This window comes from Triticum aestivum, chromosome 6B, assembly GCF_018294505.1.
Source record: "Triticum aestivum cultivar Chinese Spring chromosome 6B, IWGSC CS RefSeq v2.1, whole genome shotgun sequence".
Taxonomy (NCBI): Eukaryota; Viridiplantae; Streptophyta; class Magnoliopsida; order Poales; family Poaceae; genus Triticum; species Triticum aestivum.
Genome location: NC_057810.1, coordinates 346,216,586 through 346,288,674, shown reverse-complemented (window position 1 = coordinate 346,288,674; position 72,089 = coordinate 346,216,586). Strand labels below are relative to the sequence as shown.

The 72,089-nt window shown below is 48.5% G+C and overlaps 1 protein-coding gene across 4 annotated transcripts; it reads right to left on the bottom strand.

Moving 5' to 3' along the window:
• Nucleotides 1-21,399: 21,399 nt before the first annotated feature.
• LOC123137127 (uncharacterized protein At5g03900, chloroplastic) lies at nt 21,400-50,813 on the bottom strand. Of its 4 annotated transcripts, XM_044556730.1 has the most exons (14): nt 50,253-50,813; nt 50,056-50,163; nt 49,878-49,978; nt 49,578-49,652; nt 49,391-49,460; nt 49,225-49,290; nt 48,928-49,026; nt 48,400-48,465; nt 27,887-28,029; nt 27,501-27,587; nt 27,357-27,420; nt 22,803-22,946; nt 21,876-22,018; nt 21,400-21,787 (listed from the first exon to the last, which is right to left on the bottom strand). In XM_044556730.1, the coding sequence occupies exons 1-13, from the start codon at nt 50,658-50,660 to the stop codon at nt 21,878-21,880; spliced, it is 1,572 nt and encodes a 523-aa protein (XP_044412665.1). In that variant the 5' UTR covers nt 50,661-50,813; the 3' UTR covers nt 21,400-21,787; nt 21,876-21,877. The 4 variants fall into 4 exon arrangements, with proteins under 4 accessions (XP_044412665.1, XP_044412664.1, XP_044412666.1 ...); XM_044556729.1 differs by having other exon boundaries at nt 21,400-22,018; XM_044556731.1 differs by having other exon boundaries at nt 21,400-22,018; nt 49,578-49,649.
• Between the last annotated feature and the right edge of the window lie 21,276 nt (nt 50,814-72,089).

The following is a 72,089-nucleotide window of genomic DNA, read 5'->3' as shown; positions in this document are numbered from 1 at the left end:
GGACCCATCGAGTTGAAAAACTCGGTCCCACCGATTTGGCTTATGCCATTGCACTAGTGACTCTCGGTCTGACCGAGAATTGCTAAACGGTGAGACCGATTTTAGGACTTTGTGAAACCCTAGCAGTCTCGGTGCCACCGAACTATGACTCGGTCCAACCGAGTTCATCAGTTTAGGTTCCAAAACTGCTTCGGTATCACCGAGTTTGAAAATCGGTTGATCCGAAATGCTTTCTGTGGAAAACTAAAACTGAATTTTTGAATCATTCTTTTGCAAAAATCTCTGCATTTTGTGATGCTCATCCACTCTATCCCATCTATACTCTTCACAGGGTCAGCAGTCAGTATTTGCAGCATGTCAGACCAGAGTGACAGCCAGAACAGGTCAGAAGAGCAAATTGACATGAGCAAGGGCACTAGTCCCTCAAGTTCTACAGATGAAGGGAGCAGAAGCACTCCTAGCAACCTGCCCAAGGCTGCTACCAGCAAAGGAGGAAGAGAACTTGAGACTCAGAGGATGAGGACTACAAAGCTGAAGAAGATGAGGCTACTTCCAAGAAAGTAGTGCTCAAGAAGGAATATGGCTCAGCACATAGCACAAAGCCTGGACTAAAAAAGAAAGTTCCTGCCAAAAGGACACCAATGCCCAAGGCCATAAGGTCCACTCAAGTGCCAGAACAAACTGAACCCAAAGAGGCACCTGAAAAGAAAGTCACATCTTCCAAACCCAAGAAAGTTCCTACTGGAGAAACAATGAAGTTTGCCATTGAATCAGAGGATGAAGCTGCTCAGGACAAGAAGAGAAAAGAGCAAGAACCACAACTGCCCAGGTTCTTGGAAAGCCCTCTATGAGAAGAGATTCTGAAGAGGAAGAAGAGGTTGTTGCACCAGCACCCAAGGCACCAAAGCTTATGGGTGATGCTATTAGATCAGGGGCTGCAACATCTAAGCCCAAGGAAGCACCCAAAGCTGCCTCCAAGGCCAAGCTTATACCAAAGAGGAATACTAGGAGTATTCCAGCTGCTGAGAAGAACAAGGCCCCAGTGCCAAATGTTGTTGATGAAGAAGATGAAGAAGGACAGGTCCTAAGGAAGCTCAAGCCCAAGATACCAGACCACAATGATGCCCATCCTGTGGCTGAGGACATGAGGATCAGGAAGGACTCAGGGTTAAGGCTATGGAGGATGGAAGATCCATATGCCTCAAGGAGAAGAACTGTTGTTGACTACAGGTTCCATACAAAGGAACAACAGGATTTCTATGAGACAATCTTGTTGGATAAGAAGCCCATAGTTTGTGATATGAGGTGGGTCGACTGGACCTACATCAAGGACAATGAAGAGCACTATCCTGGAGTGCAAGAAAGCTTTGTTGTTTGTGGAGTTGCTGATTTTGTTAGGCAAAAGCTCACCAACTGGAATGATGAACTTATCATGCAATTCTACTCCACAGCACATTTCTATCCAGATGGAAGGATAGTTTGGATGTCAGAAGGCACCAGATACCAGTCAACTATTGAAGAATGGGCAAGTCTGATAAATGCCCCAAAGGAAGATGAAGATGACCTGGACATTTATGCCAAGAAGAAGATGGACCACAAGTCCATGGCACACATGTACAAGGAGATCCCAGACAAGGCTGTTGAGACACATAAGTTTGGATCAGTCCACTTTCTTCTGTCAGGACTGCCGACCATCAATTGGATCCTAAGGCATACCTTGTTGCCTAAGTCTGGTGACCACAACATGATCAGAGGGCATGCCATCAACATGTTGCATGTGTTTGATGTGCCACAGAAGTTCAAAGTCATGAGCCTTATGATTGAAACCATTAAGAGGACTGCAGCAGATCAAAAGAGGAGCTGTGGATATGCCCCTCAGATTCAGGAGTTGATTAACTCAAAGATGGGCACAGGGAAATATCAATTGGATAAGGAACATTTTCCACTTTATCCAGACTTTGAAGACAATGAGGTTGTCATGAATGAGAATGATCCATCATCAGTTCAAGCTCAAGAGAAGAAGGAGAAGGCAAGGAAGGAGAAGGCCGCCAAGATGCCAACTCAAGAGGAGGCATCTGAGTATTTCTTGAAGAACAAGCAGGAGCGGCTTGGTTACTTAATAGCATCAACACTGAGGATTGAGAAGGGATTGGCCACCCTCACTCAGAATCAGGAGAGCCTGGAAAGAATCATGGAGCTCAAATTCCATGACCTTGATGTCAAAGTAACTGAGATTCAGTCAGTGGTAGAGCAGCTGCAGGATGACATGCAGGAGAGGCAGGGCAAGACTACCCAAAATGTGTTTGCTAGAGTGCCCAAAGCCCAGAGGTCAGTTGCAGTGCCTGTGACAGACACTAGAGCAACATCTTCAGCACCAGCTACAGCTCCTACTGCTCCAGTGCAACCAGCTCCAGCATCAACTCCAGCACCCTCTACTTCAACTGAAGCCTTCGTTCTTGGAGTTATCCAGACACCACCACCTGAAGATCAAGCCTGAGAGTCGATCTAGCACTATGCATTTTCTATGAACTTTTTGATAACTTGTTGCCAAAGGGGGAGAAAAATGTATAGATCATAGGCTTCGAGAGAGAATATGTTGCTTTTGTTCTCTCTTGTTTTATTCGGTGGTTAAAACTTGTTTGCTCTTGATTGCTTGAGATGCTATGCTTGTGAGACATTGATGATCATGTGTTTGATCATAAGCTACACTTATGCATGTTTGGTGATATTATCTTATCTATATTATGTGATCATTCACTTTGCTTGATGATGAGTGCATGTATTCAATCTTTATTATTTTGAGCGCTCTACCAAGATGTATGCGACATGGAAGAGTAACCCATGAGCCTAATTCATTGTGCATTTGCAGTCCAAAGCAAATCTTAAACTATGCACAAATTTAGGGGGAGCTCTTGCTTATCACATACTTTTCAAAGCGACGATGTTATTCAATCTTATTATCATTTATCGAAGCTTTGATCTATATGTTGTCATCAATTACCAAAAAGGGGGAGATTGAAAGTGCAACTATCCCTAAGTGGTTTTGGTAATTCATAACAACATATAGCTCATTGAGCTAATGCTATTCCAAGACTATATTTCAGGAAAGCTCAATGAATGGCATGGCATGGATGATGAAAGTGGATCCCTCAAAATACTAAGGACAAAGGATTGGCTCAAGCTCAAAAGCTCAAGACTCTTCATTTTATATTTTCGTGATCCAAGATCACATTGAGTCTTTAGGAAAAGCAAATACTATCAAGAAGGGATTAGGTGTTGCTTAATGAGCCTCTTGCTTCATGTGCTTAGTGATATGCTCCAAAACCCTCAGCTACCTACTCACATCCACAAATGACCTAAACCCAAAGCCAAAATCGGTCACACCGATTCTTCCTATCCGGCGCCACCGATTCCAAAAGTCGTAGCCACTGCCACAAACCCTAAGCAAATCGGTCTTACCGATAGGGATCTCGGTCTCACCGAGATGGGATCGTAATCTCTCTGTTTCCCTTCGTAACGTTTTGGTCTAACCGAAGTGAGCGATCGATCCCACCGAGATTGCAATGTAAACTCACTGTTTCCCTTTTGTAACATTTCGGTCTCACCGAAAAGAGAAAATCGGTCCCACCGAGTTTACCTAACCAACTCTCTGGAAAGCTTGTTACCAAAATCGGTCTCACCGAGTTTGTGTAATCGGTCTTACCGAGATTACGTTATGCCCTAACCCTAACCGAATCGGTCTCACCGAGTTACATGTCAGTCCCATCGAAAATCACTAACGGTCACTAGGTTTACTAAATCGGTCCGACCGAGTCTGTTGAATCGGTCCCACCGAGTTTGGTAAATTATGTGTAACGGTTAGATTTTATGTGGAGGCTATAAATACCCCTCCACCTCCTCTTCATTCGTGGAGAGAGCCATCAGAACAAACCTACACTTCCAACTTACCATTTCTGAGAGAGAACCACCTACTCATGTGTTGAGGCCAAAATATTCCATTCCTACCATATGAATCTTGATCTCTAGCCTTCCCCAAGTTGATTTCCACTCAAATCTTCTTTCCACCAGATCCAAAACCTATGAGAGAGAGTTGAGTGTTGGGGAGACTATCATTTGAAGCACAAGAGCAAGGAGTTCATCATCAACACACCATTTGTTACTTCTTGAAGAGTGGTGTCTCCTAGATTGGCTAGGTGTCACTTGGGAGCCTCCGACAAGATTGTGGAGTTGAACCAAGGAGTTTGTAAGGGCAAGGAGATCGCCTACTTCGTGAAGATCTACCGCTAGTGAGGCAAGTCCTTCGTGGGCGACGGCCATGGTGGGATAGACAAGGTTGCTTCTTCGTAGACCCTTCGTGGGTGGAGCCCTCCGTGGACTCGCGCAGCCGTTACCCTTCGTGGGTTGAAGTCTCCATCAACGTGGATGTACGATAGCACCACCTATCGGAACCACGCCAAAAACATCCGTGTCTCCAATTGCGTTTGAATCCTCCAAACCCTTCCCTTTACTTTCTTGCAAGTTGCATGCTTTAATTTCCGCTGGCTATATACTCTTTGCATGCTTGCTTGAATAGTATGTTGATTGCATGACTTGTCCTAAATAGCTAAAATCTGCCAAACTCTAAAATTGGGAAAATGTTATGTTTTTAATTGGTCAAGTAGTCTAATCATCCCCCCCTCTAGACATACTTCAAGGTCCTACACCTCTCGATGAGGGCGCAGACTCTGAGGGCGCCAGGTAGCCGCCTGCATGAGGCCGATCTCTCTGGAGGCCGACTGACAGGAGTCGACCGCTCTTGGTACCGTCTGCTGGAGGTTGGCCGTCCTGCGGTGGCCGGCCATCGAGCCAGCCGGCCTCCGAAAGGCAGTGCTTCAGTTTGGGGTTTCGCAGGGCGAAGCCGGCCCAAGGTTTTGACAGGTTCAGGGACTCGGGTGAGGATACCCGTGTCCCATCACTCCAACAGTCCATCATCGCCACGAAGGCCAAGGACCAGAGGGAGAACCTCTCCCCATCTAGGGGGGCATGGAGGAGGAAGCACAAGGGGGAGAACCTCTCCTCCTCTCTCTCAGTGGCGCCGGAGTGCCATCGGGAGGGGAATCATCGCCGCGGTGATCCTCTTCATCAACATCACCATCATCATCTCTTTTACGCGGTCCACTCTCCCGCACCCCGTTGTATTCCCTACTTGAACATGGTGCTTTATGCCACATATTATGATCCAATGATGTGTTGCCATCCTATGATGTTTTGAGTAGATGTCCTTTCTCTTTGGGTTGATTGATGATTTAGATTGGTATGAGTTGTATGTTTTATTTTGGTGTTGTCCTATTGTGCCCTTCGTGTCGCGCAAGCGTGAGGGATACCCGTTGTAAGGTGTTGCAATATGTTCATGATTCGCTTATAGGGGGTTGCTTGAGTGACAGAAGCATAAACCCGAGTAAGGGGGTTATTGCGTATGGGATAAAGGGGACTTGATAATGTTAATGTTATGGTTGGGTTTTACCTTAATGATCTTTAGTAGTTGTGGATGCTTGCTAGAGTTCCAATCATAAGTTCATATGATCCAAGAAGAGAAAGTATGTTAGCTTATGTCTCTCCCTCATATGAAATTGCAATAATGATTACCGGTCTTGTTAACAATTGCTTAGGACAATTCCGCACACCAACCCATCATTATTCCACACTCGCTATTTATAATACTTAAGTAATATATTCTAACTTTATGATAACAGCACCTACTTTTATATTTTAGCTCTCCGATACCATGCAAAGTTATCCTCTTCATACCGACAACATAGTTTTATTTCTCGTTTCTAGTTGGAAGCAAACGTCGGTGTACGTAGAGTCGTATCAGTGGCAGGTAGGACTTGAGAATATTAATCTTACCTTTAGCTCCTTGTGGGTTCGACACTCCATGCTTATCACTTTCACCTTTGGAAATTGCTATGATGATTCCCTCCACTTGGGGATTATCAATCACACATAGGGTTTCCGCTTGAGGTAGTAGCCATGTCTCATATGTAGAAAGTGGTAGTTCGGAGAGGAGCGCGTTCACCTTATCTTCGATGGCCTTTGCTCGAGCCCTTGTCATTGGTCCAAGTGGTGTCGTGGGAGGTGTAGGTTGGTCCATGGGGATGACCTTGGGATGCTCTGCATCATCTCCCCCCGGCCCCAAGACCCGACCTCGGATCGAAAGCCTCATCACCATGGTAGGGAGAGAGATCCTTGATGTTGAAGACGTCGCTCATGTTGTACTTTTCGCGTGGGAGATCGATCTTGTATGCATTGTTGTTGTAGCGTGCTAGCACCTTGAAGGGTTTGTCGGCTCGAGGAAGGAGCTCAGATTTGCATTCGTTGGGGAAGCAGTCCTTGCGAAGGTGTAGCCACACGAGATCTCCAACGTCGAAAATCATGGGTTGCTTGTTGATGTTGAGCTTGGTCGCGAGTCATTGTACTTGGCGCTCGATGGAGTGCCTTGTATCTTCATGCATCTTCTTGAGGTAGCTCACTCATGCACTCGCGTCCATGTTGATGCGCTCTTGTAGTGGTAGAGGACCAGTGTCCAATGGGGACAACGGGTTGAAACCGTAGACGACCTCGAAGGGGGAGTTGCCAGTAGTCGAATGTCTTGCACGGTTGTAGGCGTACTCGGTGATGGGTAGACAATCCTCCCACTCTTTGTTGTTCTTCGTGATCAACACGCGTAGTAGAGTGGAGAGTGTCCGGTTCGTGACCTCCATTTGGCCGTCGGTTTGAGGATGGTATGCCGAAGAGAATAGGAGCTTGATTCCGAGCTTGGCGCATAAGGTCTTCCAAAAGTACCTCAAGAACTTGATGTCGCGGTCCGAGACAATACTCTCTAGCACTCCATGAAGTCGCAAGATTTCCCTACAAAAAAGCTTTGCAACATGTGAAGCATCGTCTATCTTGTTGCATGGGATGAAATGAGCCATTCTAGAGAATCGGTCCACAACAACAAACACAGAATCTTGCCATTCAAGTCCTAGGCAAACCAAGCACAAAATCCATGCTAATATCTTCCCATGGGTGATATGAAATTGGAAGTGGCATATAGAGACCATGGGATTGAGCTTTTGACTTAGCTTTACGACATGTCGAGCATCGGTTGGTGAAGCATGAGACGTCGCGGAACATCTTGGACCAAAAGTAGTTCTTGGAGAGCGTGGTGAATGTCTTGTCGGATCCAAAGTGTCCAATTAGTCATCCTCCATGGGCCTCTTGCAAAAGTAACAAACGAATTGAAGACTCAGGGATACATAGTTTATTAGCTCTCATAAGATAATCATCCTTGAGGTAATAGCGGTCCCAAGATGTATGCGTCAAACATTTGGCATAAGGAATAGCAAAAGTAGGATCATGCGCATGCAAGTCTTTTGTGTGCTCAAAGCCAATGGCATTCAATTCAAGTTGGTAACAAGCATGCATCTACGGGAAAGCGCATCCGCCACAACATTTTCCTTACCTTTGATGTACTTGATGACATAAGGAAATGACTCAATGAATTTACTCCACTTAGCATGACGCTTGTTTAACTTAGTTTGACCCTTAAGATACTTGAGTGTTTCATGATCGGTGTGAAGAATGAACTCATGAGGGCGGAGATAATGCTCCCAAACATGCAAGACTCTAACTAAAGCATATAGCCCTTTGTCATATATGGGGTAATTGAGTTGCTCTCCGGAAAGTTTTTCACTAAAGTAAGCGATGAAGCGCTTCTCTTGCATTAACACACCTCCTATGTCGTAATCGCTAGCATCGCAATGGATCTCGAATGATTTATCAAAGTTCGGTAATGCAAGCAAAGGGGCATGTGTAAGCAAATTTTTGAGCTCATTAAATGCGCTATCTTGGGATGGTCCCCAAACAAAAGGTGCATTCTTCTCACTTAAAGCATGTAAAGGTAGAGCGATGGTGCTAAAATCTTTCACAAATCTACGATAGAAACTGGCTAAACCAAGAAAACTTCACACTTGTTGCAAATTTGTTGGTTGGGGCCAAGTTTTAATAGCATTGATCTTAGATTCATCTACATGCACACCCTTAGAAGATACTACAGAACCCAAGAAAACAAGCTTATCAACACCGAACGACATTTGTCCATATTAGCATAAAGGCGTTCTTTCCTAAGGGTTTGCAAAACGGTTCTAAGATGGGTGACATGATCTTTGAGGGATTTGCTAAAGACAAGGATATCGTCAAAATAGACCACAACCAATACGCCAATGTAGGGGCGGAGAACAAAATGCATCACACGCATAAAGGTGTCGGGTGCTTCGGATAAGCCCATAGGCATGACCAACCATTCATACAAGCCAAACTTGGTTTTAGATGCGGTTTTCCATTCATAACCCTCTTGGATGCGAATTTGGTAATAGCTACTCTTAAAGATCAATCTTAGAGAAAATGGTGGCTCCGCTAAGCTCATTTAGCATGTCGTCAAGGCGTGGAATGGGTAACGGTATCTAACGGTGATAGCATTGATAGGACGGAAATCCGAACACATGCGATATGTACCATCTTTCTTGGGGACAAGGATTACCGGTACGGCACATGGACTCAAGCTTTCTTGTAAATGGCCGTTGTCAATGAGTTGTTGTACTTGCCGTTGGATCTCCTTGGTTTCCTCGTGGTTGACACGGTAGGGAGCCTTGTTGGGAAGGGGTGCTCTGGGGATGAGGTTGGTGCGGTGTTCGATGCCTCGAAGAGGAGGTAGACCCGGAGGTAGCTCATCAGGGAATACATCTTGAAATTCCTGCAATAAAGAAGATAACACTAAAGGGAGATTGTGAGAGGTGTTAGTTTTTGGTGCCTCGTCCATGCAAAAAGGACATAGTGCATAACACTTGATGGGTTCTCACACACTTCTCTCATCTCAGTTTTGGTAGCAAAAAGGACTAGATTTTTCTTATCGCTCATCTGGAGGCACTCATTTTGGGCTTGTGGCTCTCACTCCCTTTTGGGTGGTTCGCTCTCTCACTATTCTCTCCATCATGGGTGGTTTGCTTGTCGGCAATCACTTGACTTGGAGATATAGGTCGTAGCACGCACTCATTTCCTTTCATCTTGAAGCTATAGTGATTGGTACGCCCGTTGTGGATGATGCCTCAGTTAAATTGCCATGGTCGTCCAAGAAGGAGGTGGCAAACGGACATCGGAACGACATCACACTCCAAAGTGTATTTGTATGCTCCGACCTTGAAGGAAACTTGCACCATATCACTTGGATAATGCCGGAGTCGCCAAGCCATTGGACCTTGTAGGGGTGGGGATGCTTCATCCTGACCAATTGGAGCTTGGAGCATAGTTCTTCACTCGCCAAGTAATGGCAACTCCCTCCATCGATGATGACCTTCACGGACCTTCCATTGATGCCCGCCTTTGTGTGGAAGATATGGCATCTTTGGTCTTCATCTTGTTGATGTTGAAGAGTCAAGACCTTGGAGATAACAAGAGCGGGGCTCAAACCTTCGTCGCAAAAGACTTGATCATCTTCATCTTCGTTCACTTGCCAGTGCATGGCCACTTGCTCAAGGGCGTCCATTTCCTCTTCACACATGGAGTTATAAGTTACGTTGTCGTTGAGGATCATGGTGCGCTTGTTGGTACACTCGAAGGACTTGTGGCCTCGGCCGCCGCATGTGAAGCACTTGATTGAACTTGTCTTGATGGTCTCCTCGGTTGGAGTAGATGATGATGAAGCTCTCGGCTTGAAGTTGCTTGCAGTAGGAGGACGACTTGAACTTGCCGAAGTCTTCTTGTAACTTGACTTGTCTCCGTTGCTTGGTGAAGTTTTTGTCAATGTAGGAGTCGTTGTAGTCGTTAAAGCTTGGTTGTAGGAGGAGTTGTAGGTCTTGGAAGCTAACTTGGCATACTTGAAGTCATCTTGCACTTGGCGTTCCGCCTTGGTAGCTTGGTGAACTAGCTCGATGAGGTTGGAGTAGGGTTGGAAGTCGGCGATCTTCTTGATAGGATGGTTGAGTCCATTCAAGAAACGTGCCATCATTTTCTCATCATCTTCCGTGACATTGGCTCTTATCATGGCAATTTCCATCTCCTTGTAGTACTCTTCAACGGTCTTTGTTCCTTGCTTGAGGAGTTGGAGTTTCTTGAAGAGGTCACGGTTGTAGTAGGTTGGCACAAAGCGTGCTCGCATGACATCCTTCATTTGATCCCATGTTGTGATGGGTGGTTCACCTCTTGCCTCTCGGCGCTCAAGGACTTGTTCCCACCAAATGAGGACATAGTCTTGGAACTCAAGGGATGCCATGGCGATCTTCTTTTCTTCCCCATAGTTGTGCAAACGAAAGATCTTGTCGACTTTCAATGCCCATGAAAGGTACTCTTCAGGATCATTACTTCCGGTGAACTTGGGCATGGTGAACTGGAGCTTGCCATAGCGTTGTTCTTCATTGTGTTGGGGTAGAGGGTGATGACGTCCTTGACGTGGAGGATTGCCGCCCTCTAATTGCGCTTGGCATGGAGTGTTTCCATTGTCTTGTTGCTCTTGGTGAACTTATGCTTTCTTGTCAAGCTTGTGGTTCTAGATGAGCTTGTTGTTCTTCTCTGTCTTGTGGAGGAGCTTGCGGAACTTGACGATGCACTCGTGCTTGATATCTTCTTTCCTGAACTTCGTCGCGAAGTGCTTCTTCTTCTTGACGTGTTTGGCGGTTCCGGTTGGCAATGGCACAATTCGTATGTCGGAGGGCACGTGGCGCCCCAAGTGCTTGAGCTTCACATTGTTCTTGTTGTTAACGTAGTGCGATGGCGTCTTGCTCATCTTGATGTTGGTGTTGTCGTTCTTGCATTAGCTCTTGTTGGCATCGTTGTTCTTGTGCTTCCTCTTGTTGGCGTTGACGTTGCCTTTCTTGTGCTTGCGCGAATGTAGCTTGATTTTGACGATGTCAATATTCATGCTCTTCAAGTTTCTCTTGAGGATCGGTGCCGTGTAGAGGATTGCGGTTTGCTTGGCGGTCTTGGAGCACGGCTCATCGAAGAGTGTTGGATGTCGGTGTACTTGAGCCCGAGATGGTGTCGTCGGAGTGTCGACTCAAGCAGCTCCGTCTTGAGTAGGACGAAGTGGTAGAAGAGCGATTGACCAACAAGGCACAAATCTCGTCCATTCTTGCATTGTTCTCTTGTTTTTGTTCGTCGAGCTTGTTGTCGAAGTAGTCTCTTGTACGTTGCTCGGAGAGGCGCAAGTCGGTTGCGAGATTGTCAATGCGGTTGCTTAATGCTTGTTGTTCTTGATGCAAAGCTCGTTGTGCACCGAAGAGGTGGTTATTGGTGACGTAGGTGTTCGGGTCGTCGTCTTGCTCGAGGAAGAGTGGGTTGGTAGAAGAACTTGGCCTATACATCATTCCAAGCAAATGTGTGAGTGGGAACTATACCAAATGTACATTGACCGAAGTTGAAGATGGATCAATGATCACTCAAATGTGTAGCAAGCAAATAGCACTATTGGTACCAATTCTTGTCGGTTCTCACACCTACACAAGTAAAAGCCTTTGGTGGAGCTTGGTGAGGATGGTGGCACAACATTTATGCAATTGTTAGTGAGACTCAATGATGTTGAAAAAGATTTGCAAATGCAACAAGTAGACCAATAGCAAGTAGTCGTACACGGAAACACACACATAAATAGATAAATTGGATCGTGCAACCCAAAATGAGCTCAAAATGTGGAATCCAAGGAAAATGCTCTTGTTGCACAACACTAGAGAGACGCTAGCACGATTGCACAATAGGCGGATACGAGACTTGTGCACAACCTACTAAGCAAAATGCAATGACTTCTATCCCAAGTATGTTATATGTGTGGTATTCCTGTGATATGATCCAAGATGATCGAGTATGACAATCTTAATGTAGTATGATGCTATGGTTCTTGCTTAAAAGCTCTTTGCTTATCTTCCTCTTTTGCCTAAAAGCTTGTTTGGCTCTTTCTCTTTTGAGCTCTTTTGATGGCCACTTATGCAAAACTTCACGAACCAAGCTAGCAATTATGTATATGCTATGACATCCTTGTGACACAAGAGATGATACCAAGATGTGGACACTAAGATGAAGATATATGCAATGATCACTATGTGCACAAGTAACGTTGTCGGCAATACTCAAATGGCTAGTCTCGATAGGAAAGGTACGCAAAAATGGGCAATGGGTTATCAATGCAATGGCAAGGAGTACACAAAGTGCCATCGAGGTTACCGTCCTTGCTTATAGTTGAGGGTGTCAAAATTGTTGAGTGGTTGATGTCGATGACGAAGATGAGCGGCGATGATCGCGAAGTCGAACTGTCCCTAAGTAGCCGAAACACGATAGGAAACGGAAACCGCAACTCAGATTCTCAAAGAACAAAACGTGTCAAAATTTGTCGGAGTGCGTAGCGGGTAAGCAATGGTGGTTGCGAAAAGCGGAGGTGGTTTGATACGTCGGGTTATCGGAGTGTTGGAGCGGAAAGTGGTATTGGGGTGTGTATGCGGAAGTGGAAATGGTGGTTGAACTAAAAAAATCAGTTTCGTCGGGGAACGTCGGACGTCCGGTGGTGGTCGGACGACCGATACTCGTCGGACGTCCGGTGCCTGGGCGATTTCGAGCACGGGGTGAACTCAAGTTTTTGAGGTGGAGGTGGCAAAATTGGTTGAATTTGGGCGATTTTGTGGATGGAAATGGGGGAAATGACGAGGGAAAGCTAGATCCACTCGAGGCAAAGCAAATCCACGGATCAAATCCAACAAAACTTCATATCAACAACAAATCACAAAAAAAATTGGGGGGCTATCTTTGTGGGAATTTTCAAAATTAGGACGAAATCAACAAAATTAGGCTAGAAAACAAGGGTAGGCACTCCAAATTCGTGATCAGCCAAGGCTCATGATACCAAGATGATGTAGGGTGGAAACCCTAGGGCCGATCTTTCACGATTGGAGCGGATCCTACGAAGAACACAAGGGAAAACATGGGGGAAAACATGAGGGGAAACACGAGAGAAATCACTCAAACCAACAAGATTCGATTATACATGTGCTAGATCCTCGAAACACAAAGAGATACACGATCCACGATCAACAAAGGACGATAGAAGTAGCAAGTTCTTCTCCGTGAGGAGATCTTGAAGGTCTTCCCGTGAGGGGACTTGAATCCAAGATGGATCTTCTCCGTAGAGCTCGCGGCCTCTCTCGGTGGAGTAGATCCAGATGGATGAGCAAAGCTCTACCTCTCAAATGAGCTAAATCAATGCTAACCCTAATAAGAGGGAGGAGGAGGAGTATATATAGTCTAGTGTCATGAAAGGGTAAGTGGGCTTGGGCCCAACACGCGGCGCACGCACAGGTGTCGGACGTCCGACAGCCACCGATCGTCCGATGTCTCGCGGGGGACTAGACGTCCGGTAAGTGTCGGACTTCCGACGATTCGGCTCTATTGGGGCTCTGTCGGACGTCCAGTTGGGGTCGGACGTCCGGGGCGTCAGTCGTCCGGTGTCCTCCATACTTCCGACGTTTTGGTCCTGGACTGGTGGTCACGGCCTCCGGCGTGGCTTGGTCGTACGGCCGCTGGGAGGTGTCGGTCGTCCGGTGCGCGCCGATCGTCCAACCGCTATAGCGTTCGCTAGCTGGGGCTTGTCGGGCTGGCTGAAGCTTCAGGCGTCGAACGTCCGAGAGGTCTCTGTCGTCCGGTGGCTGGAGAGTTTCTGGCAGCTCCTCTTCTCGTTCCTTGTACGTGGTGTCCTCGTCGCCTTGTCCATTGGTTGTAGCTGTCCCGTGGCCTCCCTCCAAGTACCTAATTACACATAGGGTTTTCGCTTGAGGTAGTAACCATGTCTCATATGTAGAAAGTGGTAGTTTGAAGAGGAGCGAGTTCACCTTATCTTCGATAGCCTTTGCTTGAGCCCTTGTCATTGGTCCAAGTGGTGTCGTGGGAGTGTAAGTAGGTCCATGGGGATGACCTTGGGATGCTCCGCATCATTGGGGCCTTTAGCCATGAAGCACCTTCCAATTCCTTTGTTTGGTGAATCAAATATGTCGTGGGAGTTGGATAACACTAGTGCAAGACCGACAACACCTTCATCTTGAGTATAGTCGGAGTCGGAGTGATAGCTTCTCTCGGAGTGACTGTCGTAGTCGGAGCCGGAAACCCATTCACCTACATGAGTTTGATGTCTTCGTCTTGTGTAGCTCTTTGATGACTTGTCTTTCCTTTCTGAATCCTTGCTTCTTCGAGAGGGTCTTCATTCATAACGACCATCTCTATTCCTTCTCTCTCTATGAGGTGATTCATCTCTTCTACTCCTCCTTTTAGGTGAGTATTCTCTTTTCTTGTAAGGTGCCATACACTCATTGAAGTAGTGTCCGGGTCTTCCACAATTGTAGCAACTACGATCACGACTAGAAGATCTTTTCTCATTGTAGGACCTTGACTTGGAGCTTCTATCTTTGCTTCTACTCTTGTAGAATTTATTGAAGTTTTTCACCATTAGACTCAATTCCTCATTGGAGACTAGCTTGTCACTTGATGTTGTAGGAGCATCACTTGAAGCTTTGTATGCATCACTTGACTTGTTGTGGAGCTCTTCCTTACCCTTGAGTGACATCTCATGAGCAACAATTCTTCCAGTGACTGGGCTTTGGATCTTTGTAATTGGGCATCATTTGGATCAAAGTGTACACGTTATCATATTTACCATCCAAGGCTCTAAGGATCTTCTCGATGATGAACTTGTGAGTCATTTCTTCACTTTCTAAGCCGACAATCTCATTTGTGATGACAGCAAGCCTAGAGTACATTTCACCGACTCCTTCACCATCCTTCATATTGAATTTTTCAAGTTGACTTTGAAGCACATCCGACTTGGATTTCTTGATAGACTCGGTACCTTCGTGCATATCAACCAAAGTATCCCAAAAAAATTTGCATTCTCAAGGTGGCTGAGTTGTTGAATTTGTTGGGGCACAAACCATTGAAGAGAATGTCACAAGCTTGAGCATTATATTGCAACATCTTCAATTCTTTCGCGGTCGCTTCACGATCTGGTTCTCTACCGTCCTCAAAGAATTCACCTTGCAAGCCAACGAACAACAACCCAAATGGCGGGGTTATGACCAAGAATAGGCATTTTCATCTTATGCTTCCAACTAGCAAAATTTGTACCATTAAAATATGGACCTCTACGATGATAATTACCCCCAGTCATACTCTCCTAGGTTGTGAAACCAAGGCTATGGTGACCAAAGCAATGCAAACCAAGGCTTACGAAGACCAAAGCTCTGATACCACTTGTAGGATCGAAACTATGTCTAAAGGTGGGGTGATTAGACTACTTGACCAAATAAAACCTAACCTTTTCCCAATTTTAGTTGTAGGCAGATTTTAGCAATTATAAAAAGTCAAGCAACACCCTACACATGTAATTCTAAGAGTATAGCAGCAAAAAGTAAGACATTGCACATTCAAGTAAAGGGAAGGGTTTGGAGAAAGCAAACGCAATGGGGACACGGTGATTTTTGGCGTGGTTTCAATAGGTGGTGCTATCGTACATCCACGTTGATGGAGACTTCAACCCACAAAGGGTAACGGTTGCAAAAGTCTATGAAGGGCTCTACCCACGAAGGGTTCAGGAAGAAGCAACCTTATCTATCCCACCATGGCCATCATCCACGAAGGACTTGCCTCACTCAGCTAGATCTTCACGAAGTAGGCGGCCTCCTTGCCCATACAAACTTCTTGGTTCAACTCCACATCATGTCGGAGGCTCCCAAGTGACACCTGACCAATCTAGGAGACACCACTCTCCAAAAGGCAATAGACAATGTGTTGATTATTAACTCCTTGCTCTTGTGCTTCAAATGATAGTCTCCACAACACTCAACTCTCTCTCTCATAGATTTGGCTATGATGGAAGAAGGATTCGAGTGGAAAGCAACTTGGGGACGGCTAGAAATCAAGGTTCAAATGGTAGGGATGGAATCTCTTTATCTCAACACATGAGTAGGTGGTTTTCTCTCAGAAATGAGTAGTGAAAGTGTAGTCACGTTCTGATGGCTCTCTTACTGAGTAAGAGGGGGTGGAGGGGTATAAATAGCCTCCACACAAAATTCAACCATTACACACTTTTGACCCAACTCGGTGGCACCGATCAAAAATCTTGATGACAGTGATCTACGTAAAAGATATGAACGTTAGGAATCTCAATGGGACCGACTGGAACAACTCGGATGAACCGATGCGCAATGGTTAGGGCAAGCCTTGTTTTGGTGGCACCGATTGCATTGACTCAGTAGGACCTAAGTTAAGAAATGAGGCAACAAAAAGATGGCACGCTGTCTCGATGGGACTGATTGCAATTTCGGTGGGACTGAAATAATTGCAACAAGGTTACAAAAGGTTTGTCAAGCATCTCACTGGGACCGATTTCAAATCATGGTGAGACCGAAATAATTGCAACCAACTGGTTACAAAAAGTTGGGGAGGCAAAACCGCTGGGACCAAGAACCATACCGGTGGATCCGATTTGTTAGGGTTTGGCTGTGGCTATGTCTAGATGAACTCTGGTGGCTCCGGATAGGGAAATTTCGATGGGGCCAAGATGGAATGTAGGGTTGTTGACATGTCTGGATCGAGAAGGTGGTTGAGGGTTTTGGAACAATATCATTAAGCACTTGAGCAAATAGATCATAATAAAAACCTTATCTCCTTTTAATAGTATTGGCTTTTCTATAGACTTAATGTGATCTTGGATCACTTAACCAAAAATGTAGAGTCTTGAGCTTTTACCAATCCATGTCCTTAGCATTTTGGGGGGTCCACAATCACTAGTCCTTGCCATGCCAATCAATGAACATCCTGAAATCTTTAACTTGAATGGACATTAATTCAATGATATATACGTTCTTATGAATTACCAAAACCACCCGACGATTAATTGCACTTTCAAAGTCATTGATGATGATCATATCACCGTCCACAATGTCACTTTAATTTGTTGGACCAAGAACTTTGTTTGAGGCAATGCACTTTTGGTTGTAGGATTTCAAACTTTGATTGATATAATGCACTTTTAACTCCGCCTATGTTGTCTCAACATAGCCGGTCCCAAGCCCGGGTAAAGGAGGAGGGTTGTGATAGGCTTGGCGAGCCAACGTAAAAACTCAGCCACTCTTATGGAGATGAAACCCAAAAGATTTTCGTTGGGGCGTAACCCTCTCAGCGACGCGCCACATCGGAACCCGGGTGTGGTGGAAAATGGGCAAGGGCCGGGCCGTCACCCCCCAAGTGGCGCGCCGTATCTTGATCCGGATACGGTGGCAAGTGAGCGAGGATCGGGTCGTCGCATCCTTAGTGGCGCGCTACATCGGCGCCCGGATGTAGTGGAAAATGAGCAAGGGTCTTTGCATTTGACTCGACGAGTGCGAAGGGTAAGGAAGCTAGCCGAGCCTAGGAGGATTCGCTTAGGTAGCTGGAACGTAGGGTCTCTGACAGGGAAGCTTCGGGAGCTAGTTGATGCAGCAGTGAGGAGAGGTGTTGATATCCTTTGCGTCCAAGAAACCAAATGGAGAGGACAGAAGGCGAAGGAGGTGGAGGATACCGGCTTCAAGCTGTGGTACACGGGGACGGCTGCAAACAGAAATGGCGTAGGCATCTTGATCAACAAGAGCCTCAAGTATGGAGTGGTAGACGTCAGGAGACGTGGGGACCGGATTATCCTGGTCAAGCTGGTAGCTGAGGACTTGGTTCTCAATGTTATCAGCGCATATGCCCCGCAAGTAGGCCACAATGAGAACACCAAGAGGGAGTTCTGGGAAGGCTTGGAAGACATGGTTAGGAGTGTACCGATTGGTGAGAAGCTCTTCATAGGAGGAGACCTCAATGGCCACGTGGGTACATCTAACACAGGTTTTGAAGGGGCGCATGGGGGCTTTGGCTATGGCATCAGGAATCAAGAAGGAGAAGATGTCTTAAGCTTTGCTCTAGCCTACAACATGATTGTAGCTAACACCCTCTTTAGAAAGAGAGAATCACATCTGGTGACTTTTAGTAGTGGCCAACACTCTAGCCAGATTGATTTCATCCTCTCGAGAAGAGAAGATAGGCGTGCGTGCCTAGACTGTAAGGTGATACCTGGGGAGAGTGTTGTACCCCAGCATAAGCTGGTGGTTGCTGACTTCCGCTTTCGGATTCGTGTCCAGCGGGATAAGCGTGCCAGGGTCGCTAGAACGAAGTGGTGGAAGTTCAAGGGGGAGGTAGCTCAGGTGTTCAAGGAGAGGGTATTTAAGGAGGGCCCTTGGGAGGAAGGAGGGGATGCGGACAATGTGTGGATGAAGATGGCGACTTGCATTCGTAAGGTGGCCTCGGAGGAGTTTGGAGTGTCCAGGGGAAGGAGAAGCGAAGATAAGGATACCTGGTGGTGGAATGATGATGTCCAGAAGGCGCTTAAAGAGAAGAAAGATTGCTTCAGACGCCTATACCTGGATAGGAGTGCAGACAACATAGAGAAGTACAAGATGGCGAAGAAGGCCGCAAAGCGAGCTGTTGGTGAAGCAAGGGGTCGGGCATATGAGGACCTCTACCAACGGTTAGGCACGAAGGAAGGTGAAAGGGACATCTATAAGATGGCTAAGATCCGGGAGAGGAAGACGAGGGATATTGGCCAAGTCAAATGCATCAAGGACGGAGCAGGCCAACTCTTGGTGAAGGACGAAGAGATTAAGCATAGATGGCGGGAGTACTTCGACAAGCTGTTCAATGGGGAGAATGAGAGTTCTACCATTGAACTGAATGACTCCTTTCATGAGACCAGCATGCGTTTTGTGCGGCGCATCCAGGAGTCTGAGGTGAAGGAGGCTTTAAAAAGGATGAAAGGAGGCAAGGCGATGGGCCCTGATTGTATCCCCATTGAGGTGTGGAAAGGTCTCGGGGACATAGCGATAGTATGGCTAACCAAGCTTTTCAACCTCATTTTTCGGGCAAACAAGATGCCAGAAGAATGGAGACGGAGTATATTAGTACCAATCTTCAAGAACAAGGGGGATGTTCAGAGTTGTACTAATTACCGTGGAATTAAGCTGATGAGCCATACAATGAAGCTATGGGAGAGAGTCATTGAGCACCGCTTAAGAAGAATGACAAGCGTGACCAAAAATCAGTTTGGTTTCATGCCTGGGAGGTCGACCATGGAAGCCATTTTCTTGGTACGACAACTTATGGAGAGATATAGGGAGCATAAGAAGGACTTGCATATGGTGTTCATTGACTTGGAGAAGGCCTATGATAAGATACCGCGGAATGTCATGTGGTGGGCCTTGGAGAAACACAAAGTCCCAGCAAAGTACATTACCCTCATCAAGGACATGTACAATAATGTTGTGACAAGTGTTCGAACAAGTGATGTCGACACCGATGACTTCCCGATTAAGATAGGACTGCATCAGGGGTCAGCTTTGAGCCCTTATCTTTTTGCATTGGTGATGGATGAGGTCACAAGGGGTATACAAGGAGATATCCCATGGTGTATGCTCTTTGCGGATGATGTGGTGCTAGTTGACGATAGTCGGACGGGGGTAAATAGGAAGTTAGAGTTATGGAGACAAACCTTGGAATCGAAAGGGTTTAGGCTTAGTAGAACTAAAACCGAGTACATGATGTGCGGTTTCAGTACTACTAGCTGTGAGGAGGAGGAGGTTAGCCTTGATGGCCAGGTGGTACCTCGGAAGGACACCTTTCGGTATTTGGGGTCAATGTTGCAGGAGGATGGGGGTATTGATGAAGATGTGAACCATCGAATCAAAGCCGGATGGATGAAGTGGCGCCAAGCTTCTGGCATTCTCTGTGACAAGAGAGTGCCACAAAAGCTAAAAGGCAAGTTCTACAGGACGGCGGTTCGACCCGCAATGTTGTATGGCGCGGAGTGTTGGCCGACTAAAAGGCGACATGTTCAACAGTTAGGTGTGGCGGAGATGCGTATGTTGAGATGGATGTGTGGCCACACGAGGAAGGATCGAGTCCGGAATGATGATATACGAGATAGAGTTGGGGTAGCACCAATTGAGGAGAAGCTTGTCCAACATCGTTTGAGATGGTTTGGGCATATTCAGCGCAGGCCTCCAGAAGCTCCAGTGCATAGCGGACGGCTAAAGCGTGCGGAGAATGTCAAGAGAGGGCGGGGTCGACCGATTTTGACATGGGAGGAGTCCGTTAAGAGAGACCTGAAGGATTGGAGTATCGACAAAGAGCTAGCTATGGACAGGGGTGCGTGGAAGCTTGCTATCCATGTGCCAGAGCCATGAGTTGGTTGCGAGATCTTATGGGTTTCACCTCTAGCCTACCCCAACTTGTTTGGGACTAAAGGCTTTGTTGTTGTTGTTGTTGTATTGATATAATGCACTTTTGTTGATAGAAATCTAAAATTTATTACTATTTAAATGTTCAAATGTGGTTGTACAGTCAGCCGCGCGGCCGTCGACCGATTTTACATCTTCACTTTGCATCATCTATTAGAGTTGCACTTTTACATCACCAATATGCATTTGCTAGAGTTGCCCCTTTTTTGGAGGGGAGCCTTGGTGCAATGGTAAAGCTGCTGCCTTGTGACCATGAGGTCATGGGTTCAAGTCCTGGAAACAGCCTCTTACAGAAATATAGGGAAAGGCTGCATACTATAGACCCAAAGTGGTCGGACCCTTCCCTGAACCCTGCGCAAGCGAGAGCTACATGCACCAGGTTGCCCTTTTTTTAAATTGCACTTTCAATGTAGATTTTACATCACCTAGTTCTCATTTCTAAAAAATTTGCATCATCTATTGAAGATGCTCTTAGACTTTGACATTGATGCTCGTATTTTCCCAGATTTATTTCAAACCTTCCAGCAATGTACATTCAGTGGGAGGAAACATTTCTGTCAACTACGAAAGTGTCTGTGACGGCAACTTCATCAATCTCAAGATAATGTGCCAGCTCAGTTGTGGCAACAACTTCATCAATCTCAAGATAATGTGCCAACTCAGTTTCTCAAAGGTGCTCATAGGGGTAGGGTATGTGTGTGTGCTTTCATAGGGGTAGGGTGTATATGCATGCTTTCATATGAACAAGTGTATACTTGCGTCAAGCGACTTCAATTGTTAAAAAAAATCACGAAGGGTCACTTAGTACAAAAAATACTAGGAAGGTGGTTTTATGTATGGCACATGGCACCACCAACTTCGTTTAGATTTTTTTGCCGATTTATATGCCATATCATCTTTCACTTGTCAACATGATGCCATGTGAGCAAAAACCACTTGCCAATCATCATGGGGCTGTAATTTAACCAGTACCAAGAGTTGAAGGCGTGCCATAACCGGTTTTCCATTCAGGGTTGAATCTTAAAACCATGTGGTAGGTTTAGAGTTGAGGAGTGGAATTCTCTCATGCATATATCATGGAATTAGACTTCAACACCAGTGTCATCAATCTAGATCCAGAATACCCAATCTGAGACAACAGTTTAATGGGTGGGCATTATCCTTTACATGTCCTACTGTTCCGGTGTTCAGTTCTGGATTTCAATTCCCTAGTTCTGAATTAGAATTCCCTCCTTCCGCTCATTGATCTACAACTATATATACATGTGTATAGACTAAATGTTACAGATATGTACAGCAGCAGCAATACCTTTGATGAATGGTAGTATTAAAGACTGCTTCGGCAAAAACTTCACAGCACATCAGTGGGCCTAAGAACCATCCAGTCTCTCATCTAGGCATTCTGCCCACTTGGTTGAATGGTTCGGTCAGATCTATCCTCCATCCAAGAATGATCAGCAAGCCAGACGACAAAAGGACCATCCATATATAATATGAATCTCAAGTACTATCCATCATTACCATCAGTCTGACTCAAGTTTCTTAAATCGCCTTTCCCACTCCCTAACTTCATATTCCTGATCCAATAGATCCTTTTCGGTTGTGTAGACAATCTCCCCTGGTGTAATCACCTTCCGCTGAGCCATGTCGCGTGCACTGAGCAACTGAAAAGCCAGAGATCACTAGCTAAATTTATGCCGATCAACAAAAAACTAGTGTGTAAGTTGCTAGAAATCAATAAGTCAACCTAGCAAGGCAATTTGATGACAAGATGACAAACAACTCCGATTGATAATACTAACTACTCCCTCCGTCTTGTAATATAAGAGCATTTTTTACACTACACTAGTATAAAAAAACGCTCTTATATTGTGGGACGGAGGGAGTAATAATGAAGCATGCTACAAGAATATATATATATACGCAATACTATCATGATTGCAATGTATTTTCACTTTATACCAACAATAGCCACTCATTGCTGGAGCCTGTAGCTGTTGAAAGAGATGATCAAGTTGCATAATAATTCTATTTGCTGTTGTTAGTTTAGCCCGTCAAAAGTGGCACTCTTTTAGAACTTTATGATGCATGGGAACCTGGGAGTAAACAACCGACGTCATTCAAATTTCGGCCTATCAGGTTCAAAGCGAAATGCTCTGGAATATACGCGGCTTTCTCCAAACATGTCATTTGTGTGTAAACAGCAACCACATAACTTCTGTTGAGCTAAAGTTTGCTGGACTTTAGAAATTTTTAGTTAAGTAAAACAGAAAGCTATACACTTTTAAGGCTCAATCTGCGGTTGCTGAACTGTGCTGTGTTATGCTTATACTATAATCTGCTGCGTAAATTTAGGCATGAAAGTAGGCAAAAATGGTCAAACAAGGGTGGGGCAAACGGGATTGTGAGAACCCACCGCAATGCCAAACGCAGCCTAATCGTTCTTACCTTTCTTCTGAGAGAAGGTTCTGGCGACAAAAGTTCCTGGGCTCTCTCTTCTCTAGCCTTGTTCCTCCTTGCAATGTCATTGTTGGTCTTGCGTAGCAGCAACCATCTAAATAATGGTATTGCAAAAAAGGAGCCAGCATATATCTACAAATGGTCACATGGTTTAAGAATGAATGAATAATCAGTAATCATTAATACTACCTCCTTTCCGGTTTATAGGGCTCAATTTGTAAATCTCTCCAACCAAGGTAGATGGTGAGTGGTGGAATAAATTTCATAGTTTGCAAAAATAATTAATTACTACACTTTTAATTACAATGCATGCATGCATGACCATTAAACGACCAAAAACTTCAACATGCATTGATTAGTTTTTTCTTGATCCTTGCATGCAGTGATTTAATGCATCTTGAAATCTGAACATGTGATGATGAGTAGTAGAACTGAGACTTATAAAATGGAAAAACAAAAAAATTTAGATGAGCCCTATAAACCGGAAAGGAGGGAGTAATAGTCATCAGTATGTCATCAATAATATTCATCATATGTTTAACACATAATTTAGAAATCAACAGTTTGCTACATACACATACAGAAGTCAGAAATGCCATTCAGAAAAGAGAAAGGGCTCGTGATTTCTTTCAGCATATGCCTTGTACAATGAAAGGCTGCGTACAATAGACCCAAAGTGGTCGGACCCTTCCCCAGACCCTGCGCAAGCGGGAGCTACATGCACTGGGGCTGCCCCCCCCCCCCCCCCCCCCCCCCTATATGCCTTGTACAATGAGTAATGAAGGGGTGCGTTTGGTAGCTGGTATCACCCTGACATGGCTATTCTCCTCTGAGACATGCTGAGAGTATACAACCTGATGTGTTTGGTAGCCGGTATCAACTGAGACATGCTGAGATAAGATGTTATTTGTTGAGGCATGCTGAGGCAAGAGTTTGTTTGGTAGGGTGTATCTCTTGGACTTGGTACACAATTCTAGTAAGATTTTAGCGCGAAACAAATATATCAGAAATACTTGAACAAAGACAAGATCTTAACAAGAAAAACATATTGCAGAACAATCTATGTTGCACAGACTTGGATTTAGATTCGTCAACATTGCTCTGCAAATTCTTGCAAAGTGTAAAATTCACATCAAAAGTCTGGGAGGTATAGATTCAAATTTCAGAAGTATCAAAACCATTAGACTAAACCCTCACTAGGAGGAGATCATCATCCCTCAACACAAGTACAAATTAGCAGCATACAAACACTGTCACTGTTTCTGGATAATAAAATATAGTGTCATCTTGATGTACAGTAATATAGTACGATCTAAGCACTGTCGCCTGAATGTCTGTAATATACTGCAGAACTGAACATACTGATTCTCCACAGTATGCGATTCATTTAGAATGCAAATAAATTATAGATTGCCAGCTATTTCTGTAAATATTCATTGAACATTGAACATCTTTTCTCCAAAGCAATGCCTATATATTGTCCTCGCTCCTCAGTCCTCCCCAATTAATTAAAGTTATATGTTGTTGCTCTTCGATCATAACACACGAAGGAGAACAAAAAAAAAGATACAGATTCGACAAAGATACGGATTCGCCCAACAATCAAGAAGAATGGAGGGAGAGGGAGAGATCTGGAAGTTTCTTGCTGCCTGCATAGAGATAGGGGTGGGCCCAAGATTTTGGATATCGGTATTCAAATAGTATTTTAAAAAGAAAATTAATCAAAAAGCGGATTTTGGCACCAAAATGATAGTTTCGTCTAAAAACTTTACTTTTGCAAAATCTATAAAGAATATACCTCAAACATTTTTTTACTGTGAAAATAATATCTTGTCAAGAAAAATTAGCCATATAGGTGCAATTGGATTTTTGGCCAGGTAAGCGCACACTTTATAAGACAAATGATCTTATGCTCAAGAAACATAGAAACAATTGCTAAGATATATATAGAATACTAGTAATTGTGTATGTGCAATGCGCGTTAATATTAGGCAAAATATTAATTAGATTATACATTAATATTAGGCAAGATATTAATTGCATATTAATAGTAGGTAGGATATAACTACTTGATTAATGTTGACGTCGATATTAGGCCTCATATTAATTAGTGGAAGGTGCTAAACATGTTTAATGCTAAACACCGGAGCGATGTAGAACATTGGATAGATGTAGTTGAACGGGCGAGATTTGTTGGATCTCCACAACTCGCTCTTTTTATATTGGTATAGATAATGGTAAAATGCTCATGATATTTACCAAAAAAAAAAATAGAAGCAAAAAAGTGCTAGTATTAGAAGGCAAATGATCTTCCGCTTAAGAAACATAGGAACAATTGCTACGACTATAGAACAAAAGGGGGAAATGCTGATCAAAATAAATCACCTCAAAAAAAAAATACAAGCAATAAAGTGCTAGTAGCAGGTATTGAACTCCTGATCGCTTATTTTGTCACCTTATGAGTCAGAACCAGCTAAGCTAAAACTAGATCATGTTGTTATTTCTCTTTGTTTTCTAATTACATAGAGAAGTACATATTAATGTCTTCCACAAAATTTGGGTATTCATTTAAATACCCATGGATTGTGGTGAGCCCGCTCCCACATAGAGATCGAGACCAAGAACGGAAAAGGAGAGGCAGCGCAGAACCCACGGGCAGGTAGACTTCATGCTCCCTTCTTGTTGGTGCTGGAGAAAAACCAACAGCGTCATACAGGTGAGGTAGACGAGGGAGGAGCACGATGGCTAGAGGCGCTAGTGTCGGAGGAGATGAAGCAGAGAACGGCAGCAGGAGGAGCTTGAGCAGGGAAAGGCAGCCGGAGGAGCTTGAGCAGGGAACGGCAGACGGAGGAGCTTGAGGAGCTTCACCAAGGGATGGCTAGAGGAGGTCGCACTCGGAGGAGTTGGAGCACATGATGGCATCCGGAGGAGCATGAGCAGGGGTCAACAGCCAAGGAGCTAGAGGCAAACGGACGGTGGGGCGGAACGAGATCCTCTAACATAGAGGAAACTACGTCAAAGGGATGTCCGACATATAGGACCGTCCATGTCGTCATCCAACGGCAGGGAGCAAACGGCCGTAGAAACGGAGTCCAACAATCGGCCTAGACAAGGACGTGGTGCTCGCTTGGTGCCTCGCACGACGGCGAGACCTCGACAGCGTGGTGTAGCCATGGGGTTCTGCGACCAGGCGAGCTCTGCAATGTATACGCACGTTCACGCGAGTCTAGGGTTGCAAGGGAAGGAAAGAGATGCTCACGTCCATAGAGTTGTCGTGCCCGGCGAGCAGTGAGCAGCTGGCTGGAACCATGGATCAATTGTGGTTGGCCTGCCGCCTGTTCAGGTAGGATGTACCCCGTCCTGCCTACGAGCGCCGCCGTCTACCACGTGGAGCAAGCAACGGACGTCGTCGACCCGTCCGCAGTGTGGGTCTGGTGCTTGTCCCTTGCAGCCCGATGGTGGACGTGGGTGACACCGCCAACGAAGCCTGGCTGCAGGTCGACCAGCCCTAGCCTCGGTGGTGGACGTGGGTGCTTCTCGATGTTGCGGTTCTGCGCAGAGACTATCTTCCCGGCAACGGACCACCATGAGGAGCCTCATGTGCAGAACATCTCAAGGACATCCACGCAGACGACTTCATGTTCCATCACACCTACCCCGCGTTGGTGCATGAGAGGAGAAACTTCGTGAACCAGAAGAAGCTCCTCGCCGGGCAACTCCATCGTGTTCCCGCACAGGTAGGGCAGCAAGGTCCACAACCCACATCGGCATCCTACACACCAAGCAAGTGTTCTGCGACAAGGACCACTAGAATGACCTGATATGGGGCAATGTCAGCTCCGGTGAAGGAGGCGTGTGGCGCCGCTGCCATGGCTGCACCATGCGCCGCCGCGTCGCGTCATTGTCTGACAGCAGGGCTCTCTATTTCTAGGCTGCACCACGCCGTCGAGATCGTGCCGCCGCCGAAGGCACAAACGAGTGTTGCATCACTGTCTGACCGCAGGGCTCTATTTCTGCAAGCAATTGCTCCGTGCCATCGAATGGCGCATGAAAGGTCCTATGCGTCTCTGACATACCTTTTTCTATGTGAGAGGATCTCGTTTTCGCTGGGCGGGTGCGATGTGGCTGAACTAGGATTCTCTGACTTCAAGTCACCGGACTTGAGGGTGGCTGACATGTGTGACCCACAAGCTGGCCAACATGTCAGCTACACAAAGTCAGGTTACTTTCTGGAGGAGCTCCATTTTTGGGATATTGCTAGTGAGAGGTGGCGGCGGGGAGGGGGCAGCAGGGGAGGGAGAGAGATGTTGCCCGATGGGGTGGGCCACGCTCGTGCAGGGAACTGGGTGGTTGCTTGGGTTTTGTGGTGGTCATGGCTATCAGGCCTTTGCGGTACAAGGTGGGCATGGCTTGCACGGCTCGAACATGCTACCAAACAACTGAACTCTTGTATCAGTGGGAATATCTTACTCATAAAACCTACCAAACACACCCAAAAGGAATGGCATCAACCCATTTATAAAGAAATAAGTTCAGTTATACCTGAAGCAAGGGAAATAACTGCGCAGCAAATGAGATAAGCCCACCAGGTGTCATTGTCATTTGCCTTCACAATTAATATTAATTTAGTAGAAGAAAATTCAATTAAACAAAATGATACTTTGAAGGAAGAATTATAATTCGTACTTCAGTAAGTTTCCCAGAATTATGACGCCAAAAAGATTGAGTCCTCCCAAACCAGCAACCATTGCCCTCTCTAATGCATTTGCTTTACTGTAAAATAACCAGATTAGAATACGAAAACAGCAGCAAGGCCACAGGAATAGTTCAGATTTCAAGATTGACAATTTAGAGCTCATGAGTGATAACAAATACCCTCTAGTGTGTCAAACTAAAACACAAACAATTGTTATCTCTAGGTCTGGAGTCCAATGCAGTTCATTGTGTAATGTGAGACACCATTCCAAGATAAACTTTGAAACACAAATATGCTAATTATACAAGTTCAGGGTGAAATAACAAGAATTTAATTCAGAGAATAATGCTTCACATGACTAACGGTGAGTAGCAACCTGAATTCCCATGGTTTCTCTTCCATAAACTTTTCAACGCCACTCGACATTGTAGACCATCTTGTACCAACATATTCCCTACTCCCACCTCCTTTCGAGGAAGCAGTGCGTTGCAGCGATGGGAATCGATAAAGAATGTTTCCCTACATAGAAGAATGATTATATTTTTAAACGTATTTGGCATTTCATAGTATGATCAATTCAAGCAACTTGTGTTTAAGTAATTGTTTTTAAGGCGTCCCTAAAGCGTCGGAGGGCACCCTCCGACAACATGGTGTCGAGCTCGCCTTTGGCAGCGTCGAGCTCGGCACTGAAGCATTTGCAGCATCCTAGGCGCGTAGAGCAGCACCTTCGACCAAATTGGACACCAACCAGCATGGGAAATACACGGCTCACACGCACTAGTAATAGGAGGGAGTGAGAGAACCGAATCGGTCCACAGTGCACGCCTGAGAAGGAGGGCTCTCTCTCCTCTCCGGACCTTTGGCAGTGGTCGGCGACTCGAGTGAAGATCATCCGTCCACGTCTCCGATCTGTGTCGTCTTCCTTACTGTAGGGCATCCTAGGGTCATAACCATGTCAAGAGCTTCAACAAGTGACACTCGTACCATCAAAACAAAGGTCAATCATCTCATTTACGTGTGTCAACTCGCTACTTTCGAGGATGGTATATGTTGGGCTGTGGTGTGTGTGTGTGTGCGCGCTATGGCCCAAAGGGCCCATACCTGCATCATTTATATGTATAGCAGCTGAGTAAGAGAATAGTAATGATATGCATACATCATTTATATGTATACCTGCATCATTTATATGTATATGCGAGCCGCCGAACATCCGGCCCCCAGCCCGGACATCCGACACCTGCCAGTGCTTAACCGGGCCAGAGGCCCATGTATCCCCTCTTTCCCCTCTCATCTCATGGAACACTATATATAGACCCTCTCCTCCTCCTAACTAGGGTTAGCAAAGGTTTAGCTCATTTGAGATTGAGTTTTGCTCATCCACTTGCCACTCCCATGGAGTTCAAGGCCTCCATGTGAGATGATCCCATGAGTGGATTCAAGACCCCTTAGGGAATATCCTTTTGGATTCAAGACCTCTCTCCTTCAAAGATTGGGATGAACTAGTTCCTCTTTTACCCTCTTGTGTTGGATTTCCCTTTGTGTATGTGGAATTAGCATATGCCTGATTGGATCTTGTCTATTTAAGTGCTCATCTTGTGTTCTTCTCTTGATTTCCTCTCTTTCCCCCCTCCAAGTGTGAAAAGATCATGGACTTAGGGTTCCACCCTACATCATCTTGGATCATAGCATAGGTTGATTCACATCTTCGAGTCCCTACCCCTCCACTTTCTAGCCCCGATTTTGTTTGTTTTCGCCTAATTTCAAAAATCCCCACTAAAATAGCCATACCGAATTTTTTTGTGATTTGTTGGTTGGTGATGTTTTGTTGATTTTGATCCATGGAGTTGAAGTGTTGCAGGCGGATCTAGCTTCCCTCGACAATAATCATAGTACATCTCCCTTGCCATTGCATTGTTAACCCCGAGCCAATTTCGCGTTTCCTACCGAGACTAGCCGTCAAGTATTGCCAGGTAACGCTACTTGTGAACTTCAGTGATACACGTTCCACATAGCTATCATAGTGTGCATATATCCATAGTGTGTATATATCATCGTATCAACTCTTGTGTCATAAATTGTTCCCGCATATACATAATTGCTATCTTGGTTCGAGCATTTTGCGCAAGTGGCCAAAGGAAAATATCAAAAGTGAGAAAAGCTTTTAAGCAAAAGAAGAAGGAAAACAAAGAGTTTGTAAGCAATAGCCATAGCATCGCCACATTGCATACCAAATAGTCATACTTGAGCATCGTTAGAGAAACACCGGGAACATACATACGTAGCATAATCGGGATAGGAAGTCGTTACGTTTTGTCTCTCATAGGTTTTTCTGCACAAGTTTCGTATCCGCCTATTGAGCAATCATGCTACGTCTCTCTAGAGTTGTGCAACAAGAGCATTTTTCATGGATTCCACATTTTGTGCTCATTCCTTGGTTGCACAACCCCACTTATCTATCCGTGTGTGTGTTTCCGTGTCCGTGTGCCCCTCATTGCTATTGGTCTGCTTGTTTCACTTGCGAATTTGTGAATCTCTTTCAACATTATTGAATCTTGCTCACAATTGCATAAATTTTGTGCCACTATCCTCACCAAGCTACTCCAAAGGCTTTACTTGTGTAGGTGTGAGATTGACAAGATCCGGTACCAATTGTGCTACTTCCATAATACCATGTCGGGTGATCATTGATCCATCTCCAACATTGGATAAGGTACATTTGGCCTAGTTATTTCCTTTCTTCCGCTCACATTTTGCTTGAGAATGATAGATAGGCCAAGCACTTCTTCGAACCCACTCTTCGATGAGTAAGACGCACCAAACGACTACATCACCAAGGTTCAACTCTTTGGCGCTCAACGAGCCTTGCATCAAGCGAATGAAGCTTTGGGCGACCACATTGAACAACTCGCCACCGACATGCGACAATCCGAAGCAAGAACACAGGACTACCTTGACGCCAAGCTATCAACTCAAATGGAAGACCTTCATGCCATGATGGTCAACCGTGCTTCCTCGACGTCGTCATCATCAAGACGACACCACTCAAGCCGACACTCATCGGACACCTCTTCGGATGCAAGTCTACCACAAGCTCATTCTCATGTTCGATACGACTACCAAGATCATCAAGCTTTGCAAAATCCATTCCATGGCAATGGTTTACAAGACCACCTTCGAGAGCGCGAACGACATCGTCGCCAAGAACAAGACGCCATTAACCAAGAGCAAGCTCGACAATGCGAACTCCAAGAAGAGCAAGACGGGGACGCTCTCCGACAAGAACAACAACGCCATGAGGAACAAGCACTTGAAGCTCAACGTGCTCTACGCGAAGACACGCGCCCCGTGCAAGAGCGCAACCGCCGTACGCGCGAAGAAGAAGCCCTCTGACGGGAGCGACAAGAGGAAGCCACACGTCTTGAGGAGCGCCAAGAAATGAGGAACGGAGCATGTATCCCACGCCCTCAACGCCAAGATAATCAAGCGGAGCACGAGGAGCAAGCGGTTGAAAACCCACCTCCACGACAAGAGCGACATCACCATCGTCCCCAACACAATGAGGAGCAACGCTACAGCAAGCTCAAGTTCAACATGCCTAAGTTCTCCGGAAGCACTGATCCCAAAGACTACCTCTCATGGGCATTTAAGGTCGACAAGATATTCCGTCTTCACAATTATGAAGAGGAAAATAAGATCGCCATGGCATCCCTTGAGTTCCGAGACAATGTTCTCATTTGGTGGGAACAAGTCATCGAGCGACACCGCGAGAAAGGCAATCCACCCATCACGACTTGGAATCAAATGAAGGAGGTCATGAGAGCTCGTTTTGTGCCTACACACTATAGCCGTGATCTCTTCAAGAAGTCGCAATCCTCAAGCAAGGCACAAAGTCGGTTGAAGACCACTACCAAACTATGGCATGCTTCTTGAATGGACTCAACCATCCTATCAAGAAAATCGACGATTCCATCCTTACACAAACCTCCTCGAGCTAGTACATCAAGCGACCAAGGCGGAGCGACAAGTACAAGATGACTTCACGTACTTCAAGTACTCTTCCAAGGCCTCTACATCATACACTCAAGCTTCAACGACTACGACACCTTCTACCTCGACTAAAGCTTCACCAAACACCGGTGACAAGTCAAGCTACAAGAAACCGTTGACATCTTCGAGTCATCCTCATACAAGCAACTACTCCCTCCGTTCCAAATTACTCGTCGTGGTTTTAGTTCAAATTTTGAACTAAAACCACGACGAGTAATTTGGAACGGAGGGAGTATGGGGCTGTTTGGTTGCTGCCCTGAGTTGTATGCCTGAGAAAATGTGGAGCCTGAAGGTAGCCTGAAAATCAGAGTGAAGGTAGCCTGACCAGGCAGCCGAAGAGATGTGCTGTTTGGTTTGCGCCTGAGCTATGCCACCATGTTCCAGTACAGTTAGTGAATAAATAACTTCACACCCATTTGGTCTATCTCAAAGAAATATTATTTTAATGTCAGGCATTGGGGCAGGCAGAGTCAGGCGTAAGAAATAGGAGGCCTGACTCAGGCTAACTACGTTGCCGGTGGCCAGGTCTGGCTAATTGCTTCAGTCAGCTTTTACAGGCCAGGCTACAACTTGGTGGCTCAGGACACCAACCAAACAGGGTTCAGGCGCGTCTCAGGAAACCTTCAGGTCAGGCAAATTTGACTCAGGGTAGCAACCAAACAGCCCCTATATGCCAAGAGCTTCATCATGAACTGCTCCAACGGATGAAACTGCCAAGACAAGTTCCATCCAATGCTTCACTTGCCAAGGCCGTGGCCAGAAGACATACCAATGTCACACTCGGCGCACCATGATGCCAATGATGACAATACCTACGACTCCATGAGCGAAGAAGAAATGGAAGCACTTGAGCACGTGGCCATGCACCGTCAAGTGAACGAAAATGAAGACGCTCAAGTCTTGTGACAATGATTCGAGCCCCGCTCTAGTTGTCTCCAAGGTCTTGACACTTCAACACCAACAAGATGAAGACCGACGATGCCACATCTTTCATACCAAAGCGAGCATCAATGGACGTTCCGTCAAGGTCATCATCAACGGCATTAGATGCCACAATTTGGCAAGCGACGAGTTATGCTCCAAGCTACAATTGACCAAGAAGAAGCACCCTCACCCCTACAAGGTCCAATGGTTAAGTGACTCCGGCACCATTCAAGTGGAGCATACCGTTCAAGTGTCCTTCAATATTGGCGCATACGAAGACACATTGGAGTGTGATGTGGTTCCCATGTCCGTATGCCATCTCCTCCTAGGAAGACCTTGGCAATTCGACCGCAGCGTCATCCACAACAGACGGACGACCAATCACTATAGTTTCAAGATGAAAGCAAGGAGTACGTGCTTCGACCCATGTCGCCAAGTCAAGTAATCACCGACAAGCTTCAACCCATCATGGAGAGACTAGTGAGCGAGCGAACCACCAAAAAGAGTATGCGTCACAAGCCAAAATTGAGTGACTCCACGATGAGCGACAAGAAAAACCTAGTGCTTTTAGCCACCAAAAGAGACATGAGGGATGTGAGTGAGAGCCCACCGAGTGTTCTTCACTTTGTACTTGTGTGGAAAGATGAAGTGGTGCGGAGTAATACTTCACAACATCTTCCTTTGGTTTTGTCTCATCTATTGCAGGAATTCGCGGACGTCTACCTCGATGAGCTACCTCCAAGACTTCCTCCACTTCGAAGAATCAAACACCACATCGACCTCATCCCCGGCGCACCTTTACCGAACAAGGCACCGTACCACGTCAAGCCCGACGAGACCAAAGAGATACAAAGGCAAGTACAACATTTCATGGAAAACGGGTGTGTACGCGAGAGCTTAAATCCATGTGCCATTTCGGTTATTCTTGTGCCTAAGAAAGATGGTAGTTTTCGGATGTGTTCCGATTGCCGTCTCATCAATACTATCACCGTTCGGTATAGACACCCCATTCCAACCAATTTCTTAAAAATTAACCTTAAAAGTGACTACTATCAAATTCGCATGCAAGAGGGTGACGAATGGAAAACGGCTTTTAATACCAAACTTGGCTTGTATGAATGGTTAGTCATGTCTATGGGCTTATCTCAAGCACCTAGCACTTTTATGTGTGTGATGCACTATGTTCTTAGCAAATATATTGGAATTTGTGTTGTGGTATACTTTGATGACATACTTGTGTTCAGTCAATCTCTTAAGATCATGTCAAACATCTTAGGGACGTCTTGCAAGTTCTTAGAAACGAGCGACTTTATGCTAACAAGGAAAAATGCACTTTTGGTGTTGATAAGCTTATTTTCTTGGGCTTCGTTGTGTCCTCTAAGGGTGTTCAAATTGATGGATCTAAAATTGACACTACTAAAACTTAGCCACAACCAACCAATTTGCAATAAGTGTGTAGTTTTCTTGGCCTAGCCGGATTCTATCATCAATTTGCTAAGGATTTTAGCACTATTAACATTGCACGCATTGAGCAAGAAAAATGTACCATTTGTTTGGGGACCTTCTCAAGACACCGCATTTCATGAGCTTAAAAACTTGCTTACACATGCTCCATGACTTGCATTATCAAATTTTGATAGAACTTTTGAAGTGCATTGCGACGCTAGTGGTAATGGCATAGGTGGCGTGTTAATGCAAGAGAAGCGCCCTATCGCATACTTTAACAAGAAACTTCCCGGAGCCCAACTTAATTACCCCCTTTATGACAAGGAGTTATATGCTTTAGTGAGAGTCTTGCATGTGTGGGAACATTATCTTCGCACTCGTGAATTTGTCATCCATAGGGATCATGAGACGCTTAAATACCTTAAGGGTCAAACAAAATTCAATAAGCGGCATATGCCAAATGGAGTGAGTTCATCGAGTCTTCTCCTTATGTTATCAAGTATATCAAAGGTAAGGAAAATGTAGTGGCAGATGCTCTTTCCCGCAAATGCTTTGTTATGACCGGCATATTAGGAGCTTAGCCCAGTGGGATGTGACCCAAGTTATCTTATTGTTATTAGGGGCTTAGCCCAATTATCTTATCGTTATTAGGATCGTTCGCTTAGGAGTCAAGTAAACCTCTCTATATAAGGAGAAGAGATGTATCGATCTAATCAAGCAAGAAGCAATCATTATTTGCTCGGCTTCCCGAAGGGAGCCGGGAGACCTAACCCTAGCCCGCCTCTTGCGCCGCCGCCGCCTCTCCCTCTCGCGCACGACGGCGCCTTGCCGCCGGCGACCGCGAGCTTCGCCACGTCCAGCCCCCTCCTTCCCCTACAACCTACGCCCTAGACCCGGTAGGGTCCTAGCTCCTACCAATTTGGTATCAGGTAGCTTGGGTCCGATCATGTCTGCTCCACCACCCACCCCGCCGCTGCCCACCGCGCCGCTATCCACCACCGACACCCTCCACAGTGCTGCTCTCCACCGCGCCGCTAGCGCTTTCCACCGCGCCGATCGACTCCACCGCGGGGGCCTCCACCGGCCAGTCGCCGCCCCTCCCCGCGACGCAAGCCGCCGTCTACTCCCAGGCGGAGATCACCGGCATCCTTAATGACCTCGTCATCGCCGTCCAGGGCATCCACCTCTACCTCGCCGAGCCTTACGGGCAGCCGCCGCCCTGCCGCCGGCCGCCACGACCGGTCCGTCCGCGCTGCCCTGGTACGCGGCCCCCACCGGGCCGATCGGGCCTCTACACCACCACTGGCCCGGTCAGCCGCCGCCCGTCGTCGCCCCCCACTGGCCACAGTGGCCGGCCCCAGCGATCGCCGCGCCCCCGACGCCTCCCGGGTCCGGGCAGCCGCAACTCCAGCTGTCGGGCCCATCGACGGCCGCTGCCGTGCCTCCCTGGCCACAGTGGCCGGCCCCGACCCTCGCTGCACCGACCACACCACCCGGGTCCGTGGCGCCGCAGCCACAGCTGCCGGCCCCGCCACCGCCCAGCACGGGGCCCGGGTCACCCACGCAGACCGGCGTCCCGATCCAGCACGTGCGCTTCCCACCGTCGCCGTCCCCCATACCGGCTTGGTTAACCGGATCATCGCCGCCACCCGTCTACACGTCGACGGGAGAACCGCCAGCACCCACTCTTCAGTTTGGCGACCCCTTCGACTCGGCGGGGCACTTCTCGGGCCGCGGTCATGCTGACCAGGCGCCCCACTCCTCGCTGCTTCGCACCTCCGAGCCAGTCGGCCACGGCGCTCCGACTTAGACATCGCCGCAGTTTGCCAAACTGGACTTCGCCACCTATGACGGCACGGAGGACCCCCTCAACTGGCTCAACCCGTGCGAGCAGTTCTTTCGCGGGCAACGCACCCTCGCCTCGGAGCGTACTTGGCTCGCCTCCTACCACCTCCACGGCGCAGCACAGACCTGGTACTACGCCCTCGAGCAGGACGAGGGCAGCATGCCCCCTTGGGAGCGCTTCCGCAAGCTCTGCCTCCTTCGTTTTGGGCCACCGATCCGCGGGAGCCGCCTGGCAGAGCGAGGCCGCCTTCCCTTCACCTCCACGGTTCAAGACTTCGCCGACCGTTTCCAGGCCCTGGCATGCCACGCGTCGGGCGTGACGGCGCAGCAGCAGGCCGACCTCTTCGTTGGTGGACTTCCGGATCACATACGCATGGACGTGGAGCTTCGGGGACCCCAGGATCTCCAGACGGCCATGTACTATGCCCGCGCGTTCGAGCGCCGCGCGGTGGCCATCCAGCAGGCATCATTGTCCCGAGCCGCTGGGCCGCTACCCTGGCCGGAGGTTCCCGCGCAGGGTTGGCCTGCTCAGGCTTCCGCGGCACCCCACGCTGCGACCGCGGCGCGCCCGTTCCACCGGCTCACCTCGGCCGAGCTACTCGAGCGTCGCCGCCAAGGGTTGTGCTTCAACTGCGACGAGCCCTACACGCCTGGCCACGTCTGCCCGCGACTCTTCTACCTGGAGGCTGCAAACTACATTCCGGAGGACGCCGTCGCCGCCGACCTGGCCTCCCCAGCTGTCGCGAAGGTGTTTGACGCTGGTTGATCACCTCGAGGAGTTCAACAAGCGCTTCCCCACCTTACAGCTTGAGGACGAGCTGTTTGTGCAGGCGGGGAGAAGTGTTATGACCGGCATATTAGGGGCTTAGCCCAGTGGGTTGTGACCCAAGTTATCTTATTGTTATTAGGGGCTTAGCCCAATTATCTTATCGTTATTAGGACCGTTTGCTTAGGAGTCAAGTAAACCTCTCTATATAAGGAGAGGAGATGTATCAATCTAATCAAGCAAGAAGCAATCATTATTTGCTCGACTTCCCGAAGGGAGACGGGAGACCTAACCCTAGCCGCCTCTTGCGCCTCCGCCGCCTCTCCCTCTCGCGCACGACGGCGCCTTGCCGCCGGCGACCGCGAGCTTCGCCACGTCCAGCCCCCTCCTTCCCCTACAACCTACGCCCTAGACCCGGTAGGGTCCTAGCTCCTACCATGCTTGCTAGTAACTCGACTTGAATTGGAAGTTATTGGATTTGAGCACATTAAAGACTTGTATGCGCATGATGTTTCATTTTCAATTCCTTATGCCAAATGGCTATCTTATGCGGACTAACAAACTATGTATACCCGATTCTTCTCTTCGTTTGTTGCTTTTGCAGGAGGCTCGCGGTGGAGAACTTATGGGACACTTCGGTCGTACAAGACCTTCGCCACGCTCACCAAGAACTACTTTTGGCCAAAGATGTTTTGCGACGTCTCACGGTACACTAACCGATGCTCTACATGCCGCAAAGCTAAGTCTAAAGCTCAATCCCATGGCCTTTATATGCCACTTCCTATTCCGTACCAATCATGGAAGATATTAGTATGGATTTTGTGCTTGCTTTGCCACGAACTCAAAACGGCAAGGATTTGGTATTTGTCGTTATGGACCTTTTTTTTAAATGGCGCATTTCACTCCATGCAACAAGGTAGACGATGTTTCACATGTTGCAAACCTCTTTTGTAGGGAAATCTTGCGATTACATGGAGTGCCTAAGACTTGTGTCGGACCGCGACGTCAAGTTCCTTAGCTACTTTTGGAAGACGCTTTGCGCCAAGTTCGGAATCAAGCTACTATTCTCATCGTCATATCATCCACAAACCGATGGCCAAACGAAGGTCACCAACCGGACGCTATCTACTCTCCTCAGCGTGTTGATCAAGAAGAACATCAAGGAGTGGGAAGAATGCTTGCCCATCGCCGAGTACGCCTACAATTGAGCAAGACATTCTATTACCGGCAAATCCCCTTCGAGGTCGTCTACGACTTCAACCCGTTGTACCCATTGGACACTCTACCGCTACCACTATAAGACCATCTCTAGCAGACCTCGTATAATGCCCCGACCCGCAAAATAACCGCCAAAATACGGGTCCGCGCGAAAAAAGTTGCCCGATCAAACCCCGTATCGGGCCGCGACCTTTTTACGGGCACGGCAAAAGTTCGCCCTCAACCTCACAAGGTGGGAGGCCGACCCGAGCTCGCCCCCTATCCGCAACGAGATTTGGCGCGAGGAAAATTTCCGGCCAGCCGTTCCCCGTCACCGTGGATGTCGCGCACACGCAATCCTTTCCGATAGATCTCATCGCCGGCCATGTCGCCCCCGTTGTCGCTCAAGGCACCACCGCGCCTGTCCGCAAGCGACAGGGCAACATCGTCGTGCAGGGCGGAAATCCGTCTGGCCCCGCCGGGAAGGCACGCGCGCCCGGTGCCGCCGCCACTGAGCGATCTGCCCCGCCGCCGCCACTGAGCGATCTGCCCCGCCGCCGCTGGAGAAGAAGGGCAAGGTTTCGGGCATGAAGCGCAAGAAGGCTCCTACAAAAAGGCCGGCGACTTCATCCTCTCCCTCCGCCCCGGCAAGAGGTATCCCGACAATGCCTTTCAATGGTGCTGCTTCCACCAAGCGAGGTGTTCGACGAAATGGCCGGAAGGTATGCTTCTTCGATTTCTTCTACTTGCTTCGCTTTTCGCCATTGCGGTAGCTCATGACCTGATGACACTCACTATGGCGCCGGTTCGAACGATGCCACTGCCGAGTTCGTCAACTTGTTGGACACCAACACCGTCGACATCGACCAAGCCCCGATCGCTGATTTCGATTACAATGAAATGGATGGTGGCGTGGATGGTCACGGTGGTGAAGATGAGGAGGAGATAGACGAGGGGGTGTATGACCAAGCGCAAGCAAAAAAGGCACGAGAACAAAGAACTACACGCTGTTCGAAGACCAAATCTTGATCAAGGCTTGGAGTGCGGTGTCTCTTGATGCGTGCACCGGCACATCTCAACCCGCCAAGAGGTATTGGCAAAGGATAGAAGATCAATACTTCTGCATGATGGCAAGGTATCCCAATAGGACTCCACGCACCTTTCGATCACTCCAAGGTCATTGGGACCTTCAAGCCGATTTGTAGCCGTTGGGCTGCTTGCTTGGAACAAGTTCGCAATGCACCTCCAAGTGGAATCGTGGAATCCAACTATGTGAGTTCGTTTTCACGTCCCAAGTTGTGCAGATCATTTGTAGCATTTGAAGTGATTGCATCATTTGACATTGTTTTAATTTTGTAGGACAAAATTGCCCAACAAAGATGCAAAGACATGGAAGCTTCCGAAGGCAAATTATTTAAACTAGAGCATTGTTGGGAATTGCTAAAAGAGTGTGAGAAGTGGAAGATGATTGAGAAAGAATCCCCACCAAAGAGAGGTTCACTTACGAAGATGGATGATGATGAAGATGATGATGGCCCAGAAACTTGAACAAGCCCGATGGAGAGAAGAAGACAAGGGAGAAGATCAAGAGGGAACACGAGGCATCGAGCTTGCGGGACAAGATAGATGCCATGGTGCAATCAAACGAGTTGATGTTCGCGAAGACATTGGAGGCAAAGAAAGAGTTGGCCGAGAAGAAGGCACGAGAGAAGCAAGAGAAGTGGCAATTGCTCAAGGATGAGGGGTTGCGCAAGGCGGCCATTGAGGAAAGAAGAGTCTTTGCCGATGAGACCAAAGCCATGGCCAAGCTTCTTGCCAAGGAGAACAGGATCATGACATTGAACCGCGATGACATGGACGACATCACCAAAGAATGGCATGATATGGCAAGGAGAGACATCTTGAAGAGGAGGATGCTAGCGGCGGCCGATGGGTGTTTCGGTGCCGGTGATGTTTTCCCATCAAGAGTTGGAACCAGTGTCGCGGATGCTTTCAATGCGGTCGGCGATGCTTTCGGTGCCGGAGTTGGAACAAGTGCCTGTGATGGACTCAAAGGCGGCGATGGCATCGATGGCGGTGGTGCGGAGTGAAGATCATGACGATGGGCGAAAAGCAACCAAGATGATGATGGACGTGGTCGTTGCTTTTGCATAAGTCCTTCGTTTGTCGTAGAAAACTATGCTTTTATTTGGGCGCGAACTATGTTTTATTCTTTGAATTTAAACTCAATCGTCGGAATCGATGTCAAATTGGCTAATCTGGGGGTTTCGGTTCTGTTTTACGGGTCGGCTACGCGGGGTTTGCTCAGCCGCAGCCCTCGTCAGCCCGCAAACCCGTATTTTCACGAACTGTAAACGATTTTTGCGGGTCGGCGTTTTACGGGGTCTACTAGAGATGCTATAAGAGCGCATCAACATGAACGCGCGTGCACAAGCAAGTTACCTCAAGAGGGTGCATGAATATACACGACGCACGATCGAGAACCAAGTGCACCGCCTCGCTACCAAGCTCAACATCAACAAGCACCCCATGGTGTTCACCCGCAAAGATGTTCTGTGGCTACACCTACGCAAAACCGTTTCCCCAATGAGCGCAAGTCCAAGCTACTACCTAGAACCGATGCACCATTCAAGGTGCTCGCACGCTACAACAATAATGCCTACAAAGTACAACATGGGCGACATCTTCAACATCAAGGATCTATCTCCTTTCCATGGCAATGAGGATTTCGATCTGAGGACGAATCTTCCCGAGGGCAGGGGGAGGGGGGATGATGCGGAGCATCCTGCGGTCATCCCCATGGACCTATCTTCGTCTCCCTGAGTGCAAATTGGACCGATGACACAAGCACATACAATAGTTATCGAGACCGAGGTGACATCTCTCCTTAATGAGCTTCTGTATGACCCACGTGAGACATGGCTACTATCCCAAGTCGGAATGCTATGTGTGCTTAGGTACGAGGAAGACCACCCCTAAGATGCTCGGAATGAAGACCAAGTCCCAAGTACACGGATGATAAAGCACAATGAAGGAGACCGTTGAAGTCTATGGCTGCCAGACATTCGGCCCCTGGCCCGGATATCCGGTGCCCCCAGTCCAGCAGCAGCCGCTGCGAAGCCCTAGGACTCGGACATCCGGCCCGACTGCCCCAGACATCCGGCCCCCGCCCGAAAATCTGGCCCGAGCACACCCGAGAGCGACTCTTTCCCCCTCTCATCCCGTGGAACACTGTATATGGACCCTCTCCTCCTAGCTAGGGTTAGCAAAGGTTTAGCTCATTTCAAATTGAGTTTTGCTCATCCACTTACCACTCCCGTGGAGTTCCAAGGCCTCTATGTGAAATGTGTTGGGTTCTACGGTAGGGGCATCGGCTGCAATATAAAAAAATTCTACATGCAGATCAACCAAGAACATGCTACGGGAGATGGATCACTGATCGTTACCACTAGATGTGCAGTGCCGTGCAGCGGAAGTAAAGTTGCGGCAGCGCGTCTCCGGAGTCGTCTCCTCCTCGTCGATCTCCCACGTAGCCGATCAGATCCCACGAACAGGTTCACCGGAGCAGCGCAAGTGCACCGCATCTAACAGTATCCACGTGTGCAAGAGAAACGTCATGCGGCGGACTACTAGGTCCGATCACACAACCTGCGGCGAGTGAAGGTGGCTAGTTGCAACACTTGCAAAGCCCTAATGACGGTGCCAAAGCGATCAACTCGAATGAGTGTGCCGCACCCCCACTATATATAGGCATCCGTCGCGGGCTCAACACTTGGGCCTCACACGGATCCTAAAGCCCAAAGTCTGTTCGGCCTGGATCCGAGTCCGAGTAGGATCACATCTGACTCGTGGAGTCGGTTCCGGACTCACGGGTTCCTTCCCTTAAGCGTGTGACCCCTTAGGTTCAAGTCGGCTTGGTCACAAGTCGTATGACTTCCGACCTGCTCGACTGGTAGCAGCCTCTAGCAAGGCGTGCGAGCCACCAAGTAGACAATGAAGTCGATTGGCGAACCTGCACAACATGTCACACTTTTGTTCCCTTTCCCACACGATACATGTTGCCGGGCTCAAGGCAAGTGTGCCATTCTTGTGCTAGCCTGACCTCTTTCGCATTCCAGTGATGCCGGCCACAAACCGGATTATCTCATAATCCTTGTCGCATGGCCATGCTTATCTTGATCAGATCACACGAGGGACCCAGAGTATATCTCTCCTGATCGGAGGAGCAAATCCCATCTTGCTCGACCATGTCTCGCAGCATGGGTCTGGACAAACCCAAAACCTACCTTTATAACTACTCGGTCACGGACTAGAGTTTGGTCGGCCCAAAGCAAGTTTGTGACCATCCCAAGTACATGCGGCAGCTCAGGTCTTAGGACATAGAACGTTGTACTAGAGACTCACAGATGACCTATCGCTGCGTCTCATAGTTGGGTTTTTCCGACTCAGACCTTATCTGGTCATTCCAAGTCCATATTATTCGGCTAGAATCCAATGCTCCATGGCTAGTGAGACCAAGCCATCCACCGTGTTATATGCTAGTCTAGTTGGTTGCGCATCCACACAGCCCTTTCGACTAGGGACCTTTTAGGACGGTCATCATACAATGCATAGTCCCACAAACAAGTCACGTATTTGCTGATACACATCATTGATAATGTCCAAGGACAATCTTTATTCATAAACACATAGGAAATATCATCCTACATGATTGCCGCTAGGGCATATCTCCAACAAGATTATCCCATGAGTGGATTCAAGACCCCCTTCTTGGGGAAGATCCTTTTGGATTCATGACCTCTCTCCTTCAACGATTGGGATGAACTAGTTCCTCTTACCCTCGTGTGTTGGATTTGGTCCTTTGTATCCCTCTATGTGTATGCGGATTTAGCATATGTGTGATTGGATCTTGTCTATTTGAGTGATAATCTTGTATTCTTCTCTTGATTTGCTTTCTTTCCCCACTCCAAGTGTGAAAAGATCATTAACTTAGGGTTCCACTCTACATTACCCGGACAAGTCCATGGACTATCCGATGCCAATGCTTGCGTCGGCTAAAGCTCCAGGCCGAGATTGTCCAGGCTATACTGAACAGGATAGGCCATACCCAACCGGATTGTTTGGTCGCCTGCCTGCATGCAGTTCTGGGTCAAAGGCCCGTGTATCCCTTCCCGCACTTACCCCTTTGTTGGCTAGACTCTATATACTCCTCCCCTCCTAGATTTGTGGTTAGGTAAGAATAGATCTCATTGATAGAGCTTAGCTCATCTTCCTCCCTATAACAACCCAGGAAGATCGAGGATCAAAACCAGAGACGGGGATGAGAGATCGGAGCCTTGTTGGTTTCCTTGCAAAAGAAGAAGGTGCGATACAGAGAGATACAGGTGAGAGCATGGAGAGATAGGTGAGTTTCAGAGAGCTCATACAACACGCATGCCCTCTCGCTGTCTCCACTAGGCTAAATACATCCACTCACGCCCTGGCCCGTGGGTCCATGCTTACAAGGCTCGATGGCCCACGCGTCTTCCTTGTCCACTGCATCTTCAGAGAGATGCAGGTGTGACATGCCCCTCTTCTTCAGAAAGAGCCCCGTCTTCAGAAGGCGCGTCATCTTCAGGTTGGCCTGTGTCCTGGCCAGCCGGTGCATTATGCCAGATTCCTGAAGGTGGGAAGCGGAGGCGGAGAGTATCGTAATCTTCCCATGTAGTGCTCGTCGGCGAAGATGACCAACGAATCAGCAGCTGGACGATGGAGTGGTTGCCGTGCTTGACCAGCCGCCGTTCGAGAATTTCCTCTGGCTCGATGTCGCTTGCCGCCAAATCCGGGGGTTGAGGCAGCTCGGCGAACACGGGCGTGTAGTTGGGAGTGTAGGGCTTCAACTGGGAGACGTGGAAGACGTCGTGGATGCGGCTGTCCACGGGCAACTCCAGCTTGTACGCGAGCTTGCCGATGCGCTCGATGATCTTGAACGGTCCGTAGAACTTGAATGCCAATTTGGCACACGGCCGGTTGACGACAGTTGATTGCGCGTACGGCTGGAGCTTGAGCATCACGGAATCCCCCACCTCGAAGCAGCGCTCGGTCCGGTTGCGGTCGGCTTGTTTCTTGAATCGGCGCTGTGCACGAAGAACTTGCGAGCGGAGACGAGCAGTGTGCTCCCCCCAGTCCCAATGCTCGGAGTCGAGGACCGGGGCAACCTTGTCGTCCCAGAGAGCCATGCCGCCCAGATTGGGCTCGACCCCATAGAGAGCTTTGAATGGAGTACAATTGATGGATGAGTGAAACGAGGAGTTATACCAGAATTCCGCCGTCAGCAGCCAGCGACGCCAGCGGCGAGGAGCGTCATGGATGGCGCATCGAAGGTACATCTCCATGCATTGGTTGACACGCTCGCTCTGGCCGTCCGTCTGGAGGTGGTACGCCGTTGAATACAGCAATTTGGTGCCCGCCGTGGTGAACAGCTCCCGCCAAAGCGCGCTTGTGAAGACTCGATCGCGGTCGGAGACGATGGAGTTTGGGATACCATGCAGCTTGACCACATTGTCCCAGAAGACACGAGCCACCTGCGCGGCGTTAAACGGGTGACGAAGAGGAATGAAGTGAGCAAATTTTGTCAGCCTGTCAACCACCACCATGATTGCATCATGGCCCTCGGACTTCGGCAGCCCTTCGACGAAGTCCATAGTGAGCTCTTGCCATGGCACCGTAGGAACAGGTAAGGGCGCCAGCAGCCCGGCTGGTCGACGATGCTCATGTTTAGCCTGTTGACAGACGAGGCATTGCTTGACGTAATCCTCCACATCACGCTTCATGCAGGGCCAGAGGAATCGCTTTTTTAGGCGCTGGTAAGTGGTTGTGTTCCCTGAATGCCCACCCACCGCGCTGTCATGCAAGGCGCTGATTAACTTGGTGCGGAGAGCCGTATTGCTGCCAATCCAGAGCCTATCTTGGCGACGGATCAAGCCCTTGTATAGTTCAAATCCTTCCTCATCTGGGCTGTGAACGGCCAAACGTGTCAGCTTCTCTTGTGCATCAGCATCGGTTGCATACGAGTTTGCCACTTCCTGAACCCAGGTTGGCTGGCAGAGAGATAGCGCTGCAATGTCGAGCGCGGCTCCCACCCTGGAGAGGGCATCTACGGCCCCATTGTCCATGCCGCGCCGGTACTGAAATTTGAACTGTAGGCCGACCAGTTTTGACATAGCTTTTCGTTGCAGATCAGTTTCAAGCTGTTGTTCGCCAAGGTTGCAGAGACTTTTGTTGTCTGTGACAATGGTGAACTGACCTCGCTGCAAGTATGCTCGCCACTTGTCCACGGCCATCATCACTGCCAAAAACTCCTTTTCATAAGCTGACAACTTCTGATTGCGCACCCCCAAGGCTTTGCTGAAGTATGCCACAGGGTGGCCTTCCTGGACGAGCACTGCGCCGACGCCGGTGTCACATGCGTCAGTCTCAATACTGAACGGCTTGGCAAAATCCGGCAGTGAGAGCACTGGGGCGCTGGCCATGGTGCGCTTGAGGAGGTCAAATGCGGTCTGAGCCTGGGCTGTCCACTCGAAGCCCTTCTTGGTGAGTAGATTGGTCAGTGGCTTGGCGATGATGCCATAGCGGGCGACGAATTTTCTGTAATAGCCGGTGAGGCCCAGAAAACCCCGCAGCTCGGTTGGTGTGGACGGCGTTGGCCAGTTGAGCATGGCCTGGGTCTTCTCCGCGTCCATGGCGACACCCTCGCGCGAGATGATGTGGCCCAAGTAGCTGATGCTCTCCTAAGCGAATGAACACTTTGACATCTTTGCATAGAGCTCATGTTGGCGAAGAAGGTCGAACACCAGCTTGAGATGCTCCTCGTGCTCCTGTAATGTCTCACTAAACACCAAGATGTCATCCAGAAATATGATCACAAATTTGCGTACGTACTTGGCGAAGATCTGGTTCATGAGGCACTGGAATGTTGCCGGTGCATTCGTCAGGCCAAATGGCATGACGCGGAAGTGAAAGTGCCCGTGATGGGTTTTGAAAGCCGTCTTCTCCTCATCACCTTCCCGCATCCGGATTTGATGGTAACCCGCTCGTAAATCAAGCTTGGAGAAATAGGTTGCACCAGCGAGCTCATCAAGCAACTCATCGACGATCGGCAGGGGAAAACGGTTCTTCACGGTGATATCATTCAGGCGACGATAATCAACACAGAATCGCCAGGAGCCGTCCTTCTTAACCAGCAGGACTGGGGCTGCGTAGGGGCTCATGCTGTGTGCGATCACCCCCGCGTCGAGCATTTCTTGTACCTGGCGCTCAATTTCATCCTTCTGCAAAGGGGAGTACCGATAGGGTCGAGCATTGGTGGGTTGCGTGTCATCCACCAGAGTAATGGCGTGATCATATTGTCGATGTGGTGGCAGTTTCTTTGGATCTCCAAACACATCACTGTAATCAGAAATGACTGCTTGAATGCCCGCCGGCAACTTGTCGGTCCTCTCGCGGGATGGTACTGGTAGTCTGTCAACAAGAGCCATGTACCAAATTTCATTGCCAGCGTGCCACTTCTGAAATTGGTCAGGCTCGAGCATCTCCAAGGACTGGGTTTCCTGCTGTCGAACACCTTGCAACGTGACTGTGGCGCCTTCGTGCTCAAAAGTGAGTGTCTTTTCCAGCCAGTGGCAGTTCATAGGACTGAATTGTTCCAGCCAATCCATGCCTAGCACTCCATCGTATGCACCCAGCGGTAACTGGCGCATGTCCGTCGTGAACGTATGCCCTTGCAACCACCACTTGACGCCGGGAAAGAGCTTGTCACAAGTTAGCCGCTCGTCATTGGCCACTCGGACCTCCACTGGTGGTAGTGGCGTAGTTGTTGCAGCAATACGCTCAGCAAACGTCGACAATATGAAGCTGTGCGTGCTTCCGGAATCAACCAACAGAAGCATAACCTGGTTGCCCACCAAGGCGCGGAGCCGGATGGTGCGCGGCGTCTCACCATCGGAAACAGCATGCGTCGAGATGACACAACACTCTGGATTGGCTGCTCCTGGTGCGGGCTCATCGAGCAGTTCCATCGCATGAATAGCTTCATCCGTGAGCACTTCCCCATGATCACCCACCTGAATTGTGAGCAACTGTGTTGTCTGTTTACAGCGATGCTCCCGTGAGTATCTGTCGCCGCATTTGAAACACAGACCATGGGCGCGGCGACGGTCGCGCAGTTGCCGCTCGCGCGCGAAGTTGTCAACGGCAGCTGCTGGAACTGCTCCCACCGGGCGAGGTGCCCCGGGAGGACGAGCTGGAATCGCCAAAGGTGGTGGTGGTGGCCACCCTGCCGGAATGAGGCGTGCGCGTGGTCGATGTTGGTCTGCTTCCTCCTCCTGGATGCGCGCGAGCACCGATGCGCGAGTGATGCTGGAAGGGGACTGGAGGCGAGCTGCTGCCCTGAGATCATCACGGAGGCCAAGGAGGAACTGAGTGACGAAGAATTTGGTACTGAGGGACGCGTCGAACGCCAGCAGATGGTACATGTGTGTCTCAAACGCCAGACGGTATTCAGCCACGGTTCCAATCTGACGAAGCTGCAGCAGCTTGTGCATTTCGAGCTCAAATTCATCCGGGCCAAACTCCTCCTTGAGCGCACTGCAGAAGGCGTCCGATACCAGTTGTAACAACCCAGGAAGATCGAGGATCAAAACCAGAGAAGGGGATGAGAGATCGGAGCCTTGTTGATTTCCTTACAAAAGAAGAAGGTGCGATACAGAGAGATACAGGTGAGAGCAGAGAGAGGTAGGTGAGTTTCAGAGAGCTCATACAACACGCATGCCCTCTCGCTGTCTCCACTAGGCTAAATACATCCACTCACGCCCTGGCCCGTGGGTCCATGCTTACAAGGCTCGATGGCCCACGCGTCTTCCTTGTCCACTGCATCTTCAGAGAGATGCAGGTGTGACACTCCCCATTGTATTTATGTGTGTAAGGTGTCACCTCGCTTTATGCTTTAAGCGCTTAGGGCATGTACAGTGGATGATAAGGCGGTCTTTTATTATGTATTCCACGTCATTTAGAGAAGAAAATAAAGCATGTTATACAATGGATCATCTCTTAGTGTTATTTGTAGCATTTAATGTTATGAGATCCAAAAATTATGGAACGGTTATAATTAAAACTAGTAAACGTGTGAATAAGATAAGATATCGCATGCAATGGGGACAAGTGTTATACTCCCTCCGTTCAGAATTATAATAAGATGTTCTGACTTTTTCTAAATCGAATGTATGTAGATGCATTTACTGTGTTCGTTCACTCATTTCAGTCCGTATGTAGTCCATATTGAAATATCCGAAACGTCTTATAATTCGGAACAAATCTTTCTTCATAAGAGATCCTTAGCTAAGAGAAGGCAAGACTCTCTTTTTTCTCTCTCTCTCTTCCACGTCACCAATTATCCTACATGGTATAGCTACACCATCAAGAACGCCCTTAAAAGGTGAGGTGGTGCTACAGAACCTTGCCTGGCCTTAAAAACATTGGCTTAAGTTCATCGGCAGTTATCTCAAGCATGTCATGTCCAATAAATAACGAGGTTGAAGGTGTCAGAATGAGAAGAGCGATATAGGGACATGTGGTTAAAGCTTTTTCTTTAATCAAAGCCTGAAATATACGAGAGGGAAGAGGTGGACCTGATCGTCAACTAAAGGATGTCCCTGGAAGCGTAAAAGAACTGGAAGAATAAATGATTCATCATCCTGTATCAAGAGATAGAACGAATAAGATGAGATTCAACTCAATTCATAAATGGGGAAATACCTCACAATAGCAGTATCATCATAATCAATTACTACCTCTTGCTCACAACACATGTCCTTTCAGAATATGCACCAGACAAACATTTCTAGGTTCGAACATCTATAGAGAAATAACTATTATCACCAATAAAATCACTAATATTACTAGATTTCGTCATGAAACGTACTTTCATAATGGATAATCATTATTATGTTCGTCAACATATTCGCATAGAAATTGCCGGCTCTAGTGTCACCTTGTAGACTGTGACAATAGCATAAAGGACTTGGGTTACAAATGGGATGGAGATTACGTATCTATACATTTAATTTATTTACCATTCAATGAACGAGTTGAAAACTTAATCAGGTCTAACAGAAACAAGCAATACTTATTAGCGCTTTGGAACAGAAGTTATATGCCTTGGAGTTGGTTTGCTCTGCAGGTGCCGGTACATCAAGATACGGTGCCAGTTCTTCTGCCGTAACAACTCCACCATTCGATGAAATATACTGCCCAATCTGTGAATTTATTGAACGAGACACTTGAAATTTGCTACTGGAAAAACTAATAAATAGTACTCCCTCTGTCCCAAAATATAAGAACGTTTTTAACACTACACTAGTGTTAAAAACGTTCTTATATTATGAGACGGAGGGAGTAGTAACTGGTTCGGAGAACGTCAAATAGAAGCAGCTACATGCTGAAAAAGTCTTTACCATCTTCCACCTTCTCTCTTCAAGCCCGTCATTAGGATCACCATTCCCAAATACAAACGAGAAGACCTGCACAACATTGATTAGACAATATACAATTTAATCCCACCTGTGCATCTCAGAATTACACAAACAAAATGAACAATCATGTCAAGCCAGTTTAAATTACAGATTCAATAAAGCTCATCCCCTTATCTTTTTCTACCCGCCTCCTCCTGGAGGAACCTGCATCCAAGTACCTGGTGGAGAACACATGAGATTGTATCGAAAATGATAAGAATCTGTACGTAACTGATTTACATTCACATGGGAAGTTATATATTTTACCAGATCCCCAACTAAAACAGGATACTTACCAAAATAAATCTGTTGGGAGGAACATCGTAGAGCCATAGGATCTGCGCCGCCTTCCACGATTATCTTCATCACTGCTATAAGAAGAGGAAGTGCTATCACTGGAAGGGGGGTAGGGGATAAATGATTATCTTGCTTAAGTACCTAAACACAGAAAATTATACAATAATAATGCGCAAAAAAACGCTGACAAAATCTTCAAAACTTAAGGGCATAATGGCATCTACTGTGTATCTTATCTTGGGAGGTACAGCATATAGTAATCTGTGCACACAAACTCTACCTTGCAATAGCATACATACCTCGAGCTTGAGAGAATGGCAATGATGGTAGCATATACAAGCACAATGGAAGCAACTAGTGCTGTCCCAAAAGACACCCGCGCCAGATAGGCACCCGCTTCCTGCAAAGAAGCAAAACATAACTAAAATCAGCACCTGCTCAGATGAATTAAGACAGTCGGTTGCCTCTACGGAACACCTTGGCTTTATCGACCAGTGGCTCGACCCGCATTCTGAATGACTTGCCGGCGAGCTTCGCCCTGTAGTCTTCGGGGAAGACGTACAGCACCTCCCCTTCCCCCGAAACCTACACAAATCACAACAGTTCCACGCTCAGATCGCAGCCGGAAAGAAGGCTAGCCACGAAGTAGCGCGCGCCGCGGGGGCGGGGGGCACCTCCAGGAAGCCCCCGGTGTCTGCCGCGAGAGCCTGGAGCGCGCGCTCTGCCTGGTCAATCTGCAGGCCGGCGCGGGAGGCGACGTCGCCGATTGTGACGCGGCCGCCCAAGTGGTCGACGGCGTCCATGGCGCGGTCGCGCACGTCGGCGGGGAGGCGGTCGGTCTCTACGGCGCCCCCAAGGCGCGCGAGGCTCGGAGCCTCGATGGTACCTACCCGCGCCTTCACAGAGGGGCGGCAAGGGGGAGGGAGCCGGCCATTAGCGACGTGAAGGTGGTGAGGAGGCCAAGGGGTGGACGGGGAAGGGGATAGGAGGAACGGGGCATGGCGAAGGGGGCTGCGGTGGGCATGGGGAGGAGGGCGGAGGCGGAGGTGGAGGGAAAGGGAAGCGGCGGCGGTGGCGGTCATGGCTGGCCCGGCTGAGGTCTAGGAGGAGGAGATGATGGTGGGCATCTTGCCGGGAGGAGTGGCTGTGGAGGGAAGGTGAGGAGGAGGAAGCGGCGGCGTGTGCTGCCCTTGCATCGTTTTTGTTTTTCCCTGCAAAACATAAAAAGGTTGCATCGGTTAGCTTTTTCGCGAATACGCAGAGGATGCGTATCTTTGCAGTGATAGAAGAAGAGTTTTATAACATCGTTTTTTTCTCGTACCTGGCGCTGCAACCCTAGCCATCGCCAGAGGCAGATCTTCCAACGCCGTTCTCCGGCGGCTCCTCTCCGCCGGCGACCTCGGTCGTCGGTGGTGAGGGGGGTCGCCGGATCCACGCGTGTGAATCGTTTTTACTCATTCGTAGTCTAGGTTTTTAGGTTGTTCATCGCCTTTGCTTCGGCGGCGAAGATGACGACGCTGAATAAATATTCTTCAGATCATTTCCTGACGAGGTCATCGGTCCTATGGTTGGGAATGGATCTGGAAATCAGTCTGTTCAAGCAAGGATGGCGTGGCGGCGGCGGTATCCTCGTGGTGGACCTGTGTCCTCGGGCTCCGTCGTTGCGACAACGTTTGCTCCAGCGTCGGCGTGGAGCTTGGGAGGTAGTCCAGGAGCGGATGCAGATTGTGGTCTGCATCGACGACATCTGGAAGACGGAACGTGTGCTGGGTTCGTGGTTCGTGGATGGCAGGTATGGTTTCCTCCTTCAGCGTCTTAGTCGTGGTGGGGTGTCAGATCTGGAGTTCGATGGCGTGTCCGGGGTGTTGTCCCGGTCTGATTCTTTCAACGGCAATGGCTTCACTTTTGGTGAGCCAACTTGGAGGTCCGCAAAGCTGCATATCAACGATGGAGCCGCGTCGAGCTCGGGTGAGGAGGTGATCCGTCATTCTTTTCTTCGGTGGCTGCTGTGGTGGTGCCGGAGGCAAGTGACGGGCGTTAGTGTCAAGCTCAGAGATGTCCTGCTATCTTTTCGGTTTTGTCATGTCGGTTCTTACGTGACTTGTACTTTGTTTTTTATGATATGAATGAGACATGTATTACCATGCAAAAAAAAGAAGAGTTTTATAGCATGGGATTACAAGAGTTCACTAAGCCATGTATACAAGAAGGCAAGGAAGTGAACTAGGAGCAGAACAGACGTGGGGATGCTCAGCCCCAAGAGCCTACAAAGCTATCTCTCGGGAATGATGTTGTGCAGTCCGGTGGCGCCAGCCTTGGCCCACATGTGCGCCTCGTCTGTGATGATGCCGGAGAGCCGGGAGATGGAGCGCTGCTCGCCATCAAATATGCAAGCGTTCCGATGGTTCCATAGCCACCACGCGGTGAGAAGGATCAATGAGGCGAGGCCCTTGCGCGCCGGGGATGGCGAGCGATTGCAGGACGTCTCCCACCAGGCGTAGAAATCGGTGTCTCTGCTCGGGATGTCGGCGGTGGAACGAACGCAGCTGAGGATCTCGTGCCAAATTTGTCGCGAGAAAGGGCAGCCCGCCAAGAGATGTTGCATGGTCTCCTCATCTTGATCGCAGAAGGCGCAAGAGTCATCGTGTGGAAGGCCATGATGAGCGAGGCATGCAGCCGTCTAGCACCGGTCTTGCAGCGCAAGCCAGATAAAGAATTTTATGCGGAGGGGGGCCCATATGATGCGGAGCATCCCACGGTCATCCCCATGGACGCATCTACATCTCCTACAACACCACTTGGACCAATGACTAGAGCACGTGCAAGAGCTCTCGAAACCGAAGTGACATCACTCCTCTCACAATTCTCTTTCGAATCACACGAGACATGGCTACTACCTCAAACGGAGACACTTTGCATACTCAGGTACCAAGGAGTTAGCCATGGAGAAGCTAGGAAGCAAGGAGAATCGGAAGCGGAAGACATGCATGAAGACGGAGAGGAAAACCGCCAAGTCCTTGGCTGGCCGGATGATCCGGATGAGGGCCCGGATGATCTGGACAGAGCCCGAACGATCCGGACCCCAGTCCGGACAATCCGGCTAACTCGCCCCAAGACACCCGAAGCTGGACCCTCAAGCCGGATCATCCGGACGAGCACCCGGATCATCCGAACAACAGCCGGACATCCGGACCCCCATCCGGACATCCGGGCCAACGCCGCCACCGTCTGCGTCATCAACTCATCCGGACCGTCACCCGGATCATTCGGACAGAGCCCAGATCATCCGGACCCCGCCTGCGTGCGCGTGTTGGGCTGAGGCCCATGTACCCCTTCGACCCCTTAGCCTATATATATGACTCCTCCACCTCTCTTCTAGGGTTAGCATTGTGATAGCTCATATTTTGAGATAGAGCCTTGCTCATCCATCCGGATCTACTCCACCGCGAGGGACCGACACCTCTTCGGAAAAGATCCTCGTTGGATTCAAGACCTCCTCTTGGAGAAGACCCTCTTCAAGACCTCCTCTCGGAGAAGAACCGATTACCCTATGTATCGTCCTTTGTTGGATTCATATCTTGTATCACTTTATGTCTCGATGATCTAGCGCATGTGTGACTATATTCTTGTTGGTTGAGTGTTTTCTCGTGTTTTCCCCTCGTTTCCCCTCTCGTGATCTTCGTGTTCTTGGTAGGATTCCCCTCCAAACATGAAAGATTGGCCTCTAGGGTTCTACCCTACATCATCTTGGTATCATGAGCCACATTGATCGCGTTTTTAGAGCCCCTACCCTTTGTTTTCTAGCTTGATTTTGTTGATTTCGTCCTAAATCCGAAAATCCCACCAAAAATAGCCCCCAATTTTGTTGTGATTTGTTGGTTTTGATGATATTTTGTTGATTTTGATCCGTGGATTCGTTGTGTAACTCATGGATCTTGCCTTTTCCCACCATCTCACCCTCGAAATCCATCCTAAATCCACGAAATCTTTTAATTTCTCCCTGTTTTTCGAGTTCATCTCGAGCCATCCCGTGCGCAGTTGACCTGCCCGGATCATCCCGACCCTGACCCGGATCATCCGGATCCGCCTGGATAATCTGGCTCCTGGCCCGGATCATCCGGCTTCCTCTACCGAAACTCCATTTTCTGTAGTGTTGTCCACCACCATCTATGCCTCCGCATACCCACTTCAACCACCACCACCTTAACTCTGCCAACCCCACGACATACCCCACCGTACCACCATTCGACTTTGGGTTCGAGAATTTGAGTTGTGGTTCTCCGTGTCCTATTGTGTTTCGACTATATAGGTACGGCGCGACATCAACATCACCACTGCTCATCTTCGTCGACTACTCATCATCGCTATGGACGGTAACCTCGACGACATCTTTGTCGATGCCTTGCCATTGCATTCATAACCACCATAGCTTTGCGTTGCTTACCCATCGAGGCTAGCCTTTGAGTATTGCCGGCAACGTGACTTGTGCACATTAGTGATCATACTCTCCATAAGCATACATACCATATCATCATGGTGCATATCTTGATATCATCTCTTGTGTCACAAAGTTGTCATTGCATACACAATTGCTATCTTGGTTCGTGAAGTTTTGCATGAGAAAAGAGCTCAAAAGTGAAAGAGCCAAACAAGCTTTTAAGCAAAAAGAGAAAGATAAGCAAAGAGCTTATAAGCAAGAACCATAGCATCATACTACATTAAGATTGCCATATCCGATCATCTTGGATCATACCACCAGAATACCATACAAATAGCATACTTGGGATAGAAAGTCGTTGCATTTTTGCTAAGTAGGTTGTGCACAAGTTCCGTATCCGCCTATTGTGCAATCGTGCTAGCGTCTCTCTAGTGTTGTGCAACAAGAGCATTTTCGTGGACTCGGCATTTTGGCTCATTTTTGGTTTGCACAATCCCACTTATCTACTTGCGTGTGTGTTTCCGTGTACCACTACTTGCTTGGTCTACTTGTTGCATTTGCGAATTTGCGAATCTTTTTCAACATCTTTGAGTCTAACTAACAATTGCATCAAATTTTGTGCCACCATCCTAACTGAGCTCCACCATAAGCTTTTACTTGTGTAGATGTGAGAACCGATAAGAATTGGTGCCAATTGTGCTATTTCATTGCCCACATTTGAGTGATCATTGATCCATCTTCAGCATCAGTCAAGGTACATTTGGTATAAGTTCTTCTCCTTCTCCCACTCACATATTTGCTTGAAATGATGGATAGGCCAAGTTCTTCTACCAACCCACTCTTCATCGAGCAAGACGACGACATGTCATCCTATGTCACCAAGAGCCACCTCTTCGGTGCACAACGAGCGTTGCATCAAGAGCAACAAGCAATGAGCGACTGCATCGACAAATAGCCACGGACTTGCGACTCTTCGAACAACAAACAAGAGACTACTTCGACAACAAGCTCGACGCTCACAAACAAGAGAACGATGCAAGAATGGACGAGATACGTGCCTTGTTGGTGAACCGACATTCTTCCACTTCTTCATCCTCAAGACAGAGCCGTTCGAGTCGACACACCGACGACACCTTCTCCGGCTCAAGAACACCGACATCAAACACTCTACGTCGAGTCGCGCGTCAAGACCGTCAAGCATCTCGTAATCCTCTACACGACAATCATCCACAAGAGCAAGTCGACGAGCAAGCACATCGTGATCGACAACACCAAGTCCCTCTCACTCAAGCACAAGAATGGCAATGTCAACGTCATGAAGAGGAAGAGCGAGCGAGACAACATCAAGATGAACAAAACGCCGAGGCTCAACGTCTTCAACAACAACAACGTGAAGCACAAGCTCTTGAGGCGCAACGTGCCCTTCAAGAATCAAGTCAAGCATTGCCAAACGTAACTGCGATAGGCGCAATCAAGAGGAAGCACTTCGCAAAGAAATCCAAGAGCGGAACTACCAACCAAGAGTGCAACGTCAAGTTCCTCAACCTCCTCCACAAAGCTCGACAAGCTCCTCCACAACCTCAAGTTCAACAAGAGCAAGACGACTATGGAAATCCTCCACACTAAGAGCAACATGAGTTGACAATCCTCCACGTCAAGGGCGTCATCATCACCTTCGACCCCAACACAATGAAGAGCAACGCTACGGCAAGCTAAAGTTCACCATGCCCAAGTCCAATGGAAGCAATGATCCCGAAGAGTACCTATCATGGGCATTGAAGGTCGACAAAATCTTTCATTTGCACAACTATGAAGAAGAGAAGAAGATCGCTATGGCATCACTTGAGTTCCAAGACTATGTGCTCATATGGTGGGAACAAGTCCTTGAGCGCCGAGAAGCAAGAGGTGAACCACCAATCACCACTTGGGCTCAAATGAAAGATGGCGTGCGAGCACGTTTTGTGCCCACCTACTACAACCGCGTTCTCTTCAAGAAGTTCCAACTACTCAAGCAAGGAACAAAGAGTGTTGAAGAATACTACAAGGAAATGGAGATAGCCATGATAAGAGCCAATGTCACGGAAGATGATGAGCAAACTATGGCACGTTTCTTGAATGGACTCAATCATCCCATCAAGAAAATTGCCGACTTCCAACCCTACTCCAACCTCATTGAGCTCCTGCATCAAGCTACCAGAGCGGAACATCAAGTGCAAGATGACTTCAAGTATGCCAAGTACTCGTCCAAGACCTACGGCTTCTCCAACAACCAAGCTTCAACGACTCCAACAACTTCTACCTCAACCAAGCCATCTACAAGCAATGGCGACAAGTCGAGTTACAAGAAAACTTCGACAACCTCAAGTCGTCCTCCTACTACAAGCAACTTCAAGCCACGCGCTTCATCATCTACTCCAACCGATGAGATCGTCAAGACAAGATCCTTCAAGTGTTTCACTTGCGGCGGCCGAGGCCACAAGTCCTTTGAGTGTACCAACAAGCGCACCATGATCCTCAACAACGACAGAACCTATGACTCCATGAGTGAAGAGTAGATGGAATCCCTTGAGCAAGTGGCCATGCACCGATGCGTGAACGAAGATGAAGATGATCAAGTCTTTTTTTGTGATGAGGATTCGAGCCCCGCTCTCGTTGTCTCCAAAGTCTTGATTCTTCAACATCAACAAGATGAAGACCAAAGATGCCACATCTTCCACACAAAGGCCGGCATCAATGGAAGGTCCATCAAGGTCATCATCGATGGATGTAGTTGTCACAACTTGGCAAGTGAGAACTATGCTCCAAGCTCCAATTGGTCAAGATGAAGCACCCTCACCCATACAAGGTCCAATGGCTAAGCGATTCCGGCATTATACAAGTTGAGCATACGGTCAAAGTCTCCTTCAAAACTGGAGCATATGAAGACACTTTGGAGTGTGATGTCGTCCCGATGTCCGTTTGCCACCTCCTTCTTGGTCAACCATGGCAATTTGACCGCGGCATCATCCACAATAGGCATACCAATCACTATAGCTTCAAGATGAAAGGGACGGAGTATGTGTTACGACCTATGTCTCCAACTCAAGTGATCGCCGACAAAGCAAGCCACCCATCATGGAGAAAAGAGTGAGAGAGTGAACCACCCAAAAGAGAGTGAGCGCCACAAGCCAAAATCGAGTGCCTCCATGATGAGCGATAAGAAAAACTTAGTCCTATTTGCCACCAAAAGGGAGATGAGAGAATTGTGTGAGAACCCATCTAGTGTTATGCACTTTGTCCTTGTGTGCAAAGATGAGGCACCAAAAACTAACACCTCTCATGATCTACCTTTAGTGTTGTCTTCTTTTTTGCAGGAATTCCAAGATGTTTTCCCCGAGGAGCTACCTCGGGGTCTGCCTCCACTACGAGGCATTGAGCACCGAATCGACCTCATCCCCGGAGCACCTCTACCTAACAAAGCTCCCTACCGCGTCAACCCCGAGGAAACTAAGGAGATCCAACGACAAGTGCAACAACTAATCAACAATGGTCAAGTACGTGAAAGTTTGAGCCCTTGTGCCGTTCCGGTCATACTAGTTCCAAAGAAAGACGGTACTTATAGAATGGTTTCCGACTGTCGTCCCATCAACGTTATCACCGTTAGATATCACTATCCTATTCAACACTTAGATGACATGCTTGATGAGCTTAGCAGAGCCGCCATTTTCTCTAAGATTGATCTTAAGAGTGGCTACTATCAAATACGCATCCAAGAAGGTGATGAATGGAAAACCACATTTAAGACCAAATTTGGCTTATATGAATGGCTAGTTATGCCAATGGGTTTATCCGAAGCACCCGGTACTTTCATGTGAGTCATGCACTTTGTTCTTCGTCCCTATATTGGTGTATTTGTTGATGCTATCCTTGTCTTTAGCAAATCCCTCAAAGAGCATGTCACCCACCTTAGAATCGTGTTGCAAACCCTTCGGAAAGAGCGCCTTTATGCTAATGTGGAAAAATGCCTTTTTGGTGTTGATAAGCTTGTTTTCTTGGGTTTTGTTGTGTCTTCTAAGGGCGTTCATGTAGATGAATCTAAGATCAATGCTATTAAAATTGTCCCCAACCAACCGACTTGCAACAAGTGCGTAGTTTTCTTGGTTTAGCCGGTTTCTATCGTCGCTTTGTGAATGATTTTAGCACCATTGCTTCTCCTTTACATTCTTTGAGTAAGAAAAATGCGCCATTTGTTTGGGGACCATCACAAGATACCGCATTTAATGAGCTTAAGAATTTGCTTACTCATGCTCCCGTGCTTGCTTTACCCAACTTCGACAAACCGCTTGAGATTCATTGTGATGCTAGCGGTAACGGCATAGGAGGTGTGTTAACGCAAGAGAAGCGCCCCATAGCATATTTTAGTGAAAAACTTTCCGAAGCGCAACTCAATTACCCCATCTATGACAAAGCGCTATATGCTTTAGTGTGAGTTTTGCACGAATGGGAACATTATCTTCGCCCTCATGAATTTATCATTCATACCAATCATGAAACACTTAAGTACTTAAAAGGACAAACTAAGTTGAACAAGCGTCATGCAAAATGGAGTGAATTCATCGAGTCATTTCCTTATGTCATCAAGTACATCAAGGGTAAGGAAAACGTAGTGACGGATGCCCTTTCCCGCATATGCACGCTTGTAACTAAACTTGAATTGAATGTTATTGGCTTTGAGCACATAAAAGACTTGTATGCAAATGATCCTACCTTTGCTATTCCTTATGCTAAGTGTTTGACGCATACATCTTGGGAATGATATTACATCAAGGATGATTATCTTATGAGAGCTAACAAACTTTGCATTCTCGAGTCTTCTCCTTGTTTACTCCTTTTGCAAGAAGCTCATGGAGGCGGACTCATGGGACACTTTGGACGCAACAATACATTCGCCATGCTTTCCAAGAACTACTTTTGGCCCAAAATGTCCTGCGGCGTCTCACGCTTCACCAACTGATGCTCTAGATGTCGCAAAGCTAAGTCAAAAGCTCAATCCCATGGTTTTTTACATGCCTCTTCCTATTCCTTATCAACCTTGGGAAGACATTAGCATGGACTTTGTACTTGGTTTGCCTAGGACTCAAAATGGAAAGGATTCCGTGTTTGTTGTTGTGGACCGATTATCTAAAATGGCTCATTTTTTACCATGCAACAAGATAGACGATGCTTCACATATTGCCAATATCTTTTGTAGGGAAATCTTGCATCTACATGGAGTGCCCAAGATGATTGTCTCGGACCGCGACATCAAGTTCTTGAGTTACTTTTGGAAAACTCTATGCGCCAAGCTTGGAATCAAGCTCCTGTTCTCTTCGGCATACCATTCCCAAACCGACGGCCAAACGGAGGTGACAAACCATACGCTCTCTACTCTACTTTGCGTGTTAATCAAGAGGAACATCAAGGAGTGAGAGGAGTGTCTACCCATCGCCGATTACGCCTACAACCGCGCAAGACATTCGACTACCGGCAAGTCCCCCTTTGAGGTCGTCTACGGCTTCAACCCGTTGTCACCATTGGACATTCTACCTCTTCCACTACAAGAGCGCACCAACATGTACGCGAGTGCACGAGCAAGCTACATCAAGAAGATGCATGAAGATACAAGGCACACCATCGAGCGCTAAGTACAACGACTCACGACCAAGCTCAACATCAATAAGCAACCCATGATATTCAACATTGGAGATCTCGTGTGGCTACACCTTCGCAAGGACCACTTCCCCAAAGAACGCAAGCCCAAACTTCTACCACGAGCCGATGGACCCTTCAAGGTGCTAGCACGCTACAACAACAACGCTTACAAGATCGACCTCCCGAGCGACAAGTACACCGTGATCGACATCTTCAATGTCAAAGACCTCTCGCCATACCATGGTGATGAAGATTTTGATCCGAGGTCGGATCTTTCCCAGGGGGGAGCTGATGCGGAGCATACCACGATCATCCCCATGGACGCATCTACATCTCCACAACACCACTTGACCAATGACTAGAGCACGTGCAAGAGCTGTCGAAACCGAGGTGACATCACTCCTCTCACAATTCCCTTTCGAATCACATGAGACATGGCTACTACCTCAAACGGAGACACTTTGCATACTCAGGTACCAAGGAGTTAGCCATGGAGAAGCTAGGAAGCAAGGAGAATCGGCAGCGGAAGACATGCGTGAAGATGGAGAGGAAAACCGCCAAGTCCTAGGCTGGCCGGACGATCCGGACGAGGGCCAGGACGATCTAGATAGAGCCCGGACGATGCGGACCCCGGTCTGGACGATCCGGCTAACTCGTCCCAAGACACCCGAAGCTGGACCCTCAAGCCGGATCATCCAGACGAGCTCCCGGTAGGGATGGCACCCGTCGGGTTTGGGTATGGGTGGAGCCACCCCATACCTGAGGGAGTCCCGGATTAGGGGGTGTCCGGATAGCCGGACTACCATCAGCGGCCGAACTATCATCGGCCGGACTATCATCATCAACCGGACTCCAAGACTATGAAGATACAAGATTGAAGACTTCGTCCCGTGTCCGGATGGGACTTTCCTTGGCGTGGAAGGCAAGCTTGGCGATACGGATATGTAGATCTCCTACCATTGTAACCGACTCTATGTAACCCTAGCCCTCTCCGTTGTCTATATAAACCGGATGGCTCTAGTCCGTAGGACAACAACAACCATTACAATCATACCATAGGCTAGCTTCTAGGGTTTAGCCTCCTTGATCTCGTGGTAGATCCACTCTTGTAAACATCCACAATATCAATATCAATCAAGCAGGACGTAGGGTTTTACCTCCATCAAGAGGGCCCGAACCTGGGTAAAACATCGTGTCCCTTGTCTCCTGTTACCATCCGCCTAGACACACAGTTCGGGACCCCCTACCCGAGATCCACCGGTTTTGACACCGACATTGGTGCTTTCATTGAGAGTTCCTCTGTGCCGTCACCGATAGGAAGGATGCCTCTTCTCGTCTTCAAAGACGACATCTTCGCCAATGGAGCCTTGGCCGCCGGCCAAACTATCCGGCTAGGAGGTTTTCTTATGACCGCCTGTCCGGCCACCGCTCCAACGATGACCTCTCGTGTCATCGAGAGCAATCTTCACGTCAACTCGGAATTCGCCGAGCAGTTAGATCCAGCAGAGCTCTCGTCTGTAAACGAACTCTTGGATCGGATCGCCGCCCTGGGAGTCGCTACAGACTACAATCGGATCAGGCTTAAAACCGATCTGAGAGAGATTAACTCTCCCCAGGTTACCCACCACGTCACGGTGGTAGAGGAACATCGCGATGATCCTTCTCCCATATTGAAAACTAGTCGTGTCCGGGCTACCGAACCCTCCATGCCGGATTCCCGCGGAGGAGCGGATTCCGATCAAGCATTGAACATAAAGTCAGGCATCGGACCGGACTCGTTGGACAATGTTCCACTTTCCAAGCTTCCAAATTCGGAAACTTCTCGGCCCTTGAGCCTCGAGATGGGCAGGGTCCCGGACTCAATTAGGCCCGCCCGTCTAGATATATGCGATCTATCTCTAATCCGGCAAGAGCCAGCCGAAACAGTACATCATTACTGGGCCAGATTCCTCCTGGTCATGGACCGGATAAAGGACCGCTGAGAGGAAAACACAATCTCGATCTTTTGCAACAATTGCACGGACAGGGGAATCTTGAACGCCGTCAGCCATCGTGAAATCACACATTTCGCCGACTTGGCATCCATAGTGCGAAAGTACTATGCCATAGAAAGTTTCCGGAAAACCGAAGATAGGTTTTGGGATAATCCGGCCCCGAACATAGCCCCAGTCCGCAACAAAAGGGTGCATTACACTCAGGCACCAAGTACAAGAACCAAAAAACAGAAGCCCCTTAAAGGGAACGGAACCGTACTGGAGGGATGGCTTAGCAAACCCTGTACAATTCACAGTACCAAGGGCGCCACCCCAACACATAGCCTTCGTGCATGTTGGATATTACGGCAGGTGGCCAAAAGTGGCGAGGAGCTTCTAGCCCCGCGAAACCACACCAACAATACCGGTACGGTATCAACAGTCTTCGAGACTTTCGCATCAAACAATATGCGGAAATGAACGATCCACAGCCTTGCCGAAGTCTACCAAGTAGCAACAACAAATCCTTGGAGCGACGCGGCCATCACCTTCAACGCCAGCGACGAACCTAAATTCCAAACAGCCCGAGCACCAGCCGCATTGGTCCTCAGTCCAATAGTGGACGGCTTTCGACTTACCAAGGTACTCATGGATGGCGGCAGCGGATTGAACCTCATTTACGAGGAAACTCTTCAAAAAATGGAAATAGACTGGAGCCGCATTGAGCGAAGCAGCACAACCTTCAGAGGAATAATCCCTAGCTGGGAAGCACGCTGCACCGGAAAAATCACACTCGATGTGGTGTTTGGCTCGCCAGACAATTACAGGTCCGAAGAAATCATGTTCCAAGTGGCCCCGCTCAGTAGCGGATACCACGCTATATTAGGACGAGAGGCGTTCACAATTTTCCAAGTCGTACCCCATTACGGGTACATGAAGCTCAAAATGCCTGGGCCCGGCGGGATAATCACTCTCGTTAGTAATCCGGACATAGCACTCCGCGCCGAAAACAAAACAGCCGCATTAGCCCTGGAGGCACTATCCGAAGCCCTAGCGGCAGAGGAACTCACCGCGCTGCGCGCTATGGTGCACAGAGACGACGTGATACTCGATAAGAGATCCAAGTCCACCTCCTTTAAACCAGCGGACCAAATTATAAAATTCCAGGTCCACCCAACGGACCCGACAAAGACGGCCTCCATCGGGGCACAGTTGAACCCTGATGTAGACGCGGCGATGCGAGAATTCCTTCGGGAAAATTGGGACATTTTCGCCTGGCATCCTTTAGATATGCCAGGAATCCCTCGTAGGCTGGCAGAGCATAGCCTAAACATCCTAAAAGGGTTCAAGCCAGTCAAACAGGCTCTTCGACGATTTTCCGAACCCAAAAGACAGGCAATGGGAGAAGAACTAGCCAAACTATTGGAAGCCGGATTCACCAGAGACATCAAACATCCGGATTGGCTAGCAAACCTGGTAATGGTACCAAAGAAGGACAGATCCTGGCGCCTATGTGTCGATTTCAAAGACCTAAATAAAGCCTGCCCAAAGGATCCCTCCCCCTCCCCCGCATCGACCAAATCATCGATGCCACTGTAGGGCACGATTCATTGTGCTTCCTGGACGCATACTCCGGCTATCATCAAATCAAGATGGCAGAAGTGGATCAAGCCGCAACGGCGTTCATTACTCCATATGGACCATTCTGCTTCAACATGATGCCCTTCGGACTTAAAAACGCCGGTGCAACATATCAGCGCATGATTCAGACATGTCTGGCTACCCAGATCGGCAAAACAGTAGAGGCATACGTAGACGATGTAGTCGTCAAAACCAAACACGTCGAAACTCTAGTAGACGACTTGAGGGTCACATTCGACAACCTCCGAGCATATGACATCAAGTTGAATCCGGAAAAATGCGTTTTCCGCGTTCCAGCCGGAAAGCTCTTGGGCTTCATTGTATCCGGTAGAGGAATTGAAGCAAATCCGGCCAAAATCCGAGCCCTATCACAGTTGGATATTCCAAAAAACCTCAAACAGATCCAGAAATTGACTGGTTGCATGGCGGCTCTCAGCCGCTTTATCTCCCGCCTAGGAGAAAAGGCATTGCCCCTCTATCGCCTCCTCAGGCACACCGAACACTTCGAGTGGACGGATGCTGCCACTGCCGGACTCGAAGAAATAAAGGCCATATTGGCAACGAATCCGGTCCTGGCTGCGCCCAACCTGGGCGAACCTATGTTGTTATACATCGCGGCAACACATCAAGTAGTAAGCGCGGTGCTCGTCGTAGAACGAGAGATAGAAGGGCATAAATTCCCTCTTTAAAAACCAGTGTACTACGTATCCACTGTTTTAACCCCCTGCAAGTCCCGTTACCCGCACTATCAAAAGATAGCGTATGCGGTGTTCATGGCATCCCGGAAGCTCCGACACTACTTTCAAGAGTGTTCGATAACAGTGGCCTCCGAAGTACCCCTAAATGACATTATAAATAACCGCGACGCAACGGGCAGGATTGCAAAATGGGCCATTGAGCTCTTACCATTCGACATAACTTACAAACCCCGGCGAGCTATAAAGTCGCAAGTCTTGGCTGACTTTCTCGCTGAGTGGACTGAAGCCGAACTCCCTAAAGAGTACGGCGCATACTCCAATTGGATTATGCATTTCGACGGCTCCAAAATGTTGGCTGGATTGGGGGCTGGCATCGTACTAACGTCCCCAACCGGGGACAAAGTCCAATACGTACTTCAGATAATGTACACGGACTCCAACAACGCAGCCGAATACGAGGCCCTCTTACATGGCCTCCGGATGGCAATCTCCATGGGCATCCAACGCCTAGAGGTGCGCGGGGACTCAAACCTCGCAATATCCCAAGTAAATGGAGACTTTGACGCCAAGGATCCAAAAATGGCAGCCTATCGCAACGCCGTCCTTAAAATGTCAGCTCGGTTCGAAGGACTTGAATTCCACCATGTAGCCAGAGATAATAACCAAGCGGCCGACGTATTGGCACGCATCGGCGCAAAACGTGACGCTGTCCCTCCAAATATCTTCCTGGAACGGCTGTTCAAGCCATCCGTACTATGGGAAGAGGAGTCCGGAAATAACAAACCGGAGGAAGCCGCAGAGCAATCTGACATAACCGGCAATCCAGCCGACGAAACAACACCCTCAGCTCATGACATAATGGCAGTAATCGCCCCATGGACAGAGCCGTTCCTAGCCTACTTGCTTAGGCGGGAACTCCCCGAAGACCATAACGAGGCCCGCTACGTAGTCCGGCGATCTAAAGCCTACAAGGTCCATGAGGGAGAACTCTATAAGAAAAGCACAACCGGAGTCCTTCAAAGGTGTATCTCCGAAGAGGAAGGGTGAGACCTTCTGGCTGAAATTCACGCCAGACTAGGCGGACACCACGCCGCAGCCCGGGCCCTTGTAGGAAAGGCATTCCGTACAGGATTTTATTGGCCGACGGCCCGGGCAGATGCTCAGGACTTAGTCCAAAGATGCGTCGGTTGTCAGCTCTTTGCTAATAAGAGCCACATGCCACCCACCGCCCTCAAAACTATACCCATTACCTGGCCGTTCACGGTCTGGGGGCTTGACATGGTTAGACCACTTAAAGGGGGAACCCACAAGCAAAGGTACCTATTGGTCATGGTGGATAAATTCACCAAATGGATAGAGGCCAAGCCAGTTAGAACGGCAGAGTCCGGACCAGTGATAGACTTTATATCCGGGGTAGTACACCATTATGGTGTCCCCCACAGCATCATCATTGATAACGGCACGAACTTCACGACCGATGAGGTTAAATCATGGTGCAAAAATATGGGCATCAAGCTCGATTACGCTTCAGTCTATCATCCTCAAACCAACGGTCAAGTGGAGCGAGCAAATGGTTTAATAATGAGCGGCATCAAACCCAGACTAGTGCGATCCCTTATGAAATCTGACATGCACTGGGTAGAGGAGCTCGACTCCGTACTCTGGGGGCTGCGGACAACGCCTAACCGTACTACTGGATTCACACCATTTTTTATGGTATACGGCGCAGAAGCAGTTTTGCCCTGCGACATAACTCATGGCTCACCTCGAGTGCGCATGTACGAAGAAAGAGAAGCCGAGTTGGATCGGCAGGACAGCTTGGACGCATTGGAGGAAGAACGCGACGTCGCCAAGGCTCGTTCCGCATTCTATCAGCAGCAGGCTCAAAGATACCAAAGCAGAGAAGTACGGGCCAAGACTTACAACGTTGGCGAACTGGTTCTATGCCTGCCGGACAAGAAAAAGGACAAGCTCAAGCCCAAATGGGAAGGCCCCTTCATCATCGATAAAGTCTTGACCGGCGGAGCGTACCGTCTACGAAATACGTCGGATAACCGACTCGAGCCGAACCCATGGAACGTAGCCCGCCTCCGAAGATTCTATGCCTAGCGCCGGACTAAGAGTTCGTCCCTTTCCCCCCGTCCAATTTTTTTTACTTCAGCTGCCTTTTGTTTAACTTTTTCTTCTCGCCCCTATTCATCAAAGCCTTCAAAGGCCCACTTGCGCATCGTTCGCGCGCAATTGATGTGCTATCCACACTCATTATACCTGGGGGCTTCTTTACCAGAAGCTTAATTATAAGGGCTTCATGCCCAGCACATGTGTCAAGCCTCCACATGTACCTTTTATTCACCATTATATGCATCGATATGACTTAAGTTTTGGCCAAGCTGGGTTGCCTGGCTCCTGTGCTTACCCCTACGTTCCCGATTGTTCGGCTAGGAGGTAAAGGGAGCACCTCTGCGATTGTTACTGCCGGGTCAGCCGGATGTGTACCTCAGACTGGGTGAAGCCGAAAGCTAGCGTTGTTAAGGGAATACTCGGTCGGTGACTCAAAAGATGATTTTTTATCCACTTATTTATCTGCCCCCAGATGTTTTCCTGCTTTTTTCGCAGTCCGGACATGCACTTTAGGGCATGCCACCCCCAGAGGAAAGGAACCCTTAACGGAACTATTCTCCCTGGAAGATGTTTCTTACTACCCATGTAATATAACATAACTAGTTGGGCACTTGTCTGATAAAGCACTAATGACCCCTACGCCTGGTCTCCATGCATACCCCAGTTGTTTCATAACCGAGAAGGTATTCGGACACACTCCGGACTCTAGGGTCCCGAGGTCGAAGCGAAAAGGTCGGCAAAGACAAACGATCTACAATCCGGCTAGAAGGCATTTTATATGTCATTTTATAATACATTGTCAAATCGACAGATTGTATTCTTCCTCAATCCCGTCTAACAGGTTGTCTAATTTACAGTCCTTTGGGAAAATTTAGCGGCCAACTCTACTTGGTCGTATACTAAACTCACAGGGATCTCCTTCCCATCGGGCCCCACAGGTCCGACTTCGGCCATGTGGTTGGGATCCGCCTTCTTGTACCGCGTCTTTACCATGGCCCAGGCCTCCCTGGCACCTTGGCGGCAGGCCGAAATCTTCCATAAACGGAAGCGCTGCCGCACTCCCTGAAGCTTCTCCGCAAGATCCCCAAGACCCTCGGGTAAGGAGAAGGCTGGCCATAAAGCCTGGATGACGCTGCTCATTGCCTGCCGAACTCGTTCGATCAGTTGCAACAATTCGGGAAGTTGATCACCCGTTGATACGGGCATCTCCTCCGCAGGGCGACCTGTGAGCATACCTGCAGACATATTCTGTCAAATTGACTTCCTCGCCGAACTCTTCTTTTCAAAGGAGTTCGCTCAAGCACTTACTATAGATGCCGCGACGAAGCCACTGATTCTCCTTAACGGAGCCTGACAGCTCGGCCCGAACGCCTTTCAGCTCTTCTCCAAGCTGGGCATGGGCATCCTGGAGCACCCTCTCGCCGGCCTTTAGTTGGCGCAGAAGTTCTTGCCTGTCCGGATCTTGTCCGGCAGCACCTGCAACGTCATTTTTTAGACTTGCACAAAGGCCAAACGCTACTTATCTTTCTAAAATAATGCGTTACCAGGAGAGGTCCCTGTGTTTCCTCCTGCGCCAGAGAGTGCGGCCTCAAGTTGGGCCTTGCACTCTTGCAGCTCCTGAGACAGTTGGGTATTCTTCTCGGTAAGATCCTACGTTTCATATGATCCTTAAATCAGTTAATATAACTACTTTAAGTCTCGGGGGCTACTGGCATATACAACTATTAAATTCTCTTACCCGTATGTCTTTTACATACTGCTCCGTGGCTCTGGTAAAACCATCTTGAGCAGCACGAAGGTGTGCGTCCCCCGTGTTAAAGGCATTCAACGCCTCGGGGGAGAAGCACGCGTCACGAAATACTGTCTGGCGGTGCCTGTGATTCATGACACTCTCCACCTCAGACTTGGTGGCGGACAGTCTGTCGGCATCCTCCGTCGGAGGAACGTCCGACTCGCGCCTTGCGCTCGCTTCCCCCTCCAGATCAGGTGCTGGAGCCTGGCTGGTAGAGGTTGGATTGGCAACCTCCACGCTCGCAGTCCGGCGGGCGCTTTTTCCCCTACAAAAGTCATGAGCACTCAAACGCTTCCTAGGAACGTTGCTCTAAATAATGAATTGTGAGCTACACCTTTGCGGCGACGTTTCAGTCCGCGCCGCGCTCCTCTTCCGCCTACTGGTCCGGACTGGCCTTTGTTGGCCAGCCACCGCGGGCTCGGCTTCTCGCCCTAGGGGCGCCTCCTGCACAGCGCCATCATATACGGTGGTCAGAAATAAGCAAGGAAGGAATGACGGTGTCAGTACTTCGGTCGCAATCACCTGGGAAGCCGGATATAGTCTGGGATAGTCGGCCGTGATGGCGACTAAAGCATTGTCCATGTTGAGCTGGTGGAACACCCTGTCGATTAGCTCCACCTTTATGTCCGGATCCTCTTCGGAGGCCGGATACCGGGATCTCTCTGGATCCTCGGGTTGCGGAGCTGGACTTAGCATGTCCTCCATGATCCGGCGCAGTTCCTGCGTCGAAAGAAGAACACAATATAAGAAATTTAAGTTTCAAAAAGCATGGGTCGGACACGCAGAGTGTTCGCTTACCCAAGGCCGGGGATTATTCATGGAGAACCCATTTAACGGGTTCGTCCGAAGGAAATCCTCCTTCTCCCCCTTATACAGGCCGGACAGGACCGTCACCAGGTCTTCGACCGAATCCGGCCCTTTGCGGCCATGACGGGTGGCATCGTCCTCCCTGTTGAAATCCCACATGGGGTGGCCCCTGTATTGTAGTGGCTGCACCCCCCGCATAATGCATGTTGCCATGACTCCAATCATGGTCAACCCGGAATGGGCCAGTAACCTTATTCGGCCCATCAAATAATGGACGCTCTTGTCTTCCTCCAGTTGGGGGCTCCGCGGACGCCAACTAAGGCGTTTCTTCAGAGGAGCATTGCTGAACTCCGGGAGGCCGATCCGAACAGGGTCCGGCAGCGGAGCGTCTTCTATATAAAACCATCCCGAAGGCTAGTCTTCAGACACCTTCTTAGGGGTTCCGGATGGATATCCGGTCCCGGCAATGCGCCATATTTCAGCGCCGCCCACTTGATATATGGACCCCTCGTGAGAGCGGGGTACAAGGCAGAACAACCTCTTCCACAGCGCGAAATGGGGTTCGACACCCAGGAATAGCTCGCAAAGAGCTACGTAACCCGCAATATGCAGGATCGAGGCGGGCGTGAGGTGACGAAGCTAGAGTCCGTAGAACTCCAGGAGCCCGCGGAGGAATGGATGTACAGGAAATCTGAGCCCCCTAATCAGATAGGGGACGAAGCATACCCGCTCCCCTTTGTTGGGACTTGGGGTAACCTCCGCTTGCTTCCCACCTTTGTAGGTGGCCAGCCCGGCTCGAACCGGAACCATAAAGGCCGGAGGGAGATATCCCCCCGCTTGGAGCTTCACCAGCTCGTTGTGCGGAACAGAGCATCTCCTCCAATCTCCTGGCAAAGGGCTGGGAGCGCGAGAAGAGGAGCCGCGTTGACGGTCCATGATGGAATGGATTCTTGGTCGAAAGCTCTCCGATGAGTATTTGCGGGAGGAAGATGGTGATTTGGATCTGGATTCTTGCCTTCCTTATAGGCAGATTATTCGCACAACTAGGGGGTAAAACATAAAAGACACCCTGGCTTTTCACATTCGCGCGACGCGTGGAAGAAGGCCATTATTGGGCGTGGAAGCCAAGACGCGCAACATTGATGAGGAAGCCGGACACTGTTCGGCAGGTACGTAGAACTTGAAGGAGAACCCGCCTTGCAACGCCGAAGACTACACACATGCTGGACTTATCGTCATTGAAGCCTGGTTCGGGGGCTACTGAGGGAGTCCCGGATTAGGGGGTGTCCGGATAGCCGGACTACCATCAGCGGCCGAACTATCATCGGCCGGACTATCATCATCAACCGGACTCCAAGACTATAAAGATACAAGATTGAAGACTTCGTCCCGTGTCCGGATGGGACTTTCCTTGGCGTGGAAGGCAAGCTTGGCGATACGGATATGTAGATCTCCTACCATTGTAACCGACTCTATGTAACCCTAGCCCTCTCCGGTGTCTATATAAACCGGATGGCTCTAGTCCGTAGGACAACAACAACCATTACAATCATACCATAGGCTAGCTTCTAGGGTTTAGCCTCCTTGATCTCGTGGTAGATCCACTCTTCTAAACATCCACAATATCAATATCAATCAAGCATGACGTAGGGTTTTACCTCCATCAAGAGGGCCCGAACCTGGGTAAAACATCGTGTCCCTTGTCTCCTGTTACCATCCGCCTAGACGCATAGTTCGGGACCCCCTACCCGAGATCCGCCAGTTTTGACACCGACATTGGGGCTCAAATGAAAGATGGCGTGCGAGCACGTTTTGTGCCCACCTACTACAACCGCATTCTCTTCAAGAAGTTCCAACTACTCAAGCAAGGAACAAAGAGTGTTGAAGAATACTACAAGGAAATGGAGATAGCCATGATAAGAGCCAATGTCACGGAAGATGATGAGCAAACTATGGCACGTTTCTTGAATGGACTCAATCATCCCATCAAGAAAATTGCCGACTTCCAACCCTACTCCAACCTCATTGAGCTCCTGCATCAAGCTACCAGAGCGGAACATCAAGTGCAAGATGACTTCAAGTACGCCAAGTACTCGTCCAAGACCTACGGCTTCTCCAACAACCAAGCTTCAACGACTCCAACAACTTCTACCTCAACCAAGCCATCTACAAGCAATGGCGACAAGTCGAGTTACAAGAAAACTTCGACAACCTCAAGTCGTCCTCCTACTACAAGCAACTTCAAGCCACGCGCTTCATCATCTACTCCAACCGATGAGACCGTCAAGACAAGATCCTTCAAGTGTTTCACTTGCGGCGGCCGAGGCCACAAGTCCTTTGAGTGTACCAACAAGCGCACCATGATCCTCAACAACGACGGAACCTATGACTCCATGAGTGAAGAGTAGATGGAATCCCTTGAGCAAGTGGCCGTGCACCGACGCGTGAACGAAGATGAAGATGATCAAGTCTTTTCTTGTGATGAGGATTCGAGCCCCGCTCTCGTTGTCTCCAAAGTCTTGATTCTTCAACATCAACAAGATGAAGACCAAAGATGCCACATCTTCCACACAAAGGCCGACATCAATGGAAGGTCCGTCAAGGTCATCATCGATGGATGTAGTTGTCACAACTTGGCAAGTGAGAACTATGCTCCAAGCTCCAATTGGTCAAGACGAAGCACCCTCACCCATACAAGGTCCAATGGCTAAGCGATTCCGGCATTATACAAGTTGAGCATACGGTCAAAGTCTCCTTCAAAACTGGAGCATATGAAGACACTTTGGAGTGTGATGTCGTCCCGATGTCCGTTTGCCACCTCCTTCTTGGTCAACCATGGCAATTTGACCGCGGCATCATCCACAACAGGCGTACCAATCACTATAGCTTCAAGATGAAAGGGACGAAGTATGTGCTACGACCTATGTCTCCAACTCAAGTGATCGCCGACGAAGCAAGCCACCCATCATGGAGAAAAGAGTGAGAGAGTGAACCACCCAAAAGAGAGTGAGCGCCACAAGCCAAAATCGAGTGCCTCCATGATGAGCGATAAGAAAAACTTAGTCCTATTTGCCACCAAAAGTGAGATGAGAGAATTGTGTGAGAACCCATCTAGTGTTATGCACTTTGTCCTTGTGTGCAAAGATGAGGCACCAAAAACTAACACCTCTCACGATCTACCTTTAGTGTTGTCTTCTCTTTTGCAGGAATTCCAAAATGTTTTCCCCGAGGAGCTACCTCCGGGTCTGCCTCCACTACGAGGCATTGAGCACCGAATCGACCTCATCCCTGGAGCACCTCTACCTAACAAAGCTCCCTACCGCGTCAACCCCGAGGAAACTAAGGAGATCCAACGACAAGTGCAACAACTA

What these genes read in the sequence shown, in the direction of transcription:
- LOC123137127 (XM_044556729.1), bottom strand. Translation starts at nt 50,660, where the DNA reads ATGACCGCCACCGCCGCCGCTTCCCTTTCCCTCCACCTCCGCCTCCGC. An exon ending in GGATGAGCTTTATTGAATCT is followed by an intron (nt 49,291 to 49,390) that starts GTAATTTAAACT and finishes AATGTTGTGCAG; the next exon opens with GTCTTCTCGTTTGTATTTGG. An exon ending in CAGAGCAAACCAACTCCAAG is followed by an intron (nt 48,466 to 48,927) that starts GCATATAACTTC and finishes CTCTTGATACAG; the next exon opens with GATGATGAATCATTTATTCT.